Below are 72,089 nucleotides of genomic sequence, written 5' to 3'. Positions count from 1 at the left end.
TTCATCAACGCTGTATATATTACAGTCACTGTAACGGTTTGATGACTGGATATAGGCACGAATTAAATTTTATTAAATTTTTCATATCGACTGAAAAAAAACCCAAACGAAAAGAATTACCATGAGATATCCAGATCAATGCAAGCCAGGGATGTTTGAGTTGAAAAAGTTTTGCCATAAAAGCCTTAATCTTTTGTGATACTGATTTTTAAGTTTAGTATGTGGATTTTAAAAGTCCTTTTTTTCCCTATCAAAACAAGCTTTTATGAAAATATACTTTTGAAAAAACTTTTGGGTATTAAATGTGATATTTAAACACCTTCTAAGTCAAGCTCTATCAAAGTCAAATGTTTCTTGGCAATGTAAAAATATATATATATATATATATATATATCAAAGTTAATTGCTTCAAACATTAAAAACTAATTAAATAGCCTATTTTATATGGTGTCCAAAACATTAAACTATGTGTCACTCCTGGATTACTAGAAGGCCTATCATGAATTGATCCAAATTTATTTGTAAGTAACTTGAAGGTTATTAATTAAATTATCATAATTTAGTAAACCTGTGATTAATCAACCTTCGACTTTTTACGTGCCTTAGGATGCAGTCCATGTAGAACTGGTCCACCTCTAACTCTAAATGTGAACTATGTGCTTTTTTGTTATTATATTCTAAGTACAATTTGAGCATTAAATGCAAATATATTTCTTAATGAGAAGTTGAGTATTGGTTTGCAACATTACGAGAGATCAGCCCATTTTACTAAAATTAACTTCCATTAGTTCCTTGGGTAATTTTAAATTAACCATTAATCATTATTCTACCATGTGTACCGTACAGTTATTATTTGCATTAGGTTTTTTGTGTTTTTCTGGTTTCTGTCTTGCTTTATTTTAACCCTTTTCCTAATTGTGCATCAAAAAAATTGCATTAGCCCTGCAATTGTAAGGGCCTGATCTAGTTAAGCAAGATGTTGAATTAAACATCAAGTAGTTAAGAGCACGATGGGTTTCTGATGCATGCTTTTTGTTGGAAGTGTCAACATATATCATGATTTGAATGGGTAATAATTATGGGAAATTGATTGTGTTTGCTTCTTGTTATTAAAGCAGATTTGATCAACGAAGAACGAATACTTAGAGAGTTGCAAACCCCAACCTTGTCGTATTGTGAATGGTAGCTATGATGGCTTCGTGTTATTCTGTGTGTGTTAAGATTGACGATGTTTATCTCTCAAGGCGATGTGGCGCCCATCAAGTCAGAATGAATATAGGATATTTGAAACATTATAAACATTTTTATATAAATTATTATTATTTTAAGTATCTTAAAAATTTTGTCAACTTTATAAACCCACGATGTATCTCTTGTATTTATAACTAAGAGACTTTTAGTTAAGTTCTAAAAAGAGGAATTAATGAAAGTTAGGTCTTTAATAAAAAAATTTAAAAATAAATTGTAAATATCAATTCAATTAATTACAAATTTAGGAGTCCTAAGTGTATGAAAGATATTTAAATCCTAATTATAACTCTCAATTTGTAATGAAAATTCTTCTTTGCAACTGTTGAAATCAATATTTTGTAACTTTTTTTTAAAAAAAAAAACTTATCTATAATATAACTGTCATTAGTTCCCTTTTTTATTTCTCCCTTTATAATTAGTGAAATCACAAGTAATACACAAAGCCTGAAAAATATTTTCATTATTCATGATTTATTACAAATAATATGCCATATTAAAGTAAGTATATGTATAAACAAGAGTGAAACTATCAAGCCTACTCAGCATTATATTATTTTTTATCACTCTCACCTTCCTGGGTCAATTCCATCTAAATTGTACATTTAAGCACAATTTATTATAACATTGCATTATTTTTTTAAAAAAATCCATTTCTTCAAAAAGTTTTTAATGTTCCTTTTTTTTGGGGGGGGGGGCCAAAGAATGTTCCTTTGAACAAACTGAAAACCTTAATGTTAAATATGAATAATCATTTTTTAATGTAAATCAACTGGTCTTCTTGTTGTTGTTTTTTTTTTTTACCGTTTTGGATATAACGGAGTCCCTGCTGGTCATGGACTTGAATATATTTTCTTGGATTTGTATACCGGCCCAATACTATAAATATGGCCCAGTGTCAGCTTTCGCATTGTGAGATTAAGTGCTGGCCCAGTAGAATATTGAACCAAGCCTACTGCTTGCAACAAAATATAGCAAATTCTTTGTTAGGCCCAAACAAAAAATAATATGAACATAAGCAATTATAACCCAAGAGGTTGAGAAATGTCCACTCATCGTGTTCAGCATTTTAAAGGAGATATTCTTTACCATTAGGTTATTAGGGAGCCTACTCCTATGCTTTTAAAAAAAATGAAAATTTTATATTATCAAAAGAGTTCTCAAGTGTTTGGTTAAAAAAAAAAAAAAGAGTTTTCACGTGAGCCTTCATTTTTGAGCTGATATAATTTTCCTGGATCAAAAGTAAGACGTGGACAAATAATTTCGCCTCCGGGGGGGGGGGGACAAGACAGAAGTCAAGACCCTGTTCATATGACATAAAATAGGTAAAATTATCCTGTGAAGTTAAAAAAAATGAATGAATAATTTTGGATGCCAGTGTATAAAAGAACATGAGGGATATTTGGCGTTTTCATGGTTGGTATATGTTTTAGAATTTAGGGGAATAATTAAATGAGAATATATTTGCATCCTGACTCAAGCTTCTCTTCTCTGCTCCACTCTATTTAACTTGATTATTGGAAAAGTCTACTTTTCTGTAGCTATTTTAGTCACGGGTGTGTTCTCCTTAGTTCTCATCCCACTAGTCAAATATTCGGGAAATTCAAAAAGTGTTTTGTTTTAAAAAAAATTATTTCATATCCGCGTCCCTTCCACCGATGTAGATTTTCTCTGGTCAATTTTTTTAGAAAACTATAAAACTTTTTTTTTTCCCACTCTTTTTAACTTGTTACATCATGAATATATACAACATTGTTTAACAATACGCCAACCAAAAAGTCAACATAGCTAACAACGCAGGCGAAGGGGAAGGCTTAAATTGAGGTCGATTAATATAAGCATGGATTTGTGAGTCCATTTCTGACGAGTTTAAAATTTTAAACTATTCTTGTAATCATCGTGATCCTTTTTTGACCTTATCGGTCACAGTGATTAAATAAAACTAACGCGTGTCATAATTTTGAGGTGCACAGGTCTTTCTTGTATTCTTATGGTTCATGAATGCTCTAAGACTTTTGAGGTTCTTATATTAATATCAACAGGATTTAAATCCACACCAAAAGCCTACACTTGTTGTTGTTATTATTATTATTATATTTTTTTAATTAATGCAAGGGCTGTCATGTCAAACCGGCTAGAACGTAGGAAGTTTAACACATATGTCAGCAAACAAAAAGTTTCCGACACATCCAAAAGATTAATGTCATATTTACCTGGCTAGCTAGCGAGACATTTAATTAGTGCAATTATTTAATGTTTACTTGTACACACTTTATAATGTCCAATGTAACAGATTGGACTATTATGGTGAGCTTTCTAATCTTATAAATCATATATTCATATTTATTGCCAAATAATTAAAGTCTTTATTTTGAACTGGTCTCAAAGCCTCGACGCTGTGTGGCTTGTTTTTTTTTTTTTAAAAAAATGTGTAAATGTTTTGAAGACATAGAGTACTGTGTAAAGTTGGAAATTTAAACGGACCGGTTTAAATAAGCTCAATCAAAATAGGCTTATATTCAAATAGACTTGACTCTTTAAAAAGCTTGAATAACTAAGTTTAACCTGAATTTTTTAAATTTCAGGGCAGCTTGAATATCTGAATTTTATTTTTAAAATTATTTTTAATTAATTTTTTACTTTAAAATTAATTATTTTATTTTTAAAAAAATATAAAATATATATTTTTATACTTAAATGATGTATAGGACTCAAATATATGGTATTTTAGTATAAAATAACCTAAAACTTAAAGAATTAATTAATATTTATCATATTTTATATATTTTGTAAAAATAAAATTTTTTATTCAGAATATTCAGGTCAAATTTGAACCCGATTGGGCTTGGTTCGAATTTTCTCAGGTCTACCCGAATAGGCCCAAACATAAAAGTATCATATTTTTTCAAGTTTAGCTCTAAACTTTTTTTGAACAGATTCGGGCTAACCCGTCAAACTTGACTTGAATTATTAGCTCTAGTACTATGAGATCTGTGCAGCATTGAACATCCAAATTCAAAAAATTCAAAATCAAAATAAAAAACAAACAAACCTGAAATCGCAAATGAGAAGTCACGATATCTATGAAGCTTCCTCGCATCTGATGACTGTGTGGAGTGTGTGTAAATCAACTAATTTAAAAATTAATATTACTTCCAAATTTATCTATTTATTTCTTTGGCCAGACTTCCAAATTTATTTATCATTTAAAAGTATTTTATATTCCCTCCTGTCTCTAATATAAGATAAATTTTAAAAGTTTTTTTATCTTTTATACTTCCCCTGTCCCAAAATTTATAAGGATTTTTTGACAAAATTATACCTGTTAATGAAGTTTATTAAATATAATTTATAATCTTGATTTTTTATGAATGTCCAAAAACACCCTTCACTATTAATGTTCATACTTTCACACAACCCTATTACTTGATTTCATTCAACCTAACTCATAACTTAATAGTGAATTTTTAACCCTTCTTTGTTTACATCTTTATAGGAACGATATCTCTGAAATATTTACACTTGTGACGACTCATATATTATCAGTAATACTTGATAGCCAACACAAATATAGAAAATAGTGAAATGTCTTATAAATAAAATTAAAACTAATTTTTTTTCCTTTGAAATATAAATAGGACCATAGGAGTATATATTTAGCTTTGTACACCAAATGTTATATTTAAGAAATAGGACCATAGGGTTATATATATGCCATGATGCATGGACACATGCCATGGTATAGAGCATACAAAAGGGAAAATTTTGTGAACATGGAGGTGTGCCGTGACGCATGATTCTTATGTCGTGGCGCATATCTATAAAATGATCATTTATCACAACGCATAGACACATGCCACGACATATAAAACAAAATGTTGAAGTGAAAATTCGGGTTATATATAATAATGTCCACACCTCCAGAGACTTAGACATGATTTCCAAAGGTTGTTTAAGGCTAGCTTTGCTAGTGTTTTAGGTAATTGAAGGAGATTTAGCCAATAAATGAAGATTTGAATATATTCAATAGATTTCCTTCAGTTTTTTTTTGCTTCCATTCCCTTTTCTCTCTTCGTATTTGACATGGGTGCTGAATATTTAGATATTCGTTGCTCTTTTCTAAACATGAGTAGCTAATCTTTATGTTTTAGGATTATCTTAAACCTTCACATCCTCTCTTTTGAATGATGTGCGTGTGTGTTTATTTTATCTTATATTTAATGCTTTTCAAGTGATAGTTATCCTATGCTTAATGCTTTTAAGAGTGTGAGTGTGTGTGTGTGTTTGTTTGTTTTATCTCATACTTAATGCTTCGAAATATTTGGTCACCATTTAGATCGTTTTGTTCATATAAGCGGTACTTGAAAAAGATAACTTAGATATAGAACTTGAATAAAATAATGTTAGACTTGAAATTTACAAAGATAAATAAATAGTTTAGTTAATAATATAGAGATATGGTATTAACCCTTCACAATCAAATTAAAATTGGTGCTTAAGATTTGTTTTCACTAATTATTTTTAAGAGATTATAAAATTTCAATGTTGGCAAATATATTTGATTTAGACTTGAGAAAGCTTTTTCAAATAAATTAAAATATTATACTAGCACTTATTTTCATTATAAATTATTTTGAGAGAAATTAATCAAAGTCTTACAAAATATAAAAGAGAAAGATAATCTTAGGTATTTATCTATTGAATTTGTAGTTTCAATTAATTTACTTGTTTTCAAGTACCTCCTTAATCTAATTTTCATAATTTTACACAACCCTATTACTTGATTTCATTCAACTTAACTCATAACTTAATAGTAAATTTTTAACCCTCCTTTGTTTACATCCTTGTAGGAACGATATCTCTAAAATACTTACACCTGTGACAACTCATATGTTAACAGTAATATGTGATGGCCAACACAAATATAGAAAATAGTGAAGTGTCTTATAAATAAGATCAAAATTAATTTTTTTCCTTTGAAATATAAATAGGACCATAGGAATATATATTTAGCTCTGTACACCTAATGTTATATTTATACTCTTTGAAATGTACAAAGCTAAAATATTTAAAAATTAATTTAAAATGAACAATAGAGATCGTTTCAGTTTAAATATTATATTTATTATTATAAAAATTATGATGTTAAATCTAGACTATTTAGAGTATATCTAGATGCTATGTAAAAATTATAAAAAAATTTAATCTTAAATTGAATCGTCCAAATTATACCTAAATTGTTTATAGTATATCTAGATACTCAAATTATAAAAAAATTAATATTAAATTGAACCTTTCAGATTAAATTTGTACTTGTCAGATTGATAATAACCAAATTGATTAAAAAATTTATATTTTCATAAATGTAATTAAAAATAAAAAAATTAAATCTGAATGGTTTAGATCTCATTAAGAATGATAAGTACCATGATTCTCATTCTTGGATGAGTATAAAAGACAATTTAAATTCAACATCATAAGTTTTTATAAATTTTATATTGATAAATATAATATTTAAAATATTTAAAAATTAATTTAAAATGAACAGCAAAGATCATTTTAGAACAAAATGAAAGGCCACGATTTAGCCACGTGGTGATAAGCGAGCATTGAATGCAAACGCTTCGACTTTCCTAGACTAGGATCCAACGGTGAGCATTGAATGCTTTCACGGAGCAGGATCGTCTCCCCCAAAACGACAACGTGATTGACATGAAGAGAGTGACCACCACGTCATCGACGGAACTACCTAAAATGTCCCACGGCGTGGCTCTTTCACTTACCGAAAAAAACGCGGATCTAAATGCACACGCTAAACACGTTACCGAGGCATGCCCAAATCCCTTTTCCATCTATGATTAATTAATTAAATTCGAACAAACTTTCTGTGTCATCAGTATTATTAAGATAAATATTTTAATAAAGCCGGACCCACTAAATGCACTTCACGTGCTCCCTTATGCGGGCCCCACACAGGTGTGGTCCCCCACCCCACTGGATTCACGTGCATATCATGTGATCCTCACGAGTCTCATCCCGCTCCGCCCTTTAGATGGGCTCAGACGGGGACACGTGGAGAATAGTATACGGACACGCGGCACGTGGGAAGTGAGAGGCCCTATGAAACGTGGTGGTTTTTCGGAGAGAGCAATGATGACGGGAGTAAACCGTCCATAATGCGTGACCCCTGCGGGAAGACTGAAGAGTGAGAGAAGGAGCGCGGCTGGATTCCCGGCACGCGCGACGGAGAGCGTGGTTGGGAGAAGTACGGTTTCGTTCTCTTTCTTATCCGGACGAAGCGGAATGAGCGTGCTTTTAAACAAACAAACGGTGAATCTTGTTTTCATGCTTTTTAATGTTTCTGGATTCTGGTTTTGCGTAGCGTAGACTCATCTTACATTACTCTCCTTTCCTTGCTTGTTTCCCCAACGAGGACTATTTTCAGCGTTCTTTTTGTATATTTCAGGAGCAACTTGTCCAACCCCCAAAAAATAAAATAAATAAATAAATCAACACTACCATGCGATTTTTTTTTTTGAAAAAACTATCAATTTATTTTTCTTCATTTTGCCTTCACATAATATATAAAGAATAACCAACAAAAATATGTCCAAATCATAAAAAATTGATCAATAATTTATAAAGTTATGAGTTCAAATTTTATTACTAATATCAAGTTTTTGTTAGTATGCAATATTTAAATATTTCTATAAGTGTCTTTGAGTTTAAAGATATATCCTAGTTTTTAAAATCTAATTTATCCAAACTTTTGTTTATAAACAGTGTTTAAAAAATCTAATTTATTTTTAAAAGGTTAACGAAAAGGATCTCCATGCAGTACACAGAATCTAATAATAAATCGTTCTATTTAGGATCTATAAAAAGTACAATTTCGATATAAAATTTATAGCACACATTAATTATTAATTACTATGGGAAAATGCTCTTATTTCTCGGTCATCCGAATAAAAGCAGTTCTGTTCAGTTAATCTTTTTTATCCACGATTTAAACTCAAGATTTCACTTGAAGGATATTGAACACTCAAAAGACTGTAAATTTTTCTCTTAATCAAAAAATTGTAAATTATGAAATGAAACATGTCTCCTTTTTTTTATGGTATAATGATATATTTCTATTGAAAATAATCACATTTAAAATGTGACTATATATTAAATATAGATACTTTGTTAGAGAGATTTAAATTTTAATTCATTATATTATGAATAATCAGTTCATAATGTTAGGCTCAATTCTTTATTGATTGTCTCTTTCAATTTTTGTACTCCCTCCATTTTTTAAATATAGAATAAAATAATTAATTCACATGTTTTAAAAAATCCGATTAAGTATAATAATTATGTATGAAATTGAAAAAATTTGGACTAGATTATTCCTATAATTCATGGAACAAATTTGTCGGGTAAAAGTAAACATTGACTTTATGAGAATAACTTAAAAAAAAGAGATAAATATTTCTTAAAATTTGCAGTTTTACTTATAAATAAAAACAAAGATAATGCTATCAGATTTTTCCTTCCCATATCAATTAAAAAAACAAAGAAACAAATAGTGATTTTTTTTATATTAAAAAACGGAGTAGTATGTCTTATGGTGCACTCCAACTAGAACTAGAGCCACCTTTGTGTGTTGTAATTAAAGATCTCTGCTTTATCCGTTAAAGCTAATGAAGTACTGTAACCATTCTTTTTAAGTTAAACCTCAAACAAACCAAATTAAACCCTGTATTGGTTTCCTAGGAATATATACTTTCTGTGCAACTTTCAACATAATCATGACTTCATTAATTAATGATCAAGCAACTTTGATTGTGTTTTCTTTTCCATAACAAAGGTTTGATAATTATTAATTAACATTGATCAGCAAGTTGCTAGCCAATTAACCCCACCTCGTCATGTCACTCCTTTTACTTTCTCCATATTATCATCCTTATTCCTCCAACTTGTGCCACAATAATAACAACAATGAACAAATTAAATGAAAATATTATAAGGTAGTTCATGAAATGAATCTGAGGAATGATCGTACCTCTCAATGAAGATGAATACAAGTTGTGTCAGTGGTTGTTACCAATCTTCGATCAAATTCATAACTAAATAATAAAGACGTTAATTCTATTTTTTTTTTGGCCAGATAATGATGACATTAATTCAAACATTATTTATTTAACTATAATTGATAGTAAACATTAATTCTCCAAGTAGTTTATAGAGAATGTACATGTTATGAAAAAGATGATTTGTAATTTCCGTATACCAGATAATATGAAAATACAAGTCAACTTACCCTGTTAAATTAATAAACCGGAACAGATTAATAAACCACGTTTCATAGACAAACTTAGTAATTAGTATAGCCTCTACCAATCTTCGATCAAGTTCATAAGTAACTAATAAAGACGTTAATTCTTTTTTTTTTTTGGCCAGATGATGATGACATTAATTCAAACATTATTTATTTAACTATAATTGATAGCAAACATTAATTCTCCAAGTAGTTCATAGAGAATGTGCACCTTATGAAAAAGATGATTTGTAATTTCCGAATACCACACAACATGAAAATACAAGTCAACTTACCCTAATGAAATACTTCATTTTAATTAGTTTGACTATAAATTTAATCATTAATAATTGAATTAATATTATAATTAATTCAATAATCGATTCAATTTTCGGTAGTATAAGTGCCAGATAAAACGGTCCATTTTTGTTTTACCAGTATTCATACTGGTTTATTATTAACAGTTAGTAAACTGTTGATAATGATAAGTAAAATTAAGTGTAATATTAATTGTTTAACATTTTTAAATAGCGTCCTTCTGTTCGTTATTTAATGATCAATGATCAGTTCATTATAACGAGTAAAATTTTATTTATCAATGACATATAAATTATTCACCACGACAAATAAAATCATATATAGATTATATTTTGAGTTTTATGAATAATGTTGAATATTTTGTTAATTTTATTATTTCCAATATATTTAGTAGTTAAAATTTAAGTTGATCCAGCTTATTTTAGCAATATATATTATTGACTCAATAAATTTAGACGGAATTACACATAGCTGAAAGCTCTCATAAATGTTGATCATGTGTAAATATCTTTCTTAACCATTGAGACGTCATAAAGAACCTCACTTTCCTTTTTGATATTGCCATCTAAGCAATTCATATTTAAGCATTGTCCAATTTAATTGGAACTAATTTTTTCAAAAATATATTTTATATTTAAAAGAACTCAAATTTAAAAAAGTATTTAAACAGCCATAGCCCTTTTTCTCTGGAGAACCAAGATCTGTTAGTGCAATGTTATATTTTTAATAGATTAATTACTGATTCGCATGGACATGGTCTTATAGTCGGTGAGGGTTGAACGGGAGTAAATTATTTTCCCTTAATGGGCATCATAACCTAATGATTTCTTTAAAAATTTTACTCTTTTCATTAAAAAATATAAAATATTTATTAAAATGTTATGTGTTAAAAAATATAAAATATTTTTAATATTTTAAAATATAAATTATATATATTAATTATCACATGAAAGAACAGGTTGTCATAACCTAATGATTTCTTTCAAAATTTTACTCTTTTCATTAAAAAATATAAAATATTTATTGAAATGTTAGATGTTAAAAATATAAAATATTTTTAATGTTTCAATATGTAAATTATATATATTAATTATCACATGAAAGAACGGATTCTCATAACTTCATATTTTTTGAAAGATTAGATTTAAAAAAGTGTAAAATATTTTTAATATTTCAATATGTAATTATTACATTTTTTTAAAGTATCCTTAATAAATTAATTATTTTATGTTTATTTTAAAGTAAAATATTTTATTAAATAAAGGTAAATTATTATAATATATTATTAGTTTAAAAATAACTAACTATTTTATTGAAAGATAAAATTTAATTAAAAATATATTATATTTTTTAATGAAAGAAGTATTTTAAAAGCAAATACAGACATCAACATATGATTACTTTATTACAAATATATAATTGTATATCCGTATAGAGATAAAATCATGATCAATGTAAACTAAAAGAGATTTATTATAGTAAAAAAAATTATAACTATTTAAACAAGAGATATTAAATTATATAATAGTAGAGAATGTGTGAAAATAACAAAGATTTCTCAAGTTCTTGCTAGAAATAATAAATAAAAAAAAAAAAAATATTTTGTTGGTAAGATAATTTATTTCACCAACCTGCAAGTCACATGCAGTACTTGGTGTACAAGTTATTGCGTGCAACTGTTACACACGAGTATCATGAACCTATATAACATGTCACAAATTTATTATCTTACCAACATGAGACATCGAAGTAATTGTTTCATTAAAAATGAGTAAAAAATTAACAACCGCAAAAACAACAAGTCAAAGAAATTAAAACAGACACAGTTAGATTTGGCCTATAACTTTTTTAAAAAAATATGGCACATCTTTTATAAAAAAAAAAATTATCATAATAACAAGAATAAAGATCTGAACCCTCTTTGGTGTAAATTCTCATTTTTGATACTTAATGAACAAAATTATCTCAAACTAGAAAAATATTAGTCATTGAACTGATTAAATCATTAAATCAAAACAAAAATATTAAAAATTGAAATTAATCAAATCATTAGTTCAAAAGATAATAATTAAATTTGGGAAAAATGACATAGAGGTTCGAAAAGGATTAATTAATTTAAATTAGATATCAAGTGTTAATTTTTAAAAATTTAAAAATTTATTTTTTAATTTTACAATTATATTGTGATGAATTTGTAAATTATTTTTCAAACTTTAACATAATTGAATAATAAAATAATTTATTTTTTTATTAAAATTTAAAATATAAATTATAAATTCATTATAATAAAATTATAAAATTAAAAATTTAAATTATAAATTTATAAAATTTAGTATTTAAAACTTAATTTAAATTAAATAACCATTTTGATACCTCTCACTCATTCTTCCTTAAATTTGTAGTCCGTACATTGAATATTAATAAAATATTTTATTAAATTTATCAAGACATTTGTTTAACTGACGTAGTTGATCCAGCTTCGATTGTATGATAATTAACAAGGCTCTTTCACACGGATAAACTTTGTCCAGTTTCTCTAAAAAGATCTGGAAAGCTGGAAATCGAACTGCGTAGCGGTGATTTAGTGATTAAGAGTTAAGATTAAGAAGAAATAGAAACAAAAACTGAAATGAATGTAAACGTTGCCGACTCGCTCTCAACATCCAATCTAGTAACTCTAGTTAATACTTAACCTCGTTTGACCTGACCATGGTTCAGTGTTTTGCAGTTACAAGTTAGATTAGGGAGCGCAATAAGCCTCAGGTTCTCTTCTCTTCTCGCTCATTGCATTTCTTTTCATTTCCCTCACAAAATCTTCACAATCTCCTCCTCCTCTTCCTTCCCTGTGTTACGAAGGAAGGAGGAAAATAAAAATATATATAAAGAAAAAAGCGTTTTCGTTTTCATTTTCGATTCCCGAAACGCCTGCTGTTTCTCCTCCTTTGTGAAATGTCTTTTGTTCCTCAGACGGTTGCTCTCACTGTTCTCTCGCTTCCTGTCATTGCCTCGTCCTGCTTCTTTTTGCTTTAAACTTGTCGGCGTGAGTCCAATTTCTATTCCCAATATAGAGTTGAAATGTTCGAGATCTAATTAGAGCCATCGTGACGGCGTTCATGTGGGTTTTTCGATTTAAGCTGACATGGAAACCGGGACTATTTTCACTGACTGGTGGGGTTCTTATTCTTAGAGGTGAGAATCAATCAAGGGGTTGAATATCTGGAGATTTCATTTTCTGGGGTGATCTTGTTTGTGATGGAACAGATGAGGATTGAGGTGGGTCTGGGAGGCATGTTGTGGAACGAGGACGAACGAGACATGGTTGCGGCGGTTCTGGGCACTCAAGCCTTCGATTACCTGGTAAACCACTCAGTTTCGAATGAGAATCTGTTAATGGCCATGGTGACAGACGAGAATCTCCAAAAGAAGCTGTCGGATCTCGTGGAGCGTTCAAACGTATCGAATTTCACCTGGAACTATGCCATTTTCTGGCAAATTTCTCAGTCAAAATCCGGCGAGTGGGTTCTGGGTTGGGGCGATGGGTGTTGCAGAGAACCCGATGACGGAGAAGAAGAGGGATTCAAAGGAATCCTGAGCCTTCGCGTGGAGGACGGGGTGCAGCAAAGGATGAGGAAGAGGGTGTTGCAGAAGCTTCACACGACCTTTGGCGGTTCAGAAGAAGACAATTACGTGTACGGATTAGACCGTGTGACTGATACTGAGTTGTTCTTTCTCGCTTCCATGTACTTCTCTTTCCCTCGTGGCTATGGAGGTCCAGGTAAGTGTCTTGCATCTGGTAAGCATTTATGGCTCACGGATGCACAGAAATCTCCAGTTGAGTACTGTGTGAGATCATTTCTGGTTAAATCAGCTGGAATCCAGACCGTGGTTTTGATCCCTACTGATAGGGGCGTGGTGGAACTGGGTTCCGCCAAGTTGGTCAAAGAGAACTTAGAATTGTTGCAGGCAATCAAATCGGAGTTCTCCATTGAATCCACATTCCCGAGGGCTAACAAGTCAATTCCGCCGCCTCATCCTCCTCTGGCTCCGGCGACGACGGGGAGAAGAGATGAACTCACCATATTTCCGGCCTTAACCGCTTCTGACAAAGTTGAAGTAGTCCCGAAGATTTTTGGGCAGGATTTGAACAAGGCCAACCCGGTTCGAACCAATCATTTCAGAGAGAAACTTGCTATCAGGAAAATGGAGGAGAGGCCATGGTTAGGTGGAGGAGGAGGAGGTCATCAACCCAATGGGCTTCATCCTCGCAATGGTGTTCCACCTTCAAGCTGGACACCGGCTAACAATGGCGTGAGGCAAGGCAGTCCTGTTGAAAGTTATGCACCTAGATTGTCGACGAGCAATGTGCCGGTTCTGGACCTTGTTAATGGGGTTAATAATTATCAGGTACAAAGGAAAGCGCCAATGCAGATTGATTTCTCAGGAGCTACTTCCAGGTCTGCTGTGACTGCTGTGAGACCCAATGGCGGCGAATCAGAGCAATCTGATGCTGACGCTTCGTTCAGGGAGGAGCTGCCGGGCGGAGGAGGAGGAGCCGATGAAAGGCGGCCGAGGAAGCGCGGAAGAAAGCCGGCAAACGGGAGGGAAGAACCTCTGAACCATGTGGAAGCTGAGAGGCAAAGGCGCGAGAAGCTGAACCAACGGTTCTATGCTTTGCGAGCTGTGGTGCCTAATATCTCCAAGATGGACAAAGCCTCTTTGCTGGGAGACGCCATCGCCTACATCAATGAGCTCCAGGCCAAACTCAAGGCCATGGAATCTGAGAAAGAGATAATACTTGGAAGCACTTCGACTTCAAGGGATTCATCAACGGAGCCCAACTTTATACAGATTAATCAAACTCGTCCACAAGTGGAAATCCAAGCTGGCGGCGACGAGGTCATTGTGCGGGTGATCTCACCAATCAATTCTCACCCAGTCTCAGGAGTGATCAAAGCGCTTAAAGAAGCAAACGTGAATGTCTTGGATTCAAAACTCGCTGCCGCAGGTGAAGCCGTGTTCCATACGTTCGTGATCAAGCCTCAAGGACCTGAGCAGCTGACAAAGGAGAAGTTGATTGCTGCATTTTCCGGCGAATCCAACTTATCGCAGCCATTATCATTGACTGGCCATTAACATAGAGTCCCATAGGCATGAATATGATACATAGAGAAGAACAAGAATCAGTCTCTGAAAGAGGTTGCTCAGAAATTTTGTTATACAGCAACAGGGGTAGTAGCAGTAGAATCATCTCTATTATTTTAACCAGGTAGAGCAGCAAATTTAAGTGTTGTCTATAGTTTTTATTTATACACAGGGTTATTAGTAGTGTAAGCAGTATTCCTGCAGGTTCCTTTCTTTCTTTCTTTCTTCCTCCTTCTTTCCTAGTTTAGCTCTACATGGTTAAAGCCTTGTTTTCCTTTTTCAGTTCTAGATGCTAAAGTTCTTGTATTCATCCAAGATCTGTGCATAAGAGTAAAAGTATTAGTAAATTCTTCAACTGCTAGTGTCACCTTAGAATCAGATCTCAAGTACAGTTCAGGCACTCAAAAAGATCTGTTATTTTGCCACCAAGAGTGCTTAAATTAACTGTCCTGAAAATGTAGCGGTCTTAATGCTGGGTTTGAATGAGATTGGGTCCGATCAAGAGATTTGGTGTAGTAAAATATAAAACATTTTAATAAAAAAATTTTTATTAATAATTTTTTTAATATAATCATTTTTATATACTTTTTCTCTGAATATAAATAAAAAAATATTTTTAAAAATTTATATTTTTATTTTAAAAAATAAAATTATAAAGTGCATTTTGATCTGTTTGATATTTATAATTTATGTATAGATGTGCCGGATATTTACTTATTCAACACTGATTTCCTTCAAGGAAGGGACAGCAAATTAATAGTGAAAGTCGTTTTTCTTGATGAATGGTGTACGCGGTTTCATGGATAGAGTTGCCATGTCATGTTTTGTCTTGCTTGCTTTTCGAGTTTGTCTCTGAAAACCAGCACGTGGACCAGCCCGTAGTGATAAAAAGAGGGAGTGGGGGAATTGAAAACATTTCATTAAATTTGCTCATGTGTGAATTCAGATATGTACGTTGTGTATACTGATATACAAGTATTGCCGTAACTTGTCTGGATGGGAATAAAAATGGTTTCGTTTTCTATTATGTTCTTTAAAATATACATATGGTAATTTTTCAGATGATACCTTGGGTTGTGCTTTTGTGAAGTACAGCATCAGAGTCTTCAAATTCTAATAAAAGGCTGTCAACTGCTCAAAAGTAACGTTTCTGCAACAGAAGGGGCAGTCATGGGGCAAGCTTTTTTCATGACTCAGAAAAATCTCAGCGTGAATTATTTGCGGCCATGATTTCTGCAAGGAATGAACCATAATCTAAGAAAATGTAGGTTTAAGATTCTCTTGTCAATTGAGAAATCTATTTTCAGCGACTGCTTGATGGCCCGCCAGCTTTTTAACGATAAATCATGAATGTTTTCAGTATAATCTTTCCATTCAAGAAACACTCACATACTATATATTCATGTGTTTTGAATATGATGATATAATGTTATATTTTCTTTAAATTATAATATGAAATATTTTTTAAAAATTTTGCTTGATTTAAAATATAGAGTATTAAGTAATTTTTATAATTATTTTTAACTAAACATTTAATTCATTTATTACTATTTTAAAAAAATATTGTATTGAAATTTTAATTATCATTATCAAAATACTTGAATATAATATCTAATAAGGATAAAATTTAACAAATATAATTTTTTTAAAAAATTAAAGTTTTAACTAGTTATAATACATGAGTATATATATATATATAACATTTTAAATTATCAAAACATATAACATCATACTTAATGATATGAATGTTAGAATAAAATGTGAAATCTAACTGTTAATTCATTGTGTATGAATCCTTACTCTCTCTATTAAAAAATATAAAATATTTTTTAAAACATTAAATATTAAAAATGCAATGAATTTTTAGTTTTTTAAGGTGTAATTATCAGCTTATTTTTAAAATACTCTTATTGAATAAATTACTTTATATTTATTTCAAAGTTAAATATCCTATTAAATAGAAGTAAATGTAAAAAGATATGATTAATTTAAAGACAAGTAACTATTTTATTGAGAGTGAGATTTAATTAAAAATGTTGTATTCCCTCAGTTCAAAAATGTAAGTCATTTTTAATCAAATCTAACCTTGAAATAAATTAGTTATGTACTTTTAAATCAATCATATCTTTTCATATTTATCCCTATTAAATACATTACAACAAATATAAAGTCATCATCAATAGGGCACTTTAAAAAAAGACAAATATATTTTGAAAGACTAACAATTTCTTATATTTTTTAATATCTAATTTTTTAAAAAATAATTTATATTTTAAATAAAAGGAGTTATTTTTTTAATGAAGGAAATATGACTTTTTTTGGGTTAAAACCCTATCCAAAATGTCTGACACCCCGTGCTTTTTCAAATTATTTTTTTAAATTTATTCTTATATTATTTAATATGGGCACGGGAAATATACTATATCGTTAAACCTTTTCCGCTTTTCATGTAAAAGAGGTTAAAGGCAAAAAGGAAAAGACGACTTTTTTTTGTTTTGTTTTGTTTCATGGAGATAACTACTTCGTAGTGTTGTTGGTATGTGAAACATGATTGAAAGTGTTCTAAAATTTAGATTCGAGTATTACACTTCTTCTAATACTTATTATAAGATACCTACTTAAAAAGAATGATGGTTCCTCATATAAAGCATTTGATGTAATATAATATGAGTAAAATCAAAAGTTTATTTTTTAATATAAATTTAATGATTTAATTGCTTCTCTTTAATTTGGATGCAGTAGTTAAAGTTATCTTGTAACAAACACGAAATGAAATATAATTTAATTGTGTTTGCTCTTTTTTTTTTTAATTTATTGTTTGGATTTGTTCCCAATATCTGAAGCAATCAAGAGAGGCCTTTACTTTGATGAAGCGCATGAAAAGAGGGGGAGAAGAAGCGACGAAAAGCATTGGTACTAATTGTAGGCCGTTGCTTTGATGTTTCAGGTATCTCCTCCTTCCTCAGAAAAGAACCTATGCCCTTCAAAGCGCACCGACTCAAGCAAAAACTTGCACCTAATTTTCGCTAATTTATTATTTACTTCCCCAGTAATTACAATATATTTTTCACTCTTCAAACTTGACGCCCCTACATGACAATAAAAATATCACAAAAGACTGTAATTATACCTAAAAGTAAACTTATCACCAAAATCATGATTTTTTAAAAATTCAATAATTCGTTTTATGTTTTTTAAAACTTAATATTAATTTTTTATATTTTTTGAGGAATAAATCAAGATATATAGAATGAACGAATGATTTTAAAGGGAGGAGGATTTAGGCTTATTATAAAAAAAAAAAAAAAGGGTAAGGAGGATTTAGAGCAAAATTGAAAATTCATATAATTTAAAAAAAATTCTAGAATAGAGTGGGGCCCATGATAGGTGGTCCAGAGAGAGAGAGAGGGGGGGGGGGGGGGAAGGCGTGAGGTCGCAGTCGCTTGCATTATGAAACGCAAAAGCGTTCACGTGCTGGCCCCTTTCATCCAATCAGTTTTGCCGTCCCAAACAATCATGTGGTGCATGTGTTTCCATTTATATCCAAGCATTTTATATTATTCTTCTTTCCTCTTTTCTGTAATAAAAAATAAATAAAATTTTAATGACAAAAACCCATCTTACATGCCCTTTTGTTCTTGCCCCAGGAACCCAAACAACAACAAGAGGTCATTTTCCTCTTTATTACTTTCTTTTCATTTCCATTTCCCCCATTTCTTACTATTATCAGTTCCCTCAACTTCACTTCCCAATCTTCTCTCTTCAATTATTTATTACCCTTAGATTTTATTTTATTTTTGTTTTTTATTTGGATAAAGTAGGCAAGCTGAAGCTTGAAAGTAGTCTACAGACAATTAAGGACTAGAGCATGTGCTCTCATTGAAACCCAACAATCCATTCTCCACTATATTAGAGTTCTTTAGTATTTCAGCACAAGCTTTGTGACCTTGTGAGTTAACCAAACCATCAATGTCAAAACAAAGATATTCTGATGGTGGAAGGTTCCCCGTAGTCCTTTGCAAAATTTTAGAAATTAAATTTTTTTGGATGAAGGGTGCACGCTTCTTGGTCTTCCAAACATATAATAGTGTATCCTTGCTGCTACTCTTCCCCTGAATGGCATGATTACATCGTGCTTTTCATATGTTCCAGTGAATGTTATTAGACACCTTGTACCAAGGCCATTTTTGGCACCTGCTCCTTCACTTGCATTCCATCTGAACCATTCAAGGCAAACCAAATTTTTCTCTTTTTTTTTTTTGGGTATATAGTTAAGATTAATACAACATAGCTAGACCTCCCGATCAAATTTACGATCTCTTTTTAAGTGAATAACATTCTCCTCTTTATTGCACTCACAGGACAGGTATTATGTGGGGAAAGATCTCTTCTAGCTCTAAGAGAGTTAGTTAAAATTCTCTCTTGGCTAGCTTGCTAGATAAAAAAAAAAAAAAATTCTTTACAACTCCTTCCAAGGACCACAACTTTGTTATTGCCAAGAAAATCATAGGCGGCTTTAACTAAAAAATTTCCATTGAAAGCATTAACCCAGTAGAAGGAATCAGCAATGCTTTCCTCAGGAGGCCTAATATGATGACCTTCGTCATTAACCAATCATAAAATTAATTAATTAAATCAATCATTAAAGCTATGAATCAACCTTGGCTAAGGTTAATTTTTTAATTAACTTTGAAAGTACTAGGAATGATGGGATTCCAAAATTATTTAAAAAAGATTAATGATGTATAAATACTTGAAAATACTTAAAATTAAAGTATAAACGTTTGCAAAAACATGAAAATGAGTTGAGCATTTAAAATGAGTTCAAATAGGAGTAAAATAAACATTTTAACAAAATTGGCACATCTATTGTGTCCTATTACATGTTCGCTGTGGCTTGTAGCACAGAGGCCATTCACTGCGGCCAACTATAGGATTCGCCGTGGTGCATGCACAATTACAGCACAGATTAGATAGCCATAACTGTTAGCTATTGGGGTACCTAATTTATAGTTTGGACCTCCAATTAAGGTGGTCCAAATGTCCATACATAGGTTATTGAATAAACTAACTAATAGCTCTGGTCACACTCTAATCCATAATCAAAAGAGAATCCTAGAACACTTGGTGTCAAGACAATCATTTATACTAAAAGCACCAAAATCAAATGTCCCCCCTCTTAAACCATTATCAATACAAACTTTATCACACATAAAATACATTTAAAACTAAACATGCATAACAATTAACTTGTATTCAAGAGTTGTAAACATTCCAATCTCCTCTAACAAGGCTTGCCATCAACTAGGAGGCTACTTAAGCTGGAGGTAAGATAACAATCCTCTTAATTTGTGCAACCATAACATATACCCACATGTATCACTGATCCTTATTCAAAAAGCATAAGAATTCATGCCACAAAGCTTAAGTCAACACCATAGACTCATGCAAATGTAGCATATAGTTAATACTTACAAACCCTTAGTTTTGGCAATAATGAGTATTCAATTATACAAACTAAGAAGTTATAGACTTTAATATTGAAGCTACGCGACTCTAGTCTCCATTGCTTCCCCGTAGCCTTAATCTTAGTGTTTTTTAAAAAGGTATTAATAAATGGGAGTGAGATTATACAATTTTAGCAACTAAGGCTTATAAATTCAAGTACATAAATACAAGCACATAAGGCAAGTAGTCACATTTAACAATCTATCGATAATCAACATGTATCATAAGACTACTGATCATTAATTACAAGTCATACAAATCAACAATGATAATTATGCATGATTATATGCGTTCTAGTCTAATTCCTTTCTTTGTATCTTCTAACTGAATCAATAGGTTATCAAATCATACAAGTCTAACTCATGCGGCCAAATTAATCCCATTCTCTAATTGTAAAGGGTTATTCGACCAAAGTATCTACTCCTTACTCCCAAACCATGAATTCCCCTTTCTTAAATTATCGGGGTGTCATGATTGCCCAACTCACAGCATCCCCTATAGGAAATCAGTGATTCAAGGCGATATGATCACATATGCCATTTTTTAGGAATAAAGGACAAAAATGCATTGTACTCAAATATGTCAACCATCATGCACAAATCTCAGTAGAGGCTACATCATGTAAATTTTCTAAAATGCCATTACTCACTCAGGTGAATTCCCACCTATCTATAATCATATAGCATGCTCATGTTACTCAATAACATTCCATAAACGTAAACTTAACTAACTTATCTCATAATCAAGTGTATACTATCAAGCCAATGATAAATAACTAATATTTAAATTTCATGCTAATATCACAAACTCATGCTTAATGACATATTATCATCATGTACATAAATAACTTTGTTCGTGTACAATATCATCTTATCAAGTCATGTATTCATACTTAATTTTTAGCATCATGCCATAAACATTCAATCATTTAATCACATACATACATTCTTATATGCATGCTCATAAATTCACCTGCCTATAATAGACACACATTAAGATTTCAATGGTCACAATGTCATCATCACATCATGCTTAATAACCACACACACTAAACCAAAACAACCATTTCATTTCATCATCAATAAACTCATAACCACATATCACATATTGCCTAATAATCAATAACATGCTTATGTAATCATATCATCATATTTATCACAATCAATAAAACATAAAGCTCATAATTACAAATAATAATTATTTATAAGAATTTAACTCCCAGTCATCTGTATCCTTGGGTTACCACCTCAATAGTACAATTTACATTTTAAGGGAGCTTCTAAAAAAGCACAACAAACTCTAAGCAGTAAATATACAATTAATGATTAACAAATAGCATTAATGACTAATCATCATTAATTAACTTTAATCACAGTTAAAGCCTTCAACCCTTAATAAGCGTGATTAAGTAAAAACAATTCCAAAACTCACTCCCATTAACTTATTTAACTTCTACTAAGCTCAATAAACACTATTAGCTAATCTTATTGCCTTAAACTTAGTTATTTAACATTAAGGTTAACTCTAAACCACTTATTAACAACTCTAATCACTGCCATCAATAAAACCCAAGGATTAAAAATTTAAATAACCCTCATTAGACTCCATTAAAGTCTTATAAGTGGTTGAAACTTGGTCTTAATTTAGAAATTACTCTAACAGCTCAAAGTAGAAGAAGAAAACATAGAAAAAGAGTAGAAGAAGAAAAGAGAAGACTTAATTATAAGATTACAAGCTCTATAAAGTCTCAAATCACCCCCTATAACAAACCCCAGCAGAGCCCTCTTGCTTCTCTCTTGGCCTCCACTCAAAAACCTTACTTTTATTCCAACCCAAGATGTTGAACTTGGATGTAAATTTTTTATGCATCCACTTTAACATATGGCAAAATCTAAAGACTCTTACTTAAGCCTATTAATTTGAGTCCAAAATGATTTAATAGCCTCTTTAGCCCCTTCTAAGCCTTATTTAAGGTCCAAATGACCCAAATAGCTGTCCAAACTCTCAATTAACCTTTAGTTAAATAAAGTAACTCATTAAATCTCTCAATTAATTTAATCTAACCTTCAAATTAAATTTTAAGATGCCATGCCTAAATTTCAAGAGTTTATTGTTAATTTCTTGTGGAAGGACATTTCTCCACTTCCTAACATCCAATTTCCTTTATGAGTAACAAAATCACCAATACCGATATGCTAATCGATGAATTGATCATTTATTATGGCATAACATATGAATAGTTGCTACAATCCTGCCCATAAATCGCATCAAAAGTTAATGAGCCTACCATTCCTTATTTTCCTATTCACTCTATTAAAGAATTCTTCACAAACATCATTTATACTTTTCCAAGCTGGAAAAGCATTCATAAATGACTTGATTGAAGGAGTGATTCCTTTCCTACATTTATATTTGGCCTTTATACATTTAACTCGAAGAGCATCAAGTCTAGTTATTAAAACCCAGTATAGTTTCATGATATAGGCTATATTTTGTCTTCTTAATTCTTTAATCCCAAGGTCACCTTCCTTCTTGCTTTTTTTAACCTTATTGCAAGCTATAAGATGTGTTTCTCTTTCATCTTTATGACTATTCTAGAGAAAGCTCCTACTCACTTTTTCAATCTCATAAAGGATCCCCTTAGGGATAAACATTGTTTGCATTAGATAAGAAGGTAAAGTAGACAAAATAGATTTAATCAAAATAATATGACCTATAATAGAAAGATATTTACCATTATAACTAGAGAGCCTTTTTTTTGGCACTTTATGGATGACAAGGGTAAAGACAGATCTAGTGACATGCTTATGAATTAAGGGGATACCTAGATACTTACCTGAATTAGTAGTGAGTCCCGCCTCTAAGATGTTGCTGATTTCATAAGCCTGATTAAAATGAACATTGGCAAAGACAAAAGGCTTGGTTTTGTTCAAATCCATCTTATGCCTGAAACTTTATAGAAAGTCCACATAATCTTTTTAATTAGCTCCACTCACTTAGAAGAAGTTCTATAAAAAGAATCATGTCATTAGCAAAAAAAAGATGTGATATAAAAGGGCCTTCTTGTGTGGTTCTCAAGGGTTGCTGTCTTTTTTCTTCCACTTCTTTTTTGATATGCTGACCAAGTCTTTTGATACACAAAATGAAGATGTATGGGCTCAAAGGGTCACCTTGATGTATCCCTCTTGATGGTTGAGATGACCTTAACGCTTCACAATTCTAAAGAACAGACATGTGCATACCATAATAGACACAACCAACCTTGCAAGCTAATAGCCGTTAGAGTCCCTCCAATAAACTCCCAACCCAAACGGTCATAAGCTTTCTCAAGATTCACTTTAGTGGCCATATAGCTTCTCCCAACCGTCTTAGGCCTCATGGTATGGATAGCTTCTTGTGTAATAAGGACATTATCACATGCTAGTCTTCTTTGAATAAAACTACATTGTTCAAGCTGAATAAGATTATCAAGCATAGATTTGATTCTATTTCCAATGAGTTTCGTAATGATTTTGAAGCTAACATTGCAAAGAGAAATAAGTCTTATCTCTTTTAGGATAATCGGATTATCCACTTTAGGAGTAAGAATGATGTTGGTTTGGTTGAACTCACTTATCAAATTTGGATTATCAAACACAGAATGAACAAAGCTATGGATTTTATTTTCGTTTAGATATATTATTTTCTCATCCTATTACTTGCATTTAATACACTCTATTACACTTTGAGTATTTGATAGAAGTTATGCGCATTTATATATATGAACCAAGTTTTTAATAGATTGTTGTGTGTTTGAAATCTCTCTAATGGTTTTTTTTTTTATCAAATTCACCTTCCGTTTGAGGTATTGATTTAGGTTAACTAAAAGTCTCGATTTCAAATTTTCATTGTACTGCAATGATTAAATTCTTAATAAGAGATATGCTCTCCAAAAAAGTGCTTGTAAGCTACTAACTGGATTAGTCTGAGTTGAAAATATAAGATATTGGAGCGATAACAAGATGACCTTCTGTTTGAAATATAAATAAAATAGGGAGTAGAACAAATAAGAAAAGAATTTTTTTAAAAGTCTTTTTCTTCCTCAATATAATATTTTTCCCTTTAATTTCTCCCCATTTTTATTTCCCCGGTTGACCAGGTTTATTTTATAAAGAAACTCGAATAATCATGGCTAACAGGCCACTAAATATGAAGCGAACATGGTCCACAACATTTAATGTCGAGGTTAATTTTCTACCGTGTATTATGGGTTTTTAATGCGTTACTAATATCTTGTTTAATATGTTAGGTTTCACGTTCTATAACTTTATCTTGTTACCAAGTAGATGTGGCATAAATAGTAGCAGTTAGGATTTCTTAAGTATCATTTAGAGTTTGATTCCTGGCACTCAGATTTCTTAGAAACTTAATCTCATACCTATTGGCTGTTAGGATATCTTGGGCAATTAAAAAAAACCTTTATCTTGTTTAATATATATATATATATATATGTACTTTTATCAAAGCCATGATTCAATTTTTTTTTAATATAAAAACGAACACCATAACTCATTCCATGTTTTCCCTCTATTTTCTAATAACTTTGTTATTACCATATTCTTTATATTTACTTGAGAGTGATCACCATATATATACATTAATCTAAACCTATACTTAATAAATCAAGCACAGTGAAGATAATTTAAAATTTTAAATATTTAAAAATAAAATTTTGATATTTGGAAAATAACAAATTGATTTGCAGAAATTAAAGTCATTAGTTGACTCGTTTTTAACTTCTAATCTATTGACATGTATATTTAAAATAGTAACTAGCTAGTCGACTCATACTTCTTTTGGGATGCTAATAGAAGATTACGTTGTTATTTTAATTCAAAAGGGTAAGTCAACTTTTCGAACATTAGGCATAAGAAACAACTCAAAAATTATAACCGTTGAAATGTGAAATGAATTCAAGAACCATGTAATTTTTGCTGAATAAAACTTACACGTCTATGGAATTAATAGTGGGCTATATTCATTGTATTCAAACTTAATTATAACTAATCAATGATTTAGATAACTGTTTCTGTTGGCCAAAGATAGCTGTTTCTATTGTAGGAAATCAAGAAATAAAGATTTTATCTCTCTAATTTCTTATGTTTTAAAATTCTTTACAAGTGATTTTATGGAAAAAAAATCCATTATTAATTTTGAGTGCAATTCTCGATTTCCTCAAAAACAATTTGGATTTGATAAAAGTGGTAATAATATAACAATGTATTGTATTTGATATTTTTTATTATTTTTAAAATTCACTAAATAAATAAAATGTTAATGAGCAAATAAGTCCTTGAATTCTTACTCGAAAATCGCTTTGGACCTTAAAATCTTAAAATATGTAAAATAAACTCCAAATTTTTACATTTGTAGCAAAATAAACCTTGATCATTAAATTTTTTAATGTTGTTATTGTTCATGTAATTACTGTTTAAGGTTTATTTTTCTATGAATTTAACCCTAACTATTACAATACCTGTGTGAACAGTAATGACATTAAAAAAGTCAACGATCATAGTTTATTTTACTATAAATTTAAAAGTTTAAAATTTGTTTTATATATTTTAAAAGTTTAAGATTTAAAACAATTTTCGAACAAGAGTTCAAAATCGTATTTACTCATTAACCCATAAATAAATCTAGATTATTTGAGTTTACTATGAACTATCCCCAAAAATAGGGGAAGAATAAAAGTAGAAGAGATAAATTAATAAGAGATAATCCATGTGCTTGACTAGCATCCTCGAGGTCCAAATAAAAAACAGTATGATGAAGTAAAATTAATGTGGGTGAGAGGGGTTTTTATCACTTGAGTAGGTAGTTGAGCGTTTGAATCCCAACTCTCTTTATGGAAATAATAACATCTTAGTTAAAAGAAATAATATACTCCTTGTTTCCAATACTTTAAGACAAATAATATCCATTATCGACAAAACCTACTTCTTGTGTTCATAGAAAGCATTATGTCCCTTCTCTTAACAACTTATAAAAGTTAAACATGTTGCAGAAAAAATTATCCAGCTAAACTAAAGTACAAAGGACTTGATAATACATAATTATGTGGGTGTACTCCTCTAATCCCCATTTTAAAGTGTTTCCTAAAAAATTTTTTTTGTTTTTAATCTTAATTCTTATAAGATAGTTGAAAGTGACTTATTATAGAGATTCTGAGGGTGAAAGTCATTCAATTATTATAGGGGAAAAGATAACAAAAGTTCAGGAATGAGGGGAACGTGGGAATCATGTTGAATGTGAGATAAACCAAACCACAGAAAAGAATAGGGACCAAAATTTAGGGGCCACAGATTAAAGCAGCAACACAATCCGTATAGTACATTGAACAATGAACGCGGGAGAGAATTAAGAGATCAACTTGTGTGATATTTTTTGCCCATAATATCTCTATCTCACTTTGCCCCAAAGAAATCAGCCTTATGATGATGATGATATTGAGTGATTCTTTGGCTTTGGTCCCTCACATGCGTTTTAATTTCAAGCTTTCCCGTGTCTTTTGCCCTTTGGAGGCTCTCGAGGATCGCTGCATCAGTGGGGTGTGGGGTTTCTCTGCTTTAATGTTAAAACGACACCATGCGCTCTCGTCGTTTATCTCCACACATTTTCCCCACCTCTCCTTTTCACTGTCCTCGCATTTAATTTTCATGACATAAAATCAACATTAATACTTCATGCACGAATAGTAAATTGATGTCAGCTCCGTCTTTTTAGGGCTCAAAATTCAAATAATACTTCACCAAATTCTGTTAACTGCAGAAGCTATTCTTTGTTGAAGCATGGAGGATATAAAAGATATACCTCTCTCCTAACCAGAATTGCTCAATGTATAAAAATTGACCCTAATCATATAAGTTACACTGGTTTTTGGCCAGAATATATTTTGACTTCACAAAAAAAAGTTCAAGCAAATTTGTTTAAACTTTTCATTGACACATGTCAACTAGGAATTTTCTAACAATATGAAGTGAAAAAAAAGAGTAAAAATGTATTTTTAGTCTTCTACTTTTATATAAGATTTTAATTTAATGATTTAATTTTATAAAGTATTTTTTTTAAATTGTTTAACCCTAACACCATTAGTTTCAAATAATAATTTTATGTCAATTATTGTTATTTTTAAAAAATTAAATTTGTCAACATGTCAACATGTAGGAATTTTTGGCCAACATTTAATAGTTTAATATCAGTATTTTTTTTAATTAATGAAACTAACAATACCATGTTAACAAATTGAAAAGAGACTTTATAAAATTTAGGAAATCAAAATAAAACTTTATATGATGTTAAAGGACCAAAGATGGATTTTTTTCTGAAGAATGGATGATCAGGCAAAAAAAGAATATATTGTTTGTCAGTAAGGATTTAGTCATTATCCTTGAAAAAAAAAAAAGATATAGAATCCATCTAAGTAACTGTCAAAAGCACATTTTAAAAATATATTTAAAATATATATTTTTACCAAATTTAATAAATAGTTGAATCTTTTAAATATGCTTTTGTCAGATATTTTTTTCATTTTAAATTATAAGATACTATTATATAAAATTTTATATATCAATAAATCTCATTAAATACACTTAACAACCTTATCGTTTTAAAACAAGTATATAAACTTTTAAAAATACCTATTATTTAATATATTGAAAAGAGAAAAGACAAAAATTAGTTATAGAGAGAGAAAGAGTGATATTCAAAATGATGTATTTAATGAAATCTTAATCTATCTAAAGTGTCTTATATTTTGAGACAGAAAAACTCATTCAAAAATACCATATAATTTGGGACGGAGGTAGTATAAATTAAAAACTAAATACACACTTAATTATAAACCATGAGATCGAGAGATTAAATCCTATTATCAATATATGGATTTTGTCGATAAGCGATATATAAGTATATTTGTGTTCGTGGGTGAATAATAAATACCAAGTATGCCAAAGACTCTAACTCTCAATTAATAACAAAAAGGGCCCCAGCTCTTCTACTACAATTTGCTTGAATGTAAAAAGATACAAGATTTTAGTAGAACAAGTGTTTGTTCTTATTAAAGTACGAGAAATTACAAGTATAAACTAAAAATTAATCAATAAACTTAAAAGCTAAAAAATGTAAAATGTAAGTCTTTGATTGAGTGTTGACTACTTTCTTTTGTGTCTTCTTCTTCTATTTCTAGTATTAGAATAGTGGTAGCCTCTTTTTTAAGACCTAACACATTCTGCCAAAGAATCAAGAATCTTGCAAAACTCATGGCACGGTTTTTATTCCATACTCTCTATTTTGATAATCAACCCATTTTATCGAGATACTTAGGCGTGAAGTTCATAAATTTTGACATTATTTGAGATCGTGTTTTTTTGTGCCAACAGTTCAATGTTTGTAGTTGACAAGATTTCGACATGTTTATTTATTATAGCCTTTATCAAGCTTTAGGGTTGGCCCTTTTGTTTATATTGGGCCTGAAGCTTCAGTTACTTAGTCCAATTAACCCTGTGATCTATCCAAATGATGTTTCATATTTTAGCTCAAACAATCTATAAGTATTCTTTAAATTTTAAAATATATTTTAGTCCTAGTGAGTTTTTGGAATTCAATTTGTCTAAACTTTTTTTTATCAAAACAACTTGAAGAGACAGGAATGAAATGAAGGGATAAAAAGGGGGTCAATTTCTGAAGAAGACACGGATGGCTTTGAATTCGATAGAAGATCAATGGACAATACAAGTCCAGATACGTGAAGAGGAAGCGGACCACGTTGGCGCAAAACAATGGAAACATCATGAAACGAAACGATCATCATCATCATCATCATCATCATCATCTGTCAAACGGCAAATGATGTGTTAATTTCAAAGCATGTGATTCTCATTTCCTCTATTTTCTCAATCACAAAATGCTCTAAACATGGTGCATGCATGACCTCCACCACCATTCCATGATTCAATGTTTCACGTAACTTTCAGATTCTTTTTTTTTTTTTTATTGTAATTGGATATGTACGACAATTGTGTTTCAGTACTTCCACAACACCACATGTTTTTGGATTTTGATACTGGTTTAAATTTATTCACTCAATAAATTTTTTTAATTATAATTATTAAATTTTATTAATATTTAAAGTTATTGAGATATATTTTTTCAAAAAAATTTAAAACAACTTTTACAATGACAACGTTTTTATATATGTTATCTCTTTTAAAAGTTTTGAAATTTGATATTTTTTTAGTATCACACAATGTAATTTTTAATGGTCATCCAACTAAATCAAATAATTTTCATTATGCCATAAGGATACTTATTGGATGAATGAATTATTGAATTTATACCTCTAACGCTAACAGGATTCAAATCTCATGCTTTTCTAGATTTATAATCTCATTTATTTTGTTTACAAAAAATTTTCTGCATTCAAAAGTTCACTTACATGAAAGCTTTCGTGCCATCATGTGATAAGGATATTGATGCCTTAGGCCCATTTCTCACACAAGAGAAAAGCTATCGATCGGCAAAGTTGATAAGGTAAAAAATAGTTAGGTTATTTATTATAAAGACTACCTTAATTAAACCTAAGTTTTAAAATAATCTCTAAATGCAAGTTAGGGAAAGAGTAGTTGTAAATTATACCTTACAAAATTGTAAGTCAGAAAATATTGGTTACAACTAATTGTTTTGGGTTCTAATTCTTTCCAATTGTTAAATTAATATCCTGTAGCATAACTAGCATTCATCAAAATACCCCATTTGTCAATTATACATGCCATGATGTTATAACAAATCATAAAAACCTTATATAGATCTAATTTTCTCAAAGAAGATAACAATAAATGAACTTTTATACATAAAATCACATATAAAGATTTAATTTTAATACAAAATCTAACCATATATATTAATTTAACTTTAATCGTGTTAGTAAAATGCAATCTACACCAACGGCATAGGATTTAATAGAATGAGTTACCACCTCATAGTGTAATGAATTAAGATTTTAAATTTAATTCTTATTGAGATATATATTCATATTTAATACTTGACCTACCCTTGAAGATATTTAAAAAAAAATTAAATGCATGGTTTTCATAAATTCATTGCTTGTGTCGTTTTGAGTGAAATTGAAAATGGGCTGAGCCCATGTGCTTAGGCGATAAAAGAATTGGTACAATTCACTGAGCTCCACTAATTTTGAGGTGAGGCCCTTATATTAGATCCTCAACCCATTTGATTGTATGAAATAACGCGGAGTCAGAAATCATTGATGCCAATAAAGGACCAAATTAGTTCAAGGTACCACTTCAAAGACGAAAAGGTGCTTTTATTGCCTTGTTGGGTTATTTCCTCGGCCCCCCCCCCCCCCCCAACCCCACGCCACCCCAACACACACACTAAGTAACCAAAAGTGAAGTCTGTTGTAACCAGTTTCTCTTTGGGGTCATTGCTTGGCGTCTTTGATGAGCAAAAACTATAGAATTTTCAACCAGGTCAATGCGACAGTGTTCGAGTTTATGGCCAAAACTTGTAGTTATGATAAAGTGAACCAAGATAGCATTGACAGTAAGAGAATATCATTGGACAAAAGTCAAAAACTTGGATTGCTTGGGAGCGATTACCACTTGACAGGGTGAAGCTTAACATTGATAGTGCAGCAAAAGGGACTCCAGATTTGGGAGGGTGTCGTGGGGTTTTTCGAAAAGAGAAGAGAGAATGGATTGGGGGATTCATTTGTAATCTAGGAAAGTGTAATTCTCATGAAGTTGAGCTTTGGAGTGTCTTCGGTGGAATTCAAGTGGCAAAGAGTTTAAGCCTTACCAAACTCATTGTGGAGAGTGATTCTTCGAAGGTAGTGAGCCTACGGAGTGAAGAGATTGAGTAGAATGCGTCAGTTCAGTGGCAATTAAAGCATGCACTCGGCTTTATTAGTGAAGACTGGATGATTAATGCGAGATGCATTTATAGGGAAGGTAACATGTGTGCTGCTTGGCTCGACAAGTTTGGAACCAAGCAAAACTATGGATGTAATGTTCATTTTGAACCTACTTGAGAGCTCTTACGGTCGTTGTATTGAGATATTGAAGGCTTTTCATACCCTTATGTTATTGTTAGTTAAATAATATAATTTTGAGTTTTGTCCCGTTTCTCATTAAAAAAAGATTTAAATATGCTTAGGGCAGAGGCCAGAATTTTGGCATACGAAGGCAAATTTAAAAAAAAAAATAGAAAAATATCTGCAAAGTTTTTCAGTATCCTAAAATGATAAAATGTACATGAATACTCATAATATTATTTAAGTAGATGTAAGAGTGATCAATTTGTTACATGCTTCAAACGTTCACAAGTTTCAAGTGTTAAAGTTGAGTTTGCTTTTTAGTAGTGAAGATTGACCACTCTGATGTTGATGCAGCGTAAGCTGGAGAAATTATGACCATTGCCACGTGTGAAGTCTCCTTTCCCAGAGACACTTGTTCATTCTTCTCTTGCCATTGAGTTCTTGTGCCCAGAACTAGATTCGATCTTGATAATCGATTTCTTCTTCTACCATTGATTTCGCAAATGCTTCTTACCTTATGTTTGGTTGGGAAAGCCAACTCTTACGGGATGTTTTCGATATTCAAACTGATGGAACCTCTCCATTTCCTGAATGGAGAACTAACAGTGATGATAATGTTCCATGTCATCCGAAACAACATGGAGTTTGTGGCACTGCATTGCTAGAATTGAGACGCACTTTTCTGATTGGGTGGTGAAGCTGTTGAAGAATGCAGAGGACCTCACAAGAGACTACAGACCCCTGGACGTTCATGTTTCTGCTAAGTTCTCTTTATGCTGGCCAAACTTGGCTGAAGGGAAATTCAATTATGAGGTCAGATAGGCAGCATCCAGGGATGATGTTCAAGATAATTTTTTGTATAGCCCAGATGCCCTTTTACATGTCTGATGACAAAGTTAAGCATTTCCAGAGGCACTGGACGATGGGAAAACCTGTGATTGTGAGAAATGTTCTGGACAGGACATCTGGCCTTGGTTGGGAACCAATGGTTATGTGGAGGGCTTTAAGGGAAAAAGGTTCTAGGGTGAAGTATAGAGAGGAAACACAGTCTAAAGGCCATCGATTGCCTTGATTGGTTTGAGGTAAGTCATAGATGAAAATCAATCTGAATAATTTTATCGTCAAATTTATTAACATCTCACCATTTTGCATGTGGAGATCAGTATTCACCAATTTTTTGCAAGCTACCTAGAGGGTCGAATGCATAAAAATAGGTGGCTAGAAGTTCTAAAATTGAAAGATTGGCCTTCATCAACCTTTTTGAAGAGCGTTTGCCAAGGGATGGTGCTGAATTTCAAACAGCTCTACCCTATAGGGACTACACTGATCCAAAATCAGGTCTTTTGGATTTTGCTAGCAAACTTCCTGACGACTTGCTGAAACCAAATTTGGGACCCAAAACACATATTGCTCATGGATTTCCTGACGAGCTTCGTAAAGGTAATTCAGCGGCAAAGCACCGCTGTGATGTGTCTGATGCGGTAATCTCTGCACGCTAATGATCAGAGGACAGCCAGTATGTTTGTGTTGTATAGTTTCTTTTTCTTTCCTTTATTTTTTTTAACTTGTTTAAAGATTCAAGAGTGGATTTCTTCTTGTGTTGCTTGTCTATAAAGTTTGCATGCATTGGTTGTCCTGTGCCAATCATTAATAACTTTATTTTCTAGTATTTTGGGGGTGGCACTTTGGTTGGAAATTGTTGGCCTCTTGTGCTCTCTTTTTCGACATTACCAGGGTTTCATTTGGATTCCTCAGGAATTTAGCACGAGTTTTGTAATTTTTCAGCATGAACCTTTCTAGGAGCCTCGGATTAATTTCTAAGTGTGTGTTTGGACAGCTCATTAATCGATTTTTTGAGGGAAAAAAAGTTCGATTTTGCAGTTAAGTATCCAAACAGCAACTTTTCCAAAAAATGAATTTTTTCGCAAAGCCATCAGCTTTTTGCGTTCAAATTACAAAGATATATGGGAAAATTTACAAAGAAAGTCCCAAGAAAAATGTACAAAAGAGACACGATTTAATAAATATTAAATCAAACTCTCTCTCTCTTTTTTTCCTTTTTTTTAGTAAAATTTAAATTTTAAATCCTTAAAAAAGTTACTAACATAAATTCCTGTCAACTATCACCTTTCACTTAACACTTATTATAAAAATAATTTAAATAAAATATTAATTGGTAGAGAAAAATTAATTTAATTTAATTTAAAATTAGAAGTTATTACAAAGATTGTTGTAAAGATCCAGAAAAAAGAGAGAGAGAGATTTTATTGGTAGTAGCAGTGTAAAATTTTTTTCAAGTCATGCCTAAAGACACTATCCTTAAGAGTAATTTCGGCACAACTGTTAAAGCTCTCCAAAATTAAATAGAACCCTCCTATAAAATTGAACAGGGTGATAGAACGGCAAAAATAATTTAAAGAAAAAATTAAACTCAAGAAGCAAGACACTTAAGAGGAAGAGAAGTGCCCAAGAATTCAAAATGCTTAGCATCAATTTCATGCACAACTTTGCTATTTATATAGCCATGCATTGAACAAAAACATTTGAAGCACTGTTGCTAAGAAAATAAATCACTATCACTTCACAAGAAAATATCTTCCCACCTACACCATTATTAAATAAATAAATTATCATCATCCCATTGCTTTACTCCACCATTTTGACATAATAAAATATCATTGATGAATGGCATTTTTGAACGTTGGAGGAGAAGACTTCATTTGGCCATTAAAATATTAAAAAGGGATAAAGCAATCTTTTCAACCATTAAAAAATATAAGGTGCAATTAATGCCAAATAAAGCCACGGTTTGAATATAATAAGATTGGATGTTGCAAATGAAATAATCAGCATATTCAAATGTGATAATTAAAAATTAAAGAGAGATTAACGTTTTTTGCCAAGGTAATTAAAAAAACAAGTTTATTATTTGAATTTAAATTTAAACATGGTAAATAAAGGCTTTTCTAAAAAACTCTTTTAAAAAAAATTATTGAAACCTCTCCTCTCATGTGGTCACACACTCACATAATAATTATAACAGATTTTGTCTCATTTGTTACATTACCACATTTTTTATGTTGTTAAAATTTTTAAGCAGTGTTTCACATCTTTGTCAGATATGGCTTATATTCATGATGTCATTAGAGATTAACTTGTACATTATCATCTTCATTAGTTATTATAAAATTGATGTTTGTTATTTAAGAATAAAATCTTTCTCTTTTAATAAATTTATTTGAATTAAGATATGTCGAGTTATTTATTTACTTAATTAAAATTGTTAATATTAATATAATTTAAATTTTTATAATTAATCAGATATATAATTTAAATAGTATATTTTACTTTTTAAACATTAGGTAAAAATTTATCAATAATTTAATTTTGAAAGGCAATGTTTTTTATGATAATTTATACAGTTAAAATTAATTTGAATAAATTATTCAAACATCTTTAATTCTATTAAAATCAATTTCAAAAAAACAATATTCAAACATGTTGCATTATAATATAATCAATTATGATTTAAATCTATCATTTAATCAATTATTTTCATAATCTATTATATCCAACTAAAATTTAAATGGGTGTTAGATTATATTGTCATTCGATGATGAGAAAGTTAATGAAAAGGAAGAAATTCCTTTGAGTGAAGAGTAGTTTATAGGGGCTGAGCATCTTCTTCTTAACTTCATGGTTGGGTAAATAATAATTGAATGAAAAGTTGGAAAATGAACTTACTGAATGATAAATCAATTTATGGAGCCTAAATTATCTATTCAGAAGGATAACTGGCTTACTGATTGGTGATATATGTTGGATTTCACGGTTTATATTTTAGACATGAAAGCATGGGGACCTAAAAGGCCTTCTTCCAATGCTTGTATTAAAATGCATGGAAATTGTCACTCACACCTACATTCTTTGAACGTGTGCATGTGCGCTTGTGTCGAAGTGTTGACTACTTCTACCTTCAAATGCACCTTTCCAATTTGATGCAACAGATGGTTAATGGTTTACTAGTTGACCAATTTGCAGGCTGTCTAGTTATTGTCACTTCCCAAATCTTCTACATATAGAACCCTTTGATGCACTACATCATAGAACATGTCATCTGTATTTTTATTTCATTCTGCTCATTGCGGTCATCTGTATATAATTGTAGCTGATATCGCATTATAATTTTGTGACGGAGGTTAATGTACCGACCCACATTACCTAGGTGAATATAGGTGCTTGGCAACGAGAAAGCACAAACAATTTGCGGGGGACAAATGCAGAAGTTGACATGCAGGAACCTACTGTGAAGCGCATAGTGATATTGATGGGAGACCCAAAACAAATGATGGAAGGACTGAGAATGGAATTAACAGTTTTTTTTTTTCCCCTTCTAGTAGCCAAATAGATGAACATATTTCATCAGCATCGGAAGGCTCAACTATGAAGCTAGAAATTTTGTCAGCATCGCAAGATTCATCTGTCAAGTTACCAAGTTCATCAGCACCGGAAGACTCAACTGTGAAATTAGAAATTTCTTCAACACCAGAAGGCTCACCCGTGAAGTTAGAAACAACAGCCACAGAACAATTTGGTGAGAGCAGAAACTGCTCTGCCTCTGGCAGATATGCAGTGGAAAGAAGAAGCTGCTCTGCTGAACATGGTGTTATATTTGCCGAAGTTTCAGATCATGCCAAGACATTCAGGCGCAAACATGAACTTACTCAATCTGCATGTAACTTAACCTCGAATTGTAGGAGTAATGTTAATGACAGAACGAGGGCCGACTTTCTTGACAATTTGTCTGATGATCTAGAGTCCCAAAAATCAAAGCAAGGTCTGGTAAAAGGTTCTGTAGAAACTAATCGTGAAGCTGCAGTTGACCATGGTGGTGCTGTCTGGGATAACTTCCGTCGTCAAGATGCTCCAAAACTAATGGAGTATTTAAGGAAGCATAAGAAGGAATAATGTCATATTGGCAATCATCCTATAAACTCTGAGTAGTGTTACCTCTATGTTTTCACTTTATTAACCATATATGAAGAGTTAAATGATGCTGGTTTCAAGTTATACACCCCATTCATAATAGTTGTCCCATAATAGTTTTTTTTTTTTTTTTTTTTTACCAAAGTTGTCCCCATAATAGTTGAACCCTGGACCTTTGAGCAACATCTTGGTGAGGCTGTTCTCATTCTCGCTAGGTGTCCCTATCAAGTGAGAAATAGACAAAGACTTGAGCTTCTAGTGACGAGCCGTTAATTTGGAATTCTTGCCATTATACTCTACATTTCTCACACATTTGTGGGTAAAAATTGATTTCTTGGTATACCTGCTTCAGGCCTTCTTAGTTTTGATCATTGGTCTCAAACATCATAAGTGTATAATTACTAAGTTGAGATGCATGTGAGAGGGTGGGAAGTTAAATAACTTCCGGTGATTTCTTTTTATTAATTAATTATAAAAAAATAAATTTACTGCAATTTAATTTTTTTATTAACAGCATTTGAAAAAATAATCAAGAGAAAATTGGTATTCACTAACGTGGAGCAACAAAGTGTTCTGATTCTTCTATTTCTTCATCAAGCAGATTAGAAAAAAGAGATTCTGATCCTTTTTGTGATCAAATCCCCCTAACAGAAAGTCTACAAGACTAATAACAGTAGATATATCTTCATAGGAATAATGAATAATTTGCTTTTGTTGAAGTGAATTGCAAACAAGGGCAACTTCTACTAGAATACTCCCTCCAGCTCTTTTTATAAGCACCTGTTAACAACTTCATGTAAATTAATGAAATTAGTTAAAATTAGTTTTTTCTTGTAAAATTTCAGAATTAATCTCAATAAAAGTAATTAGTTAGAGGAATTTGTTTAATTGGTTTGGAAATTTTATAGTTAGCTAGGGATGCTAGGTGGAAAAAATCAATACTTTAAACAAAGCGTGTTATATTGAGAAACATGCAAGAAGTCCTTGTAATAAAGATCAGAAGAAGTAATTTATAGCATTTTTTTTTTTCATCTGTCATCATTTAAATGTTATTTTCTCGTAATTACATTGCTTTTAACATCATTCTTTTCATTAACCAGTCTTGTATAAAGGTGGCAATTGATTTTGTTTCCTCGAAACGACTTACAGACTAGTTTCGTTTGCTCCCAAAGAAAAAACACAGCCAAGGAGGATAAATTAGAGGTCGGCTTGTTTATTCGCAGTGCTTGTTGAGTCTGATTGGTTTAGCTTTCTGCTGTTAAGTGATTTGGTTTTGCATGTTCTCATATTGCCACGTTTTCACCGAAGATGCTTGTTATATTATAGCTCTTGCATTGCAAAGAAAAAGTCACCCGTCAAAATATTTTGCGCCTTTGAGAATCGCATTGCACCCTGCCCATTTTTCTTCGTTTACAGGTTAAAAAGATAACACTTTATGCTGCAAGTTCGGCTGTTAGAGAAATCAATAAAGTCTGCTGAGTGAGATTGGTTCTTTGACCTCCTCAACAATATTTCATGTGTTCATGGATCGTTGTTTATTTGAGCTTGACTCTCTTGTGAACAGTTGAGTTGGGTGGTCCGGTGATGGATATAGAAGACCGTCATGTTATCCACAGCATAGGTATGGTGAATGAGGGATTTAGAATCTTCCATCGTATTCCTACTTGCAAGGATTTGTTATGCAATTTCAATCAAAATCATCAGAGCATGTTTTCACTTTACTTGCTGAAACCGTAGTCTTTTATCAGACACCCGGAGTATATAGATGATAGGAACCGACCCAATAAATGGTGAAGCATGTGTAACACAGGAAGAAATTTATAACAGTCAATAATTAATAGATTTTGAAATTGCACCGCAGTCTCCTAATCCTTGACTGATATTAAATTTTTATGTGAAATGATCAAATTATCCCCAACTTTTAAAATAATAAAATGGCCAAAGTAGCAAATTTTTGACCATGAAATATTTTTTCAGGAACATCTAGTAATCTAAACTATCAGATGGTGCGAAATAAATTTTCAATTTTAAAAAATAAAGCATCTAATAGCTTGCTATTAATTTTAGCTTACAGATGTTAAATAGGGCCCACAATAACATGTGACACTCCACGGATATCTATGTCAGCATATGTAAATATGCAAATTTAACTACAAACTATTTTTTGATAAGTACTGAATAGTTTCTACTACAAAAAATAGATTATCTAAAACTTTTCTATCAATTTTAACCAAATATTGTTTATTTTCATACTTATGAGGTTTACAATGTGTCAATCTCTCCCATCTTCCCGCCTTAGTTCTCAATCTCAACTAAAAGAAAAGAGGTCTAAAGAGTCTTTATCTAACGATATTTACAAAAATGATGCCAATAAAATAAAAGCTTGATTTTTGTACGTGTGGGAAAAGCTTAATTCTAACTTAATTTATCATCCTTCATTAAAAGTTTCACTGGCGCCAGAGCTTTGATGATTGGCTGCCAGTGAACCCACCAGTGGCAAGGGTTTTAGAGACCTTTGTCATCATCAAGGGCTTTAGCAATAGTTGGCACCGATAATAGTAGAGGTAACTTTTTTTTATTTTAAACTTTAAAGACAATTTAGTCACTTCACATAAAAAATAATATAAGTCAAGGATTAAAAGACTGTAGTGTAGTTTTAAAATCTATTAATTCTTGGCTGATATAAATTTTTTCCAACAACCCTCAATTGTTATCAATATATATTAACAAATCCCATAGAACGCTGCTGATTGGTCAAAATTATTTTAAATTTTTTATTCTTCCATTTCATTATTAATTTACCATCATGGGAGGATTAAACTCCAAGGCAGCTAGTATTTTCCTCTTCCAAGCAACGAGTCTTTTGCCATTCAAATGTAAAATTTGAATTCACGAAGTATTAATTATATTTGCCTTCTCACCTTTTCAATTTATCACTCTTGTCTGCTACACTTTCCTATAATTCTCCAAGTTCCCTGATTTTCATTTCCTCCCCGCTACATTCTTCAATCTCACAGGAGCATTAACATAATTTTTTTATCCCTTCCAGTTTTACACCTTCGAGGTCGTTCCGTTCGCTCTTAATTGATTGTGATTTCATATGTGCATTTCCATCTGTTTTCAAATTCAAATGGTAAATGGTGACTTTCACCAAAGGATTAACTAATGTGGTTTTCTCCATTTAGTTTTTAAGCGTTCGCATTCTCGATGTCGACATGTCGCAGAGTTACATCTTGGCCCTTCTCACTTGTGGTTCTACATCGTGGGTTCTCCAATCCAGCATTTCTCCAAGCTTCTCACTCGCATCTTTGTGGGTATGTGTATTTCCAGTTCCATTTACTTGCTTTGCCTTTCTCATCATTTTCACTCTTCCATTCCTTCCTTTGCATTGAAATATTTCTGATGTTGCACTTTTCTCTCACCCAATTTCCTCATTTTACTTTCACCCTCTTTCTTCTTTAGTTTCTTTCTATTACAGGGAATAGGGATGACTCTGGATCTATTCCTTCGATTTATTTTCTGATTCATCATTGTCCGGGCTTTTCTCCATAAGATAGGATGAGATTTTTGTGAAGAGCCCTATACAGTTGACTTACGTTAATCAATGTTCGAGTTGATATTTCTCAAAATCTTCATTTTAAAGGAAGGATAATCATCTTTAATATGTGGTGGAAAAGAAAAGGTCTCTCATATATGTTTATGATTGGCTTCTAAAGTTCAACAGCCTGTTCCTTGAGGTCAGGATTCTTTAAGCATCATTTTTTTAACATCCCAAGACCAAGATTCTTATAGAATTTTTGTTTGTTTATTTTCTTTATATGCCTATTAAAGGGGCCATTTTAAGTTTGAATGTGTAACTAGGATTTCTAAGTATTCCAATGCTACAATATGGATAGATCAATTGTATGGTGCCTAGGTAATTTATAAATTTAGATCATATTTAAAGCATTTTAGTTAGTGAATTTATAATTATAATGTTTTACAATATATCATTTGAGTTTGACGTTCGCTATCCACAGGTAGCACTTTATGAGAGTATCTTAGCCGGTCCTCATAGAACTTTAAATGGTGAAGAAGCATATTTTTTGTTTATTCCACTTCTTGATTCATGTATTATAACTCATGCTGATGATGCCCCTTACTTGAGCAGTCTATAGGTATATATATTTTTTCTCAAACTTGAACACAAAAATATGTTGAACACAAAAATATCTTGCAAGAAGTTGCTATGACAATTTTCCAATTGTCTTCTTTTACAACTAAAGCTCTTGCTCGCTAGAATCTTGCAGGAAGTTGCTATGACAATTTTTCAATTATTAGCTATATGCATAATAATTTTGTATTAGCTAATTAAGAGAGTCTTTTGTCTTTTGTAGAGAAGGTGCATGAAGAAAGTATGACCTATTAAAATCATTGCAAAGTTTGATTTAAACCACCTCGTTATCCAATAGTGAGCTTTATATGTTGTACTTTTTCCTGTCAGTATTTACTATCTCTTTACTTGCATAACTTTCATCTAAACTTGTGATTTTAGTTTCTTAAATCACTCTTGCCAAAGGTAAAGAGCAGAGACTTAGTCTGTCTTTTGGTGAAAACAACTTTTCGATCAACATATAATAAACATTCTTTTCAAGAGCAACTCATCTCTTCTTTAGCAATTAAAATTTCTAAAATTGTATGTTGGTAAAATTTTGCTAGTGCTATAAGACTCTGGAGGTTTTGGTTTGTTCTACTATTCTATTATTATTTTATTTTGATTTTAGAATCTTCTTGTTAATCTTTTACACAGCTCATGCTTAGTCAGTGCTATTATGCACAAAATATTCTTGAATCTTTGACATTTGACATGTATCTGTTGCTGCCTTTAGAGTTTTTATACAGACCTATGGAAACCAATATGCTTGCATTGATGAGCATAAACTTCTTATCAATTGATCAGTTTTTAAAAATGGTAGAAAGGCAGCATCAAGTATTTTGATCCAAGTTACCAACATCAAGCATTTTGTCCAAAACCTTAACAGTTGATGTTGACATGGGATACATGGATGTTCAAACAATTGAAGATGTGTTTTGTCAAGTATGATCAATTATTTCGTCACCTGTATATGGACTTTTTTTTTTACTATGCTTTGCCCTACAAATGTGTTTATAACAATATATTCCTATTTTTATCAGTATTACCCATGTGCCTTCTTTATAGATGACAATAATGCAAATGCTTGGAAAAACTGTTCCTATACTGCTCATACTAACTCAAATATCAGCAGAGGGGGTAGTAGCTGCATCATCTGGTTGGGAGATCTAAATGATACAAGACAGGTTTTAGTTGCTGGGCAACATCTATATATATTCTGTTGGCTATTCCTGAAATATGTATGATCCTTCATTGATCATATGCTGATTATCTTTTAGAAGTCAATTGTTTGTCTAATTGTCTTCTCTATTGTGTTGAACTCAAATTTTCCATTACCTGATGATATGTTTGTATTAGATTTAAGTTTCAAAGTTTAATATTGCTTATTAGATTTTACATCAATTTTCTTGGTTTTTTTAAAACTTAATTTACTAATTGGTGATTTCCATCTCGGACAATAGCTTAGAGTGCTGCACTATTTATTTGTCTCTGACAAGTTTTCCATTCATTATATATAAAGATGAGATCAAAATTTTACCTGCATTTATTCAAGTACTGAATTCTTTACCTCAATCAAATATAACTATACATTTTAACATAATCAAAATTTTATCTATGTATCTAAAGACTTTCCACAAGTCAACATTTTCTTTAAAATAAGAAAGTTCCTATACTCTTTAAAATTCCTTCTATTAATTTTATTTTTAATTTTTTTTTTCATATTCCATATTCATCAGCTACTTAGGTCAAGCATAAACCATGCAACACAAGGGATTAACTCTCATATGTTAGATTTAATTACAGATGTGTATGATTTATTTGAACTAGTATATTTCTTGGAAATTATATATAATTATTTTCATATGGCTAATGACAAATTATTCATTCTCAAAATTTTTATTGAAAAGGCTAATTTCATCTTAATTAGTTATTATATGTGCAATGGAGGGGGTTTGAGTCTAGACACCTAAAAAATATTATCTAATCATTCCACCACTCTTTCATTAATTAATGTTTGAAATTGTTAAAAATTCAAATATTATATATGGTTCATTATCATTGAAAATAATTGAAATCTATGTGGTCTTTACTTTTATAATCTATAATCAAGTATGCTTATACATGAGATATTTTAAATGTTTGGCATTTTATTTATTATAATTTTACATGAGATATTTTTTTCACCTACTTTAACGTAAATGTTTGACATTTTATTTTTTTAAATTTGGAGTTTTATTGTCTTCTCTTGATTGCAATAACATATGATTCTTTTTTAATGTGTTCACTTTTAATTTCTGACTTTCTTTCTACCCAACTTGAAGAGAATAAAGTAGAGACTATATTAACATACTAAAAAACTGCTCTTGATATACAAATTTCATATGCACGTCTTGAATAGTTGACAAATTCAATTTTATTTTCATTTTAAAAATATTTTAATAATATATTTTTTCTCAATTTTTTCTTATATGATTTCAAAATTTGAATTTGGATGTATCTTCATACCAATTTCAATGTTTGATAGTAAGAATTCAACTCCAAGTATTTCAAATATTAAAAAAATTAAATTTTGAATATTCAAATTCTCAATTATCTTATTGGAACTTGCAAAGCTATTTTCCTAATATCAATTTTAATGCTTGACAATAAAAATTAATTCTTAGTCACTTCAAATGTTACGAAAGATTAAATTATGAAGATTTAAATTGCCGATTATCTCATTAGAACCTGCAAAACTATTTTTCTACTATTCTACTATTAAATTCATAATTGATTTTTCAATCATAGTCTCTCATTGTAGTACTTTTTGAGAAACTGAAACATTCAAGTTTAATTTTCTCCAAAGTTGTGTATTTGCATGTAGTTGATAGAATATTTCATGTGTAAATTATCAAATTAATTACATTATATTTAATCATGTAGTGAGAATTATTTTTCTTTTCTCTTCTCTTCTCTTATCAAATTAAACATTCTAACACGTGCAACGCATGGAAAAAAATCTAATTTTTTCATGTAAATAAATGGTTATACATGGGCATGGCTTCAAATGCACTTCACTGAGTGTGAGTTTTGGAAAGATAACCTTTTTTCAAAAATTTAAATCTCGTGTAGCAAAATGCTTGAAAGTATGTTTAATTAATGAAATAGCACACTAATTCGATCTCTAAAAAAATAATATATTATTTGATAAGAACAAGGATATTTGTTTAAGATTAAAAAAAAAGTAATTTTTGAATAATCTAAAAACTTTAATTCTGGCCAAGGAGATAGTCGAGAGATTTTATAAAAAAATATTTATTTTATAAAAAGTTCATATTATCTTATATTTGGTTACAATAATAAAAATTAATTATTTATTAATTATTTTTAAATTTTATGATATCTTTCTTGATTTCTATTTTATAAAAATAATTTATTATTTTAAAATTTTATGATATTTTTACATATTTCACTTCTTTAAAATACTCTATCTTATTTACAGTATTAGATTATTTTTAGAAGCTTTTCAAGTAACTTACTAAAATAATCAAAAATTTATTTTTTGTATTCTAATTATTTTCAAAAATTCAAGCAAACATGATAAAAACTCACAAAATACATTTAAAAAATAAATATTTTTTAATAAAATAAGCTAAAACAAATATGTCCTAAAACAGTTGGAGCTTATATATTTAAATTATTCAAATTAAATCCGGATAAATGCATTTTTTCTGTGCGTTCTTTATTTTAAATTTTTATATATGGCATGTGCTATTTGTAAGCGTTGTCAAAGCCGCAATAAAAAATTTTATTGTTAGTATTAGAGAAAAATATTTTAACCTCCCTTTTATTTTATCTTAATTACAAATACATATCTTTTATTTTTGAAACTTATACAAACTTTTTTTAATATGAATAGTTACAAAATATAAATATCACTTTTATTTTTAAAATTTCATTTCATTCACCCAACCATTGGTTGATAGTTAAGTTATATATATTGAAGAAAAATACCTCTCTTTAAATATAAATGTTGTCTAAAATCTATTCAAATTACCCAAAAAATTAATTTTTATTTATACTTATTTTTTAGTTATGTAAAGGGACTTTTGCACAAGTAACCTATATCATAAAACCAAGTAAAAGAAATAGCTCATCCTTTCTTAAATTTTAAAAATAACCTTTTTAATATTTAGTTTATAATTAATTTATAAAAATGCCCTTTTAATATATGCTTTTTGCAAGTATCAAATATTCAAAATGCAAGAAATCTCTAAACTAAAAAAGATGAATGGGAGAGAGAAGATGAAACTAGACATGAGAGAGATGAACTCGAGACCGTAGAGCAATGTGAGCTAGCTATAGTCACAACCATGAGAAACAAACATAAGGTAAGATGCATCAATAGTGCTTGATGGAATGGAGCACGTCGGCGGGGAAATGGAGATATAGATTCATGATTTTTTATTTTATTAGTTTAAGTATTTGACTCTTTGTGATAAACTAAAAGTTTAAAGATTTTTATGGACTGTATATAATCCATTCTAGGAAAATGATTATGTGTTTTTCGTGTTACTGATTCGTGATATTATATCATTGATATACTGTTGTATATCACTGATATACTATTACAGATCAACATAATTAGACAATCAAACATAAACCTGTTTATCATTGATATACATACATATATCAATAATGTAATATCGCAGATTAGTAACAGGAAAGATGCATAATTATTTGCTTAAAATGAATCAAACACAGTTCGCAAAAAATTCAATGCTACCGAAAGATATAAAGATGGTAAAAATTTAATAACAGATAATAGATTTCAGTCTAGTCTTCTGCTTCCAAAAATAAAAATTTCTCTTTAATGTTTAATGTCCTCTTCATAGTATTCTTGGAAAAAACACAAAGAGAGAGAGAAGAAAAGTTTTGTGATGAAGAAAAACACTAGCAATTTTATATTTAGAGAAAAAAAAAGGAATGATTCATTCAGTTAAGGATTAATTACAATAAATATATTGTGTTTTAATAATAAATTTAATTTAAGGATAAAAAAAGTAAAATACATCTAATTAATTTTATAAATGGACTATATTTTAAAATATTCAAGAATTTCATCCATAATTTATAAAGGTTGTATTTTTTGAGGCCATGAAGTTAATTTCTTCTTATGTAAACGTATCTGTATGGTAACTTTTTAAAGATTTAAACACATCAGTCGTCTAAAATAGTATTCAAACTCAGAGTTAAAATAATTTACTGAAATAAGTTTTCATATAATAAATCACCCAATCTAATTTATATTTATTTCTCTTTAAATCTCATTTATTTCAGCATCAAACTTTTAAATTATTTAATCAAAGATTCACATACTTAATTATTTAAATTTTTTTGAATTGAGAGAGAGTAGATAATTAGATCATAAAAATATATTGATAATTTTAAAATTTTTAACATGATTATAAATAAAAATTAAATATTTTAGAATTTTTAATGAAATACTCCTAACAGTGTTAAAATTTGAACTAAAATATGGATTTTAAAAATAAAAATATCTCTATAATTTTAACAGAACGGGAAGGAGGTCGTTGTACTTCACTTTTAATATTTACTTACTTTTACATCTAAAATTAATATATGTAAGTTTACTATTAATATTGCTTATATTTTAAATATGTTTAAGAAAATAAATTATAGAATAAAATAAATTATGCATATGTTTAGTATAGATATAAAATTAGTCATTATGAAAAATAATAAATTATTATTAAAATATATTATTTAATATTTTTTGTAATTATTGAAGTTTAAGTGAGACAACTTTAATTTAAGTATTAACTATTTTTTTCTGACAATAACTAAAAGGGGATATTAAAGGACAAGATTCGCTTTGCATATTTTTTACTCACCAATCCATTTCTTTTTTGTTTTAAATTAGGATATTATAGTTATTTCACAAAAAATTAATGTTAGTAAAGTCTCAAAAGACTTAAGAAGAATTAATTGATATATAATTAATGATGACAATGGAGATGCTAATATGAATTAAAATGAGTCAACAATCACACTTCGATAAAAAGATTTTGTTGATGACAGTGTTTGTCAGCATCAAAAAGTGATTTTCAGTCATCATGGGTCAATTTTTTTATTTTTATTATGTATCAAATATCCTCATCAATTTTTTTAACCAATCAAAATAGCATCTACTTATGGTATTTTTGTCTTTTAAGCATGCACCCTTCCTTCTTATTATATTTTTTTATTAGATAGCTACCATATCTTTATTTTGACATTCAATATAAGATTTTTTCATAAAAAAAAAATTCAACATAAGATTTAATATTGTTATTTACATGACATATAATTCAACATTGTTAGTTATACATCATCATCCTCACTATAACATTTAAAAGTAGAGCCAATAATTTAAGCAGGCAGAGCTTATTCAAATTAAGTTTAATTCAGACCAGGCTTAAGATATCCTACTCCTTTTAAATAGCCTATATAACTAAGCTTAACCTTAACATCATTGAGTTTTAAGCTTATTCAGGCCAGCTCAAATATCCAAAACTTTTTAATTTTTAAATTAATTTTAATTTTTAAATAATTCTGATAGGCATAAATATTATTTTAACTTTAAAATAATAAAATAAAAATAATAAATTATCAACTTTGTACTTAAGTAATTATGTTACTATTTTGTTATATTATATATAATTTATTTATGAATATTTTCTTTACTTATAAATTAATGTTTTAGTTGTTTAAATATTGCTCTTATCGTGGTCGTATATAAATATTTTGTATATTTTAATTAAATTATATTATTTTAATTATAATCAAGTTGATCTCAATTCAATTATGGTTATATTGCTGACTTAAAATTATTTTTTCATTAGTTCAAAGTTTTTAATAATTTTTAGGTAAATTGTACTTTTTATTGTTAAGAATATAAGAAAAATAACCATCATTTTATCATATAAAACAAAATTATTTAATTATGAGTTAAAATACTATTTTTTGAAATTATTTTTTTAACTTTTTATATTTTTTAACCCTCACATATCAAGAATTTTTACTTTAATTTATTCTTAATTTTTAACCAAATGAATAATAACCAAATAATTATTCAAGAATTCATACATTCAACAATAAATAATTTATTTATTATGTTTATCTAGTAATAGAGTCAAATAATTCATACATGTCTAGGTTTTATTTTTAAAATTATTTATACTTTAAAATTAATTATCTTACTTTATAAAAGATATATAATACATTTTTTTGAAAACTCAAATGATGTATATGATTCAAATTTTTTTAAAAAAAACTTAAATCTTAAAATATAAAAATTAATATTAATTAAAAATAATAAAAATATGAAAATATAAATATTTTTAATTTGTTAAAAAATAACTATAGTGATGCACTCAAATACACTCCCTCCGTTAAAAAATATAAAGTTTTTTAAATCAAATCTCACAACCCAATAAAATAGTTATCTACTTTTAAATTAACCATATCTTTTTATATTTATTCCTATTAAATATTTTACAATAAATATAAAGTCATTATCAATAAGGACAGTTTTAAAAAAAAAAGCAATGATTACACCTTAGAAGACTAAAAATACTTTATATTTTTTTAACATTTAACTTTTTAAAAAATGCCTTATATTTTTGAATGAAAGTAGTATAATATTTTAGTATAAAATGATATAAAACTTAAAGAATTAATTAATATTTATTATATTATATACATATATTTTTTTTAAATGATATATTTTTTATTTGAATATTCAGGCTAAGTCCAAACCCAATTAAGTTTGACCTCAATTTTCTCAAGTCTATTCAAGCCGTCCAAATAGAGCCAAACATTAAAAAATTAATATTATTTTTTAGCTTGATCCTAAATTTTTCAGATGAATTTAGGCTGTCTTTTTAGATTTAGCCCAAATTACTAGCTCTATTTAAAAGTAGACAAACTAATGTTGTGAGGAAAAATTAGAGAAACTTGGAACATTGAAAAAAAATAACTAGTAACAAAATATGTAGAGTTTAAAGTAAGGATCGAGTTTAGAGGATTGCTTGTTTAAACATATTTTGATAAGAGATTAAGCTTAAAAAATTAGAATTTTTAGATTAATTGGGCTTTGGAGTTTGACATTAGTAAACTTTAAAAATACGGGCTCAAGTGAACCACCAAGCTTATTCTTTATTTATTTTTTAATAATTTCTTACAAAACGCACCACTTCTTGTCTTTCTCACCCTATGAAGAAAACCCCATCCTGACCTTAACTCTCACTTCACTCTCATTCTTCTTACTTGACTCCTGCCTTATGGTCACGGACTGCTCTCGCTTCTCGGCTCTCCTCCCCCTCTCGGTCTCAACAACGGATCAGTAACAGGGTGCTCTCCTCCCCTAATCGACTTGGCGACCAGCTAACCCACTTAACTCGAACCTCCATTGCTTTCCTACTTGGTGAATCGGTCAAAAAATTGAAAAAAGTGATGAGCGCGACGGTTTGGCCTGTTCGAAATTTTATTGCTTGTTTTTCGAGTTTCCGACGTCAAAACGACATCGTTTTGATCTTTTTTTATTAAATTTTTATAATCCTAAAATTCTAAACGTTGCCAGTTGCCCTAGGGCCGCTAGCACTAGCAGTCGAACGCGAACGGTCTCCGTCTCCCCTGCCGATCAACTCCATCACTCAATCACTCGTCCCTCTCCCTCTCCCTCTCCCCTGCCAAACGCCTCTCGCTCTGATTCTCTTCTTCCTTCTTCAGTCGACTGAACGCATCTCTGAGGCCCGAGCTCGCCCCCCCGTCAGCCACGTTCGCGACTGCTTTCCACTCTCCAGGTTGAACTGTTGAAGTCGGCTGCTTGGCTCGGCACCTGCGTCGAACTCCGAGGGCGAGAAGTGGTACCCGCTCTTTCTTAATTTCTCAACATCGTTTTTGCGCTCTCCTTTGTGTTGCTTGTATTTCCTCATTTCAGCACTTTATTTGGCTATTTTTCTGATATTTCTTCGAGAAGAAAATTAAAAAAAATTTTGCTCTTTCAATTTGTCACGGCCCCGCCCCTCTGCTTTCATTTTCTCAGAGTTGGACTCCTTCTTCTCTTGTTGATGTTGTTTTCCTGTTTTCCTTTCAATTTATAGACCTTCAAATTGCAAAGATTCGCATCTCTTTTACTGTAAGTTGAAAATATAAATTTATGCCATGTATATTATCTGTCAATGTTTAATTGATCTCTTTACTCAGTTCAGTTTTTGCTTCAACTTTTATATTTGTATTTTTATATATCATGAGTACTACTTGATCGTTCCAAGCTTTTACCAGGTGAAAGTTTTCAAGATCAATTATTGGTTACAATTTAATTTATTTATATATAGTTACAATTTATTTATATATGTTTCTTCATACGGCTCCATCTACCTATATATAGCTACAATTTAGTTTCCTTACTTACTATGAGTCTGCTTATTTAGATATAGTGATTTTATCATTTCAATTTCTATTTGTTTAAATTTAAATTTTTAATTTAAGATGATGGTGGCTCTGGAAATAATGACACTCCTACACCTACGGCCACTCCCACACTCATTTCAAATACCTCCTCTAGTCCCAATGCTAATATTAATATTTGTGATCTTTTTTTTTTTTCATTTGAAATGATATTTTTATGCTTATATAGGAATTTAATTAATGATTTTTAAATGTTGACCGGTCCGACCATTGAACCATGAATTGTTACCTCGATCGGTTTGATAACCAGTCCAATTTTTAAAACCTTAGATAAGACACATTTTCATTACATGAGTGGTGGATCCTTCTCTCTTCGTCAATGAATTAGCATTCCACACTCCCTCAGACGCAGTCCATCGTTGTCTGCCCTGCGTGGTTGTTGTTGGGCAAGCGGTGAAGAAGGTTCAAACCCTAGGCTTTTTCTATTTCCAAAATCTGGTGAGATTGATTTGTTCATTCTGGCTTTGAATCTATTTTTGAATTTGTTCCCCATGTGGCTGTTCTTGCATTGTTTTAAACTTTTCATTTTAATTTGGCTTTGAATCTGGTTGTGTAATTATTTGAATATTTACGCTTTTGAATTTAGGAGTTTTTTGGCTAGAAGAATTGGGCATTTTTGCATATTGATTTTTTTTTTTTTGGGTTCTAGTTCTTGCTTGAATGGTGTGTAATTGGCTAATATACTTCTCCCCTCTTCATTTTGATTGCTAGCGACTTTTGTTGATTACAGTCCAAAGAAGTTGAGATGAGTGTTACAGAGCCTTTGAAGAAGGGTTCTCTTCCCCAAATTGTTAAGTTGGACAAGGCATTGAAACTGGTAATTCCTTGTTTTTTCCTCCCTCTGTTCCACCTTAAGATCCTCCTAAACTACAGGGACTTGAGTATAATTGTGTTGTATGCTTGTCGAGTGATGTGTTTCCCATATTTATATTGCATGTTGGTTTTAACTATAACTTGGCATGTCGAGAACCACATATTTCTGCCCCTCAAAAGTTAATTTGGTAACATGGCCAATTGGCCACATATTTATTTCTTTTTAATTTCACTAATCATATTTTGCAGCTCAGCATCAAAATCTTAACTGTGACATATTGACCATGAATATGAACATACGCTGCTTGCTATCATATACTGAAGATTTTCTGTAGTCATTACAAAGACTTGAGGCTTTTGATGGTACAGGCTTATGATGCCCACTGGTTTCCAATAATAGTTGCTGAATGATGAACATGGAATTGGTAATGATGTTGGCATATAATACTTGGAGTCCTATAATGTATGGGAAAAAAGAAATCAAGCAAAAATACATTAAATATTTAGCATTTTAGTAATGTCACAAACTGAGGGCAAACATTTTTTGCCTACTAAGTTCCTTTTTGTGAAGGTTGTGATTTGTGGTGCTGGGATTTGACCATGGGGCATTGAGATGTTATATGAAACTGCTGGTAGTTACTTGTGAAGCATTCTAATTGGCAGGCTGAAGTATGGATAAATAACATGAGCAAAGTTGAAGATGATGAACCAACAGATGCTGACAAAGAGGGTCGACCTCCTAGGTCTGTGCTCAATATGACCTCCACCATTAAATTGTTCATCATGTCAACTTTGGCAAGTTTGTTATGGTAAATATTTTCCATCATTATAATTATCGTAATACAATTGTACAGGCTTGGCCTTGGTGCAAAAGTTTTTCGCCAATCAAAAGTGGGGCCATCAGATGACCCTGTAGAGCGGAAATTATATGCCAAGTTGGATGCTAGAAAAAGAAAAGCTGCTCAAATGGAAGAGGAGTCTAGATCATCTCAAAGAGATGGTGTTGAAGATGATGAAGACGATGCTGGCGAAGATAGCAGAACTAGCTCGTTTATTAAAAAGGCAGCACCACGACCTTTGCCCTCAACGATACTAGGAAATAAGAAGAGGAAGTAACGTAACATTTTCGTAGTTGTTCCATACTAACTGTGATGGCTGGATAACTTATTAACTACATTTGGCTTGATGGCTTCCACCTCACACCTTACGTTGCGTAAGTCCGTAGGTATTTTTTTTGGGTAACGATATTTTATGTAATTTAGTTATGTAGTTAATGAGATTAATAGCTGATTACAATTTTGTGTTGATTTAACTGATGCATACATTATGTTCGTCTATATGTTGTTGCAATTCCTCAAGTTGAATGTACATCTACACATTCTGGCTCCAAAAAAAAAACAAGAGTATACATCTGCACACATTTTTTAGTGCCTGAGTATGTGCGAGCGCGCCTGCTTTATAATGTTCTGAATTGTTAATTTTGGCAGAGAATTCATAATATCATTTGATGCCTCTGGTGGAGGATAGTAATAGCCGGTTTCTTGTATGCACTGAAGATGCATGGCGCCCCTCCTCTTCTATGCAAGATGCACATATGATGAATAGTCTTAAGCTTGAGAGAGAGAGAGAGAGAGAGTGTGTGTGTGTGTGGACGGTTCTGCTCAAATCCAAAGCATTTTGCACAATCTTAATAAATAGAACTTAGTTGTGATTTAGATTTCCCACAGGGTTATTGTTTTACACTCACTATTTCCGGGCTAAAAAAGTCCATCTTTCTTGTGGCAACAGTACACACAAATTCCAGCTGAAACCAGGCCGGGCTGGAACTTTCTTGACCTGAATGGCCAAGCTGGACTTGCTATTCATTATTTCCAATCATGTTGGGTGAAAAATGATTGCAAAGAAGATTCCAACCAAATTTATGAAACTCAAACTCATGTTATCAACATATAAAACTCTACAAAATATACAATAACAGCATCGCTGACTCATTCTGGATTAAGTGAAATACAATGAACAAAAGTATGAAGTATTATTTTGTACTTTTTGCTGGCATTTCTAACTAAAACTCTTTGCTCCTTCTGATTAAGTCCCTTCTTTGAATGTCCACCTGCGCTTTATTCTAACCACTATGAGAGAAGTCAGAAATGGCCAAGAGAAACACTGCTTAGGAACCCCCAAAATTCTAGTATTCCTGTCTATTGCCAATTCCATGAAGCATAATGTATAACTTCTTCCCTTCTATCTTCAACAGGGAACTTATCTGTTGGAATGAACAAGAAGTTGAAAAGTTTTTATATGTTGATGCTGCTTTTATCCTCCAGCAATTCAGGTTGAAGTTGAGAAGATTCACTCTCTAGGCTTTCACCGACACAATTGAATACTGTCTCTTCCATTAGTTCCGCAAGAATATCATCAGCCATTTCAGTAATAACTGTTTCAACATTAACTCGAAGATCCATCCATGTTTCACTTTTTGCCATGTCTTTATGAACAATTTGATCCAAAGTATGTGGCCGAGGAAAGGGAAGGAGATGCCAGCACACTCTTTGCCAGACCATTAGAACCACCTTCTTCATATCTGGGTTTGGCCTTATGCTAGGCTTTAGGAATGATGCCCAAGGGAGTATCCCGAAGTAATCCCAACAAATATCCACGAGAACTTCATTGATGCAGTCAAATAGGAGCTTCTGATCATGGCAAGGTTGGTTTGGGAAAAACCCTCCCTCATCAAATAGAGATTGATCTAGTATTTGGTTTGAGGAAAGGTACTTGATTCTAAGTTGATCTCTATTTAAGCCAGAGGATTGCAGGACTGCTTCAATGTAGTCAAATATCAACTTATTTTCTTCAGTACAATGTTTTCCTCCTTCAGTTTGATCCATAGGTGAAGAATCATGATCTTCAAACTGAATATGCAAGGGCTGCACTGGTACTTTATCTGATAATCAATAGGGAATCTAAGGTTTAAATTAATTTTAATATAACAATGAAGATATGCAACCGAGAAATTTATATGCTGATTGGCCATTTTCTTAAAGCAAGTGCAAGTTTTGTTTGTCTGCAGGAAAAAGATTTCATGCATTCAAACAAATTTCTAAACTATATTTTAGAAGAATTATTGTATGAAATATGATATTATAATATAGAGTTCCCTATAAATAACATATTTCCAAACTTTTACATGGTTGAAAAAAGTAGTGTTTCTCTTTTTTGCTAAAGAATGGTTTCAAAAAAATTGTCAAAGAGGTCCCTCGTGGCTCAATTGTATAAAATGCATACCCGGTTCGGATCTGGTGTTTCCAGGGCTGATATCAAATGGTGTATCAAGAACGGACACAGGGCTTGGTCTCTCAGATTCAGCTGAACCACTTTCCATCTCTGCAACTTTCCTAGTGATTGAAGGGTGAGAAGGAGATGATGACGGAGAAGTAAATAGAGGTTGATTTTCTTCTGAGATTTCCTATGGAGGGGGAAAAAAGATAGTGAGACAGTTAAAATGACATCGTACAGCAATGGAATTATTCAGTCAAAGGAAAAGACATGAAATGACAGCTAGGCATCAAAGAAACCTAGGAAGCCTGTCATCAGTTATTTTTACTACACTTCTCGCACATACATTAAATAACCCTAACACACTTTTGTAACTAGCATAATAGGGGGAAAAAAAGGTATAAAAGTTTGTTTCAATATGCAAAGAAACGTGAAGACATTACCTGATTCAAACAGAGAGAAGGTCTTGAACCATCAGAAATTCCAGAGTCACATTTTTTATCCTTTCTTGCTATTAAATCTACAGATTTGGAGGGAAAATTCAAATCATTAACCCCTCTAATAGATCCAACATATGAAGGAATACATAATAAAACATTTCAGAAAATGAAGTTTTTCATAGCATCCATCACTTAAATTTATGTACTTTGAAAATCATACCTTCAGGGACTATCTCATTCCTAACAGGATGGCAAGAGGTTGCTTCCACTTTATCATCGTGAGTATGATCAGCTGGGAGATTTAGCTTCAGGTTAATTTCTTGTACTTTTTCATTAAAACTTTCATCACTGATACTTGACTGCTTCTCTGGATTTTTTGTTGCCTGATCTGGATGACCAATAATATCGGCTTGAAAATCCTCATTAGCCTCCTGAATGTTTCCCACAGTAGAAAATCTTGTCTGTGAAGTCACAAAGCGATGCTCACACTCCCTTCCAGGACTTCCGATGGGAGAAAAGTTATATTCAGGAAGAGATAGAATTCTCCCAAGGGTTTCTGGGATCTGCTGACTTGAAAATTCCATGTTTTCATCTCCATTACCCAGAATCTCATGCAGATGTTTCTTGGCCTCATTGTATAAGTTGGAATCCTTTTGTTTGAGACACCTGTCATTTTTTCGATCCGTGGTTACCTCGGAGTCTCTCAACTTACCAGCCTTGTCTCCTTTGTTAACATCAAATGTGGGTCTTGCTGTTTTCTCGATGAAGAAATGGTCCTTATTGGGAGATTTCATTCCAATATTGTCTTTGCTAAAGACCTTGCTGCCTTGTTCCATATTTTGACACTCAATAGAGAGTTTTTTGGAGATCCCTCTGGGGTTTCCATGCCTCTCCTTTCCCATAGCATGTTTCAATTTCTTCTTGATCTCTGTGAGAGAAAAATGTGAACTGACTCTACCATGGTGATCTTTGGGATGATTTATATCATGAGAATTTATGGACGAAAAAAGATTGTTCTCAGTTTCAGAATTTCGCAAGCCCATGGGGCCGGGTTTGAAAGTAACAATTCTCTTGGAAGACTCAGTGTTGTCATTTCCTTTCGCTGGACTTTTTCCTTGAGACGTCACCTTTTTCCCAAGAAAGTTACGCTGCTTGTGGTTGACAACCTCTGTGGCTTCTTCCAGATTATTAGGTTCTTGTTTGGACATGCTGAAGCCAGTAACTGGGTTGTGTTCTTTGAAATCTGTCCCCTGAGAATTCCCCAACTCTTGAACATGTTTCCTTAAAAGCGAATTTGGATCTTGTAGAAGTCTAAGAAACAATTCCTTATCTGAACTTATAACCTGAAGCACTTGCATGAGTTCCTGGGAGCAGGTGAATTTTTCATCTTCTGGCAGATCTTTTCCATTGAATGTGATCTGATTAACAAATTCATGGATTGCATCTTTTACATTGTTTTCAGCTATTACATTCTTCTCATTTGGCTGCGGAAGAACTTCACCATTATGGTCACGAATCACAGAACAAACATCTTTGAAATGAGAAAAACCTTCCATTATATTGTCCAAATCAAGACTACTTTTGGACTGATGCCTTGAATGCTGATTATGTGAGAGTTCTGATTGTAAAGTTGCATCAGACTTTAAACTCTGAGTGTCCTTGTCCCGACTTTTCTTACGAGACTTATTTTTTCTCTTGGAATCTATCTTCAGAGGGTTTGCGAGCCTCAATCTGGATTCTTTAAATTCTACTTCAGCACTATGCATATTCTTCATTGTATCTTGGTCGATGAACATCTCTTCTTCTATGAGTTTCTTGACGCAAGGCTTGACAGCATCAGTTGTAACCATTGTTTTCTTGCTCTGTGTACCGTCCTGATAGATTATTGATTTAGCAATGTCAATGAACATGGCGTCCAAGAAAATTTTCAATTCCCAGTAAGTTTTGGATTAACATAAGCATGTGGATATAAAGGCATAAAGTTTTCACCCAAAAAATACTAACAAGGACTTACAAAATTGCCTTCACAATCTTCATCCAAATTGCTCAACATCTCAAACTTATTCTTTGAGTACATGATACCTGTGTAGCAAAGAAATAATGAGGTTCAATAATAATTTCAAGTCCTTTTCATCAGTTCAAAGAGGACAAACCACAAATACATCACCAACCATGCTTCAAAAGGAAAGAATATTTCTTTTATAAAGGAGGTCACTTTAAAAAAAATCTGCTAAATTGGCTTACTTATAGACATCAGAAACCAGAAAAATTGTTTCTAAAGGTGAATGTGACTCTAGAAAAATAGTAAAAAATATACAGCAAGGTCCAGCAAACTGTTTATTCAGTCCAAATTATTTGCTATCTTATACGTACAAGTCTAGTTTGTTACAAATTTAGCAGACATATAACTCCCACGTAATTAAGAACATCTGTCAGTTTTGGAACACACATATAAATATTAAGCATAGTTCTCACTTTTCTCACTAACAGCAAGCTTGTTGCTGTGCCGAAAATCTGTAATCAGCTTGTGAGTTGGGTGACCATGGCGGAAATCAAATATACTAATTAAGCCCCACATGCATCCAGAACGATCCTTCTCATTCCCCTTAGGACGTTTTTGTGACCTCTTTCCCATTATGTTTCTGAACACTTGACTTCCTTCTTTATCCCTCAGACCCTGCTCTTGCAAAACCTGTTTGATTAACAAAATCATGAAGAACAGTGTCATATTAACCAGAAAGAAAGAAAGAAAGAAGAACACTTTCATATGGATGCTTACAAAATAAGTTCAGTACATAAAAAATTATTTCATCAGTTGATTTTATCAAAACATCCATCAATTGATGACTTTGAAACTTGATCACCCAGCTGATGGGGAACAAAGATATTGATTTCAGGGACCTTTTGAGTCAAAATAGTAAATAAGTAAAAGACGCAGCCTGACGAATCTACTAACAGATCACCTTGTTGTAGCTTCCTTTGGATTTGAAACTGTCAGTAATTAACGCTGTTCCTTCTGAAGAAAAGGCCAGTCAGTATCCAAGCATCGTCTTCAAAGCTCAATTGTTCGTAAAAAATGATCAGGAGTCAAGGATTCTGATCAAACATAACAAAAAGGTTCGATGATTACATCAAAAGCTCCTATCGAGCACAATTCCCAAAATCAGCAATCCAAAGCAGAATTTCTTCTGTGCAACCTTCTCCATGACTCCGATGTATGGCGCATTCAACTACTGTAGAAACAGAGGATAGAGCAGCCAAAAATTGCATCATCGCCTCAGAAATTCTAACATATAAAGCCAAAAGAAAGCATCATTCAATTCTAAACATTAGCGCTCTCTCTCTCTCTCTCCCGCTTGAAACTTTAAGACCCAGGAAGAAATATGCCTTGAGAAGTACCTTCATGACGATACATTCTTTCAGAACAGCGAATTCAGTACCACCAACTAAATTTATCCGCTAAAAGAAAAAGACAGAGACTTTAGCTTTTGGGCATCTTTTGACAGCCAAAAAGAAACGGAAATCCTCATCTAGCACCGACCCCTGATTTCTTTACGCAAGATTTTGATACGGGCAGCCATTGAAGACTCATAAACCAAAGCAAAAAAAAAAAAGTATGACGAGGACGAGAGAGGGGCGGGCATTAGAATGTCGCAGTGGGTGACAGTGGAAGAAGAAGAAGAATTCGTGACAGTTGGGGAAGGATGGATTGGTGGGCCCATGACAGGCAGAGGAAAAAGTTTGAGGTGTCGCCATTTTGCGTGTTTGACGTTTTTGCAATTTCATTCACTCATGCTCCCGCATCGGAGAGGTCACCAGTCACCACCCGTCACGACCAAACATTGTGCATCCTATTAATGTGTTCGTTATTATTATATACTCACTTGTCTGTGGGAAGTTATTAACTAATTTAGGCATGTTAAAAAGATATCATAAACTGGTTATTTGTAATTGTTAAAAAATACCGTTTCTTTTAATTATTTATGTGGGAGTAGTATCAATATTCAATATCACTTATACATTATACATTTTTCCAAAAAAAATTATACATCACACAATAATTCAACAAGAGATGTAGACGTCCTTTTTTATGAAAAATAAATTATTTAGTAGGTAGAATCATAATATACATACATGTAATTAATTAAGGAAATAAACCGTATAGTGTTAAGGAAATCTTGTTATTTAATAGCTTAACTGTCGATCATTTTAATAAAATTAATATATTGGCGTGCACGAGCGGGGTGTATATGTAATTTTATGTGGCCTTGTCATGATTTTGACTTACATTACCAACTTTTATAATAGAGATATATGACTTGGTATTATGTAATTATAGTAAGTGTAAATTGATACACGTATAATTTTTTTTTTAATTAGCAACCAACTAAGATATGTAAAAAGAGACAGAGAGAGAGAGAGAGCACTAACTAATATTATTATGCTCCTGATTGATAAATCGGTAAGTCAGCCATATTACAAATATTAATACAAATCCATCAGGTTCTCTATTCCTGGGCAACAAAAATTAATAGAAACTTGATTAAACACACTACTTAATCCACTAATAATCAAAATTCAGATCATCGGGCAACAACCTCTGCGTGCAAGATACAAATAATATTGAATTAATTAATTTTGAAATATTTATTCATACATCAAATAAAATTATAAATACCAAAAATATACTTTTTCTACCATAAAAAAATTAAGGTTAACATAGTTAGCTTAAAAGGGTGGGAAAAGATCATCTGGGATACTTAACAGTGAGAATGAAATAAAATATGAATATTGCTTAAGATTCAAACAATGTTGGCATGATTAAAAAAATAGGATGAAAAGAAGGAAAAATGAAGTATAGTGTAAATCAATGTACCATAATTAAAGTTTAGACCCAATTAACTTGAATTGGTAGGCAGTATTATTATGATGTGAACGGTAATGTAATGAGTGGAACTTTGAAATTTGATTATTGCCGCCTTCATATCTCGAAGCAATTTCATTATCTCGTTTATAATTTGAAGATCAAAGAAAAGGTTAAAAAGAAAAAAAAATAATATAAAAGTTGATGCCGTAATTTCTCGTATGGACCATGTTCACTATGTCCTTTTTATTTTCTGGGGATAAAAAATAAAGTGTTCCTCCTCCCAAAAAAAAAAAACTTGAAAGAGTCTTTTTGCTGGACATGAAAATTGAAGCATTCCGAACAACTTTTGTATCGTGTTTTCTTTTCTTTCTTTTTAGTTTTTTTATGACCCTATAAGTTTATAGCATGTAACATTTCCCATGAATGAGAGATCATGGGTTCAATTACACTTATAATCTTAAGTTATTAGCACTTGTTTTTGGTTCAATCTTATTTGTAATTTTAAGTTATCAGTATCTATCGTTTTCTTTTTATAATGTATAGGATCATAGTTAAAACCATGCAATTAAAAAATGATTTTTTAGAGTGTTGGAGTCTCTCACGAGTTATAAGTATCTTTTTGCACGTAGGAGTAAAGTATAATGATATGGCTTTAAGTAATTAAAAAATATAAAATTGGCAATTAAAAATCCTAGGTGAAACTATTAAAAAATTATAAAGCATATAATGACATTTAAAAAAAAATCCTCTTAAACCCTTGTGCATAGTTTTTTTTTTAAAATTACAAGTTCTTTTTAATGTTGTGGGTAAATTCTAATTAGAGGCTATACTAATTTTTCTTTTTATGTAAAGAGATCATATCAATTTTTCTAGTTTTGTTAATTTTTAACGTGAAATCAACTGTCCACTTATTCTTACAACTGTTTGAGCAAAAACGATTTTAAAGCTAATATTCATTAATTTTATAAATTCTGAGGTTTTAAATATGTCTTTTTCATCGTGTTCGAGTGCAAAGGCTAAATAAAAGGTCTCATTCAAGTGCTGGTATTACCCCATGGCTAGGCACTGTTATAGCGTTATTCTCACATGTATTCTTGTGTATGGATTATTGATATCATTTATGATTAAAACAATGTCAAAGAATGATAAATAAAGCTCTATAAAATAAAAATAATTATAATTTGATCTTGTAAAATATAATAATGATAGTCAATAGACTTTTTTAAAATTAAACTTTCATATGAAATTACGTCAATATCCTTTTACGATTTAAAAAGTTATGATCTTTTAAATTATTTTAGTCATTGATCAAATCAAACTTATAAACCATAAAAATTAGTTGGACTTTGTTAATAGAAAGTTATTATTTTTTAAATTATTTTTATCATTAGTGAAACAAAACTTATAAATATTTATATTAAACGCATGAACTATATGAAATTAGTTAGATTTTGTTAAATGAAGAAAATTATTAATAAAAAGTTGAGATTTTTTAAATTTTTTAATCATTAGTGGAATCAAACTTGTTAATACTTATATCAAATTTATAACTATATAAAAATAGTTATAGATGAATACTAAAGTAATCTAATACAAAAATTTAATTTCAAAAAAGTTCTTTAAAATTTTGCTGTCATTCTTTGCGACTAAATTATCATTTTTCAAAAAAAAAATTTCCTGTTACTCTCTCAAATAACATAGCGTTCCATGGCGTTCAATTTCTAATATATATTTGATAACCCTCTCTACGTGGGTAGGTCTCTAAAACCATCAAACCGTATTTTAACTGATTTAAAAACATCCAAACTCGCGGACTCAGTCAAATCGGCAAGCTAAGAGAATGACTTGTTTTTAACCAGAAATCTTAAATTTAAGTTTTGAAAATACGACGCGTTAGATATTAGGTGTAACTTGGAAGACATTGCTTCAAAGTCATATTTTTTTATAAGATTTTGTAATCAAATATATCACTACAACAAATGTTAGAAACGCACCTAGACAAATACAAATAGAACTATATTTTAATCCACGCAATGCACAGGAATTTATTTTTAGCTGTGCATAGGTACTGTAAAAATTTTGCTTAAGATATTTTTGAGAATTTGTAAGGATTTTTTATTATTTGAAGGGTAAGCGTAAAGTAAATAAATGAAAATTTTAAAATAATTTATTTTTGTGTACTTGTAATATGTTACTTTATGTAAATTTAAATTTAAATAAAAATTTATTCTATTTTAAATTTTTTTTTACCTAAATACATCAAAGACATAATAATTTATTTTTATTTTAAAACATATTGCTCCCATAATAGATTTAAGAAGGCAACACCTACATTTATGCTCTTCCCTTAATTGATGTGATGAGAGGAGAAACTCTCAAATTGTGTTGAAGAATAACTTTTCTACTAAGTCTTATACGGTAATTAGTTGAAGAAAAAAATTTATTATCGATCAAATATTATTAGATTTATCCCTACTCGCTCTCTAAATTTTTAAGTAACAATTCCTATTTTATAATGTATAGCCCTTATGCATACTAAAAATTATAAATATTTTTTAAATTTAGCATATTATGCAAAATAACATTATCTTATTTTCTTTAAGAATTTGTTAGCCCATGCTCATGAGAAAAATAAAACGTGAATCATGCACTATAATTTATGTCATAATAGTATTTATAAATCATAATTATAGCCAAAAGTAAAAATAAATATGAATAATGATTTTAAATTAAGCAAGTAGAATAACCAATATTATAGTACCATTTATTAATCATACATATGCCTACAACGATGAAAACAACAAAAGAGAAGTGTATGCAATGTAAAAAAATTCGTCAATATAATAGTATTAAATTTGAACTATATGACTGTAATGTTTTGAGTAAATTTTCAAGTTGTGATATACTTGTATATATTAATAATAATTTTGTTAACCTCATGCATATTAACAATATCGACAATAAATTATTTTATTTTAACGTATGCTGTTTTCTAATCTGTTCCTCTCGTGTAGTTTAAAATTATAATAAACAATTTGTTATGTATTCTATGATGTGTTATTACCACATGAATTAAAATTTAAATAACAATATATTCTACTTTACATTATGTTATTTTAAAATAAAATTATATTTTATAAGTTAAATTTTGAAATTTATGTATTATTGTATATAAATTAAAATTTTAAAAAACTGGTTATGTTTTATTTTTCTTCCCATGTACGTATCGAAAATATACATAACATCCCTTGTATATTCAAAAATTGAATTTAAATTACCTAAACTTAATATCTATAAATTTTAGTGATTTTTTTAATTTTATTTTTTTATAAAATATAAAATTTTATCTTTATTCCTTAAAAGGGCAAACTTCATAGAAATTTACAGATATCAAGTTCAGATATTAAATGCTAAACAATTATATATAAAATTTTTTATCCGTGTATATTAAAAACATAAAAAATAATTAATTACTTCCATATGTTATTCTCATATAAATTAAAATTTAAACAACAAAACATTCTATCATATAATTTGTTTTCTAACTTTATATTTTATTGTACAATTTATTATTTTATACCTTTGCAAAATACAAATAACAAATAATATATCTTATACTTATCGTTTTTACTATGAATCTTATAATTTTTTTTTACCACAGGCCTCACATTTATTTATTTATTTATTTTTACTATAAGGCTCACATGATATTTTAAAATACAAAATATTTTTAAAAAAAATCATTACCATTCATCCAGTTGTAGATAAACAGTAACAATGATATATTTTACATATATGTAGATATAGGTTTATTATTTTTATGCGTCATTCTCATATAAATTAAAATTTAAACAATAAAACATTTTATTTTATAATTTAAACAATAAAACATTTTATTTTATAATTTATTATTTAACTTTATATTTTATTATACAATTTATTATTTTACACCTATCCAAAATACAAGCAATAAATAATATATTTCATACCTATTAGTTTTGTTATATATCTTATATCTATAATTAATTTTTTTTATCATGAATCTCACTTTTTTTTTTAACTACAACGCGTCCATGATATCTAACTATACAATATTTTTAAAAAAAAGTTGTTATCGTTTATTTTACTGTAGATGAGGTGATGAACGGTATCAATGATATATACACACGCACTTTTTGGGGAAACATCAAATGGTATAAATCACTCAGACGCGCATACGACTGATTCAAGAGATTTGAGGAACCAAAAATTAAAACTTATTATAATTATTATTAGTTGGTCGAGAAAACAACTTAATGTAAGATACCCAGTGAAGTATTTGAGATTATACTTCTCTAATTTTATTTATAAATTATTTTTAATATATTTCATTGAAATAAAAAATTTTAAAATTTATTAATTTTATTTAAAATTTAATAAATTCTCAACTTTATTCTTATTAAATATATATATATTAATAATATATTTTTTTAATATTTAATGTAGAATAAAAAATTCTGTTAAAAATTTATTGGTATGATTTATAAGTAAAATAATTTTTTTATTGTATAAATAATATCAGAGGGAGTAATACCCTATTGCCTCTTGAAAGTTCAAAGTTAATAAACACTGAATCCAAAGTAACAAAGAAATGAACAATTATATTCATGATTTTCTACCGACAAATACTAAAGATGTGGGGCCCACGCTTTCCTAACGTTCCCACATATTACAAAAATAGTTAATTGGGCCCCACCGTGTCAAAGCATGCGGGCCCACCCCATCTTTTCCCCCACCACTTCGATGCCGATTTATTGTCAAATCCTTGGGACGTGGTCCACTACAAGACAAAAGTGGTTGTCTCTTTTTGCCCCTTGGATGCTTATTTTTTATACTTAACAAATCAACAAAACACTCTCATATGTTTACCAAAAAATAATAAAAATTTGTAAATAACATGTAAATAGAAAAATAATATGTAAAAAAATAATTATTTAATATTTATATGTCTAATAACATAAAAAAATGATTTAGTTTGTTTAAATATAGCTTATCCTGATATTTATAACTAAATGTCTCGAGTTAAAAATGTTTATATTTATGTATAACAAAAAATATTTATATTTAAGAGTTCCAAAATCTGAAATTATTTTATAAATGTAAATACAAAAAATTAGCCAAAGTTCAAGAACTATAATTTCTATACAATTTTAATTTTTTATCTAATTCTTAAATGAAACTACATTTTTTTGCAGTATGCAATTAAGAACTAATCCTTTAGGGAAAAAAAAATAGCGATAGAGATGGCATTCGGAGCATATATTAAATAAATAGAGTGGGTAGTTTTAATTTGTTGGTTTGTCATTGGACTCGTGTTACGTGTACGTGTGTTTTTCGGGGCATATATTGGTTAGAAATTAGAAGTAAATAATAATGGAATAATAATCATGTACTGCCAAGAACAAATGAATTCAAGGTGATGTATATTTTGTTTGTTCCAGGCGTGGCGTTGTGGCAATGCATGCTGCTTCTTATTTTCAGTAACAACGTCATACAATCGGGACCACTCTTATCAATCATATATATGACGAATCAAAGTATGGGCAGTTTGACTTTTTCTATCTTAATTTAAGTTTTTAAGATATATCCTCTCCTGTCGTGTTCTAGAAATACAATCTAATTTATTTTATAAGTTATTATTTAATGTAATTATTTCATTTTAAATTAAAATTATTAAATTATCCTTGAAGAATTAGAATAGATAAAAAAATAATATCAAATATTTGTTTATTTTTTATTTTTTATTTGAGAATAATATTTAATATCTCACTTATTTTTATTTTTATATTTTTATTATATTAATATTAATGAAATTAGCATAAACAACTAGCAAATAAGATTGGAGGGAGTATGAGTATAGTTATGAAATAAATTTAAAAATATTTGTTATAAAGTTTGATATAATTCACCAACGTGCATGTATAAAAGCAGAACAAGTACGTGAAAAAATACATGTGTAGTTAAGTTACTTGGAAGAGGAAAAGTGGAGAAAATTAGTGTTTTTTCTAAATTAATATTTCATTCTTTTAATTTTTAATTTACTTATAATTTAATCTTTCAACTATAATTTATTATAATTTAATTTTTTAATATTTGACTCATCTATCACTTAATTTTTTAATTCTTAATTTATTTATGACTCAATCTTTTAACTTTTATTAACTCTTTTTTGTGTTAGTTTATATTCTACATTAAAGAGCAAGATGAGAGTATTTTAAAACAAGACATGATCATTTTTTTATCTTTTTTGTTTGAAAGGAATAACTTTTTAAAAATATTTAAAATATAAAAACTGAATTATAAATAAATTAAAAATTTAAAAATTAAATTATAAATGAGTTAAAAGTTTAAATATTATTAAATTATTATTATTATTTTTTAACCTGTGGCGAAAATTGGCAGTGAAGAATGAGGCATTCAATGCTATTCGCGGAAAGATGAGGAGGAGGTCGATGACATGGTGACTGACGAGCAGATTTGATCAAAATAAATAAATATTATTCGAAATATTAAAAGTGTGAAGTTGAATGATGTGACATGGCTTGGCCGGGCATCATAAAACAAGCAGTGATATGATAGCTGAACCGATGCCCAATGGGGAAATGAGAAAGCATGACATAGCGTTGTTCTTGTTTGGTAAAGTACACTGCTGCAGCTTTTACTTGTTGTTGACTAAACCATGAGCTTGTCTATGAAACTTGGAGTTGCACATGTTCATGATTTCCAAATTGATCTGCCACGCTTCATCTTGAGCCAACTTGTCGCCTCCCAATATTGTTCTTTTAAACCTCGCATAGCCATTAACCAGCTCAAGCAATGAAGTGCAAGGAAATGAACTTGAAACTTAGGCAAAGGTGAACTGGGAGCTAAACTTAGCGATGGAAAAAAATAAATTAATGAGTGATGAGTTGTATAATTGATATAATATATTATCCTGTAACTTCAAAATCCCAGTTTATAAATTATTTAACTATATATCTCACTCAAATATGAGTTAATATTTAAGTATTGGCAAAAGCTGAGACTTGAATATTACTTGTTATAAATTGTAGAGAAGCAGAGCTTATTGAAATAAAGAAATAGTACACATGAGTAATAGGTGTGGCGTACGCCACATCTTAATTCAATATTTTAAAATTTAAGTTCATAGATTTTTTTATTTTAATATATATTTATTTATTAAGGTCAACTTTATTCAAAACTTTTCACATCAATTTAAGTTCATCTACACTTGAGCATCCATCCATATATGTTATTAGCCATTTTCAAAACATATGTCTTTAAAACGTGTGTGTGGGTTGAGAGTAAATAATAAGTGAGAGAACTAGAGAATGAGAGGGTGTGACCTTGAACGCATCATCTTTGATTGAGGCTTTAGCTGAAGAGGGGGCAGAGGTTTGGCTAAGGAAGAGGAGGATGTAGTTGCCAAGAATATAAAAAAGATGGGTCCTGATAAAGGGACAAGTGATCAACAAAAACCATCAATGGATGAGGACATGAAGGAGGCCGAGCTATATATATGAAGGAGGAAAAATAACAAACTAGTCAAGCTTGGAGAAGTGGATAGAAAATTAAAATTTAAGGAGAGGCTTGTAGGGAAAGAGCAACTCCAATTCGAACAAGATTTTAATAAGCAAATGAGAGAATGGCTAAAGGAAGAGGAAGACATAGCTCCCATTTTGACTAAAACCCAAAAGAAGATTGTTGAGTCACTCTTTATGATTGAATTACCTTATGATAGATTGAGACAACTTTTTTTTTGCCTTGAAAGGATGCATTAGTACTCACCATTATGGGGATACAAGTGAATTTAAGCAAGATGAATGATAGATTGTATTGGATATTAAAGTCTCAAGACTAAGAACTCATTGACATGGAGAACAACTATTATGTTTTTAGGTTGGAGGACAAAGAGCTGTGTAGAAGACTGTTGTTTGATGGTCCCAAGAGATTTAAGGTCACTACTTAGTTTCTTAGAGATTGAGCCCTAACTTTAACCCCTATTGTATCAGAGTAAGAAAGTTAACTATATGGGCCATTCCTTGTCTATGCATTGTTATACAAAAGTTTTATGTATGAAATAGGAAAATATGATTGGCAAAGCATTGAAAGTAGATTTAAACACTTTAGCTTAGAATTAGAATAAGGGGTACATGATTGAGCGAGGGAAATTTGCATGAGTTAGTGTTAAAGTGGATGTAAACAAAACTACTCAATCCTTGTTTATTATCCGTAAGAAGTCTTCATGGTGGAATATGAAGGATTGGAGACTATATGTTTTAAGTGTGGTAGGTTTGGACACATACAAGAAAATTGCTTGTTGAATGATGTTCTTGTTGCAATAATGCCAAACAAAAATATCGCCACGTTGGAAACAAGGATGAATCAGGGATAGAAACAAGCTTAATAACCAATGCAATCTTTGTTCTCCATGCTTGGCATTTCAACCAAGGATTCATACATAATTTGGATGCTATCCAAAAAGACCTTTACATAATGACCACCTTGGTTTAATTCAAATAAGAAAGCTTATCAAAAGAGGTCAGAACTTGGAAAGTTTCATAACAAGGAACAAAAAGGTGCCACCAAAACCAAATTCAATGTGCTCTTGGATCTGAATGAAAATGACCAGCCAAAGATAAAGAAGAATAACAACAAAGACAAACCCCTTGAAACTAAATGGAGAAAGAAAGAAACTAAGACATATGCCTTAAAAAGTCAATGTTGCATAGACCAGAGTGAGAGGATAGGGGTTAACAAGACCTTTAATAAAGGAGAAAGTAAAAAACAAGGAGCAAAGGGATTTTTCACTTTCGATCAAAATACCAAGATTAAGACAATGATAGCTAACGAAATGGGCAATGGGCTTAAGAATGCCTTGAAGAAAATGGCCAACACCTAAAATGGGCCTAATGAACAAAGTGAACTAAACCAGTAAAGATAAAAAGCAAGGTAGGCTTAAAAGACACCAGTAATGAGGCCCAAAGTTATTTCATCCTTGATTATATATATATATATATATATCTGGAGCCTACCACCTTGTTATTATATCTCTATCTCATACTAGGCCATCAGTCTTCCCGTAGGAGCAACCTAAAAATTTTGAGCTAATGGTTAAAGACTTGAACCAAAATTGTAATGGCACAGAACTCAATGGCAGAAATCTGAGCATCAACAATGATCAATTGACGAATTCCCTTAAGGAACCTCTAGATCCATCAAAAATTATTAGGGAACCTAATTTTAAAGCTGAAAATAATGAGGTATTAGACTAATGGTTTGAAACCAATGAAGAAGTTAGAGATGGAACGGTAGTAGATAAAGGTCACTTGGATGCGACTAGATTGTCTAGGTGATGGTTACTTTTTCAATCCCTCAATTAAGTTATTTATGAATCTTATTGCATGAAATAGTCGAGGTGCTACCTCTAAAGCATTTTATTAAAGAATTCAAGATTTGATAAAAGGAAAGGATATCAATATTTTGATTTTGACTAAAACAAGGGTTAAAAGGCTAAAAGCAACCATTGTAGTTAGAAAATTGGGTTTTAGTAATTGGTTTCAGGTTGAGGTCACAAACTATACGAGGGGGATTTGGCTACTTTAGGAGGAAGATATAGTATCTATTCAATATAAGATATCCACCACCTAATTGCTGCATGATTGCGTCTTTATTAGAAATTACGTGTAAAAGATTTAGCTGAAGTGTGTGAAACTAAATTATACTTTGAGGAGAAATCTATGGGCTGATATGATTAATCTTAGTAAAAATCAAGAAGATCCTTAGCTTGTCATTAGTGATTTCAATACTTATCTTTTATTGAATGATAAGATAGGAGGGTCATCGCATCATGTCTTGTTTATGAAACACTTTACTGAATGTATCTCTATGGTTAACCTTCTTGAGTTGGAATTCATAAGGGATAGATTTACTCAATAAAATAATCAAATAAAGGAGATGATTGATTGGGAATTCTTAAACTCTCAATAGAATTCTCTATTCCCTTTTGTTAAAATTCATCATTTAAGCAAATTTAGGTTTGATCATCGTCCCCTTCAAGTAATGATAGTAATCTTGCTTGAACTTAAAAACCCCCTTTTTAGATGTCAAGCATCATGGGTATTGGAAGATGACTTTGCTGATATTACTAAAGCATCTTGGTCTTTGAATGATTGGAACAACAATATGCAAAAGATTACTACTAATGCAACTGAATGGAATAGGAAGAAACTTGGGAACATAACATCAAGAAAATACTGCTTGCTTAATAGAATTAAGGGAGTTGAAAGAGCACGAGCTAAAAGGGATAATCAATGGCTAAGGTAAATTGGAAAGTGTAACAGTACGGAGCCACCCCTTGGGCCTCGACTCGGTACTGGACTCAGGCCCATCACTGGACCAAAGCTGACTTTCCCACAGGTGGTACCGTGGTTATTTCTCACCATTGCCTCTCCAGGGTCTTTTGAAACCTCCCCAGATTCGAACCTCCAACCTCTACCACCTCAACGAAGTTGAGGCTAAGTCTGGTACCACTGAGTCAAAGAGTCTGGGGAGGTTTTAAAAGACCCCCGTGAGGGTGGGGTGAGGAATACCCACTGTACCACTAGTGGGGAATGCTGTACTTGGGCTCGCGAGGGTGGTGGGTCCCAGCACCGCCAAAAGACCCTGGGGAGACAGTGGTGAGGCCGTGCTGTTACATATTTTAGATTTGTTAATTCTACTTTTTTAAAATAAAATTGTAGCTCATATGAATGAAATATTTTATAATTTATAAATTTAATTTAGCTTTTCAATACTTAATATTTTGAATTTTATCATTTAATTATACCTATTTAGAAAGTAAAATTTTTGATTTATCAATGCATTTTATATTTGAAATTTATTTTTTTAAATTTTTTTAAGTTTAATATTTTTTCTAAAAATATCAAGTTAGCCACACAAAACATATATATATATATATATATATATATTCATGTCCATTTTTGTCATCACACAATTCAACTTTTAAATCAAATCATCCAAATAAATTTTAATTTATTTAACTGATTTTTTTTAAAAAAATATCCAAACACAAATCATGTTAAAGTCACAGACTTTTTTCCTAAGCTCAGTTTACTAACTTCAGTTGTAAAATTTTTTAATCCAAACACACACTATATTGCCTTTTTGCAATGCCTGATGAACTTCATGTTTCTTTTACGAAAAACCATAATTGATTTTGCCACTGTCAAATTGCATCCAAAATAAAAAAAAAATAATAATAAATTTTTTTAAATTGTGTAAATAATATTTTAATCCTTAAAAATATTATAATTTTTTTAAAATCTTAAAATTTTTTGTAAGAATTTAACATCAGTTTTCAAGTTTGCATTGTCATTTGCAAGTTTTGTTATGATATTTTTCAAATATTATAAATATCAATTGTTATTCATAAGTTTGTTCTAATATTTATAATTTTTTTCATAAAGTTGTAAGAATTTATCAATAATTTACATATTCGTAAGTATCTGTTTTGAGGTTTAGGATTTTTATTTGAATCAAGGATAATTTAATCTTTTATATTAATTTTTTAATAACAAAATTTTTTTTAAATATTTTAAAAAAATTATGTTATTTTGAAGATTAAAATATTACTTAAATAATTTAAAGAGAATTTAATATTACTTTTCTAATACAAAAGCAAATAAAGCACAGTGGCACAGGATTATGTTCGTCCACTCTGTTTAATCAGACAAATAGTACAAGTAATTGTATGAAAAAATATTAAACATCATACATCTTATTTTCTTATTAAATTGAACAATAAAATTTATTTTAAAATTATACCAAATAGGATATAGAGAACAAAGCAGATCTCATCATCAAATGGAAAAAATAAACCAATAATAAATAAATGAAAGGGCTGTACCTGTACGCTCTGCGCTGCACAACATTCCACCGACTAATCGTTCATTACAAGAATCTTTATTATTATTTTTTTTTAAATGATAGAATCTTTTTTTTTTCCCCCTGTGACTTTATCCAATCAGACTCTGCAATCTGCATCATATGCTATCATGCCCCCCTTCTAAGCCCTTTGACAAAGACACCCCCCTTGCCTTCCCAAAATTCATGCATAGAAGTCCACTCCTCTTGATATTTACTCTTTCTTTTGTTAAACAAATTATTTTTTTTATTAGTATAAAAAATCTGCTCTATCAGCAGTTAAGCTTATTTCCCTCAACTAAATTATTACATGTACAGTAATTACTTTTATTTACTACAATAATTATACCAAAAATTAAACATTTAAGACATTTATCATACCATCCCCATGATGTTGTAAGGATATATTTAAAGATAAATTATGATCTCTTTTAACTTTATTGAATTTCCATAGATTATTGGTTTATTTTTTAAAATATAAATAA

General features: G+C 30.5%; 3 protein-coding genes, 1 long non-coding RNA gene and 1 pseudogene across 14 annotated transcripts; 4 read left to right on the top strand and 1 right to left on the bottom strand.

The window, feature by feature from the left end:
- Positions 1 to 12,648: 12,648 nt before the first annotated feature.
- Positions 12,649 to 15,466, top strand: LOC129291836 (transcription factor MTB1-like). Its single transcript, XM_054929383.1, has one exon. The coding sequence runs from the start codon at positions 13,121 to 13,123 to the stop codon at positions 14,999 to 15,001; it is 1,881 nt and encodes a 626-aa protein (XP_054785358.1). The 5' UTR covers positions 12,649 to 13,120; the 3' UTR covers positions 15,002 to 15,466.
- A 16,664-nt stretch (positions 15,467 to 32,130) lies between these two features.
- LOC129290914 (lysine-specific demethylase JMJ27-like) lies at positions 32,131 to 33,112 on the top strand (annotated as a pseudogene).
- Positions 33,113 to 39,692: 6,580 nt separating this feature from the next.
- LOC129291820 (uncharacterized) lies at positions 39,693 to 42,215 on the top strand. Its single transcript, XR_008588773.1, has 3 exons — positions 39,693 to 39,913; positions 40,062 to 40,336; positions 40,976 to 42,215. It is a non-coding gene; the product is annotated as an uncharacterized LOC129291820 (long non-coding RNA).
- Positions 42,216 to 49,061: 6,846 nt separating this feature from the next.
- Positions 49,062 to 52,487, top strand: LOC129290476 (uncharacterized). 7 transcript variants are annotated; one of them, XM_054927262.1, is made up of 6 exons: positions 49,062 to 49,643; positions 49,881 to 49,915; positions 50,518 to 50,685; positions 50,978 to 51,064; positions 51,724 to 51,803; positions 51,915 to 52,487. In XM_054927262.1, the coding sequence occupies exons 4-6, from the start codon at positions 50,993 to 50,995 to the stop codon at positions 52,174 to 52,176; spliced, it is 414 nt and encodes a 137-aa protein (XP_054783237.1). In that variant the 5' UTR covers positions 49,062 to 49,643; positions 49,881 to 49,915; positions 50,518 to 50,685; positions 50,978 to 50,992; the 3' UTR covers positions 52,177 to 52,487. The 7 variants fall into 7 exon arrangements, with proteins under 7 accessions (XP_054783237.1, XP_054783238.1, XP_054783234.1 ...); XM_054927260.1 differs by having other exon boundaries at positions 49,065 to 49,643; positions 50,959 to 51,064; XM_054927263.1 differs by lacking the exon at positions 50,518 to 50,685.
- A 491-nt stretch (positions 52,488 to 52,978) lies between these two features.
- Positions 52,979 to 58,502, bottom strand: LOC129290475 (uncharacterized). 5 transcript variants are annotated; one of them, XM_054927254.1, is made up of 9 exons: positions 58,173 to 58,502; positions 57,904 to 58,006; positions 57,737 to 57,789; positions 57,249 to 57,465; positions 56,788 to 56,855; positions 54,994 to 56,647; positions 54,777 to 54,853; positions 54,343 to 54,523; positions 52,979 to 54,001 (listed from the first exon to the last, which is right to left on the bottom strand). In XM_054927254.1, the coding sequence occupies exons 4-9, from the start codon at positions 57,406 to 57,408 to the stop codon at positions 53,355 to 53,357; spliced, it is 2,787 nt and encodes a 928-aa protein (XP_054783229.1). In that variant the 5' UTR covers positions 57,409 to 57,465; positions 57,737 to 57,789; positions 57,904 to 58,006; positions 58,173 to 58,502; the 3' UTR covers positions 52,979 to 53,354. The 5 variants fall into 5 exon arrangements, with proteins under 5 accessions (XP_054783229.1, XP_054783231.1, XP_054783226.1 ...); XM_054927256.1 differs by having other exon boundaries at positions 58,254 to 58,502; XM_054927251.1 differs by having other exon boundaries at positions 57,904 to 58,502.
- Positions 58,503 to 72,089: the final 13,587 nt, after the last annotated feature.

Source organism: Prosopis cineraria, unplaced genomic scaffold, assembly GCF_029017545.1.
Source record: "Prosopis cineraria cultivar Desert tree isolate PC_DT_omini unplaced genomic scaffold, ASM2901754v1 PC13, whole genome shotgun sequence".
Lineage (NCBI taxonomy): Eukaryota > Viridiplantae > Streptophyta > Magnoliopsida > Fabales > Fabaceae > Prosopis > Prosopis cineraria.
Note: the sequence above shows the minus strand (reverse complement) of the source record. Positions and strands in the feature narration are given on the sequence as shown.

Excerpts from the sequence above, each read along its gene's own strand:
- LOC129290475 (XM_054927251.1), bottom strand. The coding sequence starts at position 57,408 with ATGGGAAAGAGGTCACAAAAACGTCCTAAGGGGAATGAGAAGGATCGT. Across the intron at positions 54,524-54,776 it reads CTTCTCTCTGTTTGAATCAG|GAAATCTCAGAAGAAAATCA; the intron begins GTAATGTCTTCA and ends CCCCCTCCATAG. Across the intron at positions 54,002-54,342 it reads AAACACCAGATCCGAACCGG|ATAAAGTACCAGTGCAGCCC; the intron begins GTATGCATTTTA and ends ATTGATTATCAG.
- LOC129291836 (XM_054929383.1), top strand. The coding sequence starts at position 13,121 with ATGGAACAGATGAGGATTGAGGTGGGTCTGGGAGGCATGTTGTGGAAC.
- LOC129290476 (XM_054927263.1), top strand. The coding sequence starts at position 50,993 with ATGAGTGTTACAGAGCCTTTGAAGAAGGGTTCTCTTCCCCAAATTGTT. Across the intron at positions 51,065-51,723 it reads TGGACAAGGCATTGAAACTG|GCTGAAGTATGGATAAATAA; the intron begins GTAATTCCTTGT and ends TCTAATTGGCAG. Across the intron at positions 51,804-51,914 it reads AAAGAGGGTCGACCTCCTAG|GCTTGGCCTTGGTGCAAAAG; the intron begins GTCTGTGCTCAA and ends ACAATTGTACAG.